The sequence below is a fragment of the Triticum aestivum genome, chromosome 5D (assembly GCF_018294505.1).
Source record: "Triticum aestivum cultivar Chinese Spring chromosome 5D, IWGSC CS RefSeq v2.1, whole genome shotgun sequence".
NCBI lineage: Eukaryota > Viridiplantae > Streptophyta > Magnoliopsida > Poales > Poaceae > Triticum > Triticum aestivum.
The window spans coordinates 516,478,033-516,529,598 of record NC_057808.1 but is presented as its reverse complement, the minus strand read 5'-3'; the positions used below and the strand labels follow the sequence as shown (position 1 = coordinate 516,529,598).

General features: G+C 45.5%; 1 pseudogene; it reads left to right on the top strand.

Annotated features, from left to right (window-relative positions):
- Positions 1-39,949: 39,949 nt before the first annotated feature.
- Positions 39,950-43,990, top strand: LOC123121075 (uncharacterized; annotated as a pseudogene).
- The last annotated feature ends 7,576 nt before the right edge of the window (positions 43,991-51,566 follow it).

Here is a 51,566-nt window from a genome sequence, read left to right as displayed (position 1 = left end):
GCCATTTGGTCTATACGCACTAGCCATCTACGCGGGAGTAGTTATGGGTATCCCGGCGTCGTGGTATCAGCCGAAGCCTTCTTGACGTCAGCGACTGAGTGGCGCGCGCCGTGTTGGACCGCTTTGACGTGACCGCCGTGATCGTGCGGGTTGCTAGGTCTGCTCACGGCCGCGTTCGCAACGTGCAGGTGTGCATAGGGCGATGGGCCCAGACCCCTGCGCGCATAGGGTTAGACCGGCGTGCTGACCTCTCTGTTGTGCTTAGGTAGGGCTGCGACGCGTTGATCTTACGAGGCCGGGCATGACCCAGAAAAGTGTGTCCGGCCAATTGGGATCGAGCGTGTTGGGTTATGTGGTGCACCCCTGCAGGGAAGTTTATCTATTCGAATAGCCGTGTCCCTCGGTAAAAGGACGACCCGGAGTTGTACCTTGAGCTTATGACAACTAGAACTGGATACTGAATAAAATACACCCTTCCAAGTGCCAGATACAACCCGGTGATCGCTCTCTAACAGGGCGACGAGGAGGGGATTGCCGGGTAGGATTATGCTATGCGATGCTACTTGGAGGACTTCAATTCTACTCTCTTCTACATGCTGCAAGATGGAGATGACCAGAAGCGTAGTCTTCGACAGGACTAGCTATCCCCTTTTTATTCTGGCATTCTGCAGTTCAGTCCACTGATATGCCCCTTTACACATATACCCATGCATATGTAGTGTAGCTCCTTTCTTGCGAGTACTTTGGATGAGTACTCACGGTTGCTTCTCTCCCTCTTTCCCCCCTTCCTATCTATCTGATTGTCGCAACCAGATACTGGAGTCTAGGAGCCAGACGCCACTGTCGCCGACGACTCCTACGACACTGGAGGTGCCTACTACTACGTGCAGGCCGCTGACGACGACCAGGAGTAGTTAGGAGGTCCCAGGCAGGAGGCCTTGCCTTTTTGATCGTTGCTACTTTTGTGCTAGCCTTCTTAAGGCATACTTGTTTAACTTATGTCTGTACTCAGATATTGTTGCTTCCGCTGACTCGTCTATGATCGAGCAATTGTATTCGAGCCCTCGAGGCCCCTGGCTTGTATTATAATGCTTGTATGACTTATTTTTGTTGTAGAGTTGTGTTGTGATATCTTCCCGTGAGTCCCTGATCGTGATCGTACACATTTGCGTGCATGATTAGTGTACGGTCAAATCGGGGGCGTCACAAGCTGGTATCAGAGCCGACTGCCTGTGGGAACCCCCCTTCCACACTCCTTGGCCGAAGTCGAGTCTAGACATTGCAAAACTTTTACTAACATGGCTGTGCGGCTTACGGGCCCACGTCGCCATTGGGTGGTACTAGGATCTTTTACTCCTCGACCTTTACTCTGGGACTCTGAACTCTCTTCTACTCGGGTTAAACGAATTTACTAACCTTAACACTAGGATCCCGTGACCGCGTTCACCCCAAAGATGGATAAGCCATAGTTGTTTCTTAGAATAGTATTTTGAACAATTCACACACTGTCAATTGACTCCTTTGAAACGTCTTTGCTTTCAGATGGAACCCACGAGGCAGGTCGTTCGCCACACGATGGCCATTGGTGCCTCGGGATCACCTGCGGTGCTAGCTGAGATGATGACCTATCTGGGTTATCGCTGGCACCCTGAGTACACCGTCTACGAGGAGTACCAGGACTTTAACCAGGAGCAGTACCGTGCCATCGTCCACCTCTACTCTCGGGAGTATGACTCCACTACTGTGCTGCACACCGCACATGGTGTTGGTGTGACCATCGATATGGCTGTCCACGATGCTGCCTATGCTGCTCTGACACGTCTTCGTGGAGAGTATCAAGAGTTGGACACCTCCCCTTTCAGGCACATTGCTATCACCTCTGATGTTGGTGCGGAGGGATACTATACTGCTGCCTACTCCACTGTCACCCGAGAGCCCTTCTACCATCAGCACCTGGTTCTGCATGCTGATGGGCTGGATCGAGCTAACCAAGCTCTTCGCCACGAGATGTACACCACCCATCAGCACCTTTACCGTGCTCTGACGCTGCTGCACCCCTTTGTCCGATCTGGACAGGTACCGCGTACTGCGATCTACCCAGCCAGGACCGTGATGCCCCACGGTGTCGGTTGGCCAGAGGTGGGAGGCTACTCTCCCGCACTTGGTCCTCTTCTGCCACCTGAGCGTCGGGCTCTACACCTGAGTATCCGCGGCCCCCAGTATGCTGACGTGGAGGGCTATCCGTTGCCTCACTACCAGCTGTCGGGCTACGATTACCTCCACAGTACCTCTTGGGACTGATGTAGGCTTGCTTGTAGTATTAGTTTCAGTCGCCGCGAGCCTGTGTGCCGCCTATGATGTTTTAGTCTATGTACTGAACTCTATGTACTGAACTCTATGCATGACCCCTTTTGTAAGTTATGCCGACTACTATGTAGTAGCTATCGTGCTCCTTTAATTATGCATGTTTCATCATGAATGATTCTTGTCATTGCAAATTTTCTCAATGCTGAACTACCCCTGTTATATATTAGCAGGATGGTTAGACCAGGTGGTCGTGGTCGTGGTGGCGATGCCCCACCATCACCTGAGTACATGGCTGGTATGATCCAACAGTTTGAACTGAACCGCCAATTCAAGGAAAATATGATGGCTCAGTTTCCTCGCCCCAATATGAACCAACAGCCAGCTCAAGTGACTCTTCAAGATTTCATACGCCTCAACCCAACCATCTACCGCAGCTCAACTCAGCCTCTGGATGCTGATGACTGGCTCCATGACATCACCTATGAGATGGAGTCTGCTGATGTAGCCCCTGCCAGCTATGTCAACTTTGCTTCCTTCTTTCTGAAGGGACCCGCAGCTCAGTGGTGGGACAGCCACAGGCGTACTCTGCCAGCTGGAACAATCATCACCTGGCCAGACTTCCAAGCTGCTTTTCGTGCCCGCTTCATTCCTCAGGGAGTCATGGACCGGAAGAAGCGTGAGTTTCGCAACCTCACCCAAGGCAACAAAACTGTCGAAGCTTATCAGCGGGAGTTTCTGGACTTGTCCCGCTATGCTGAAGAAGACATTGCAACTGATGCACGCAGATAGGAGAAGTTCCGTGATGGCCTTCAAGCTGACATCAAGCTCGCACTTCTAGTGCATGACTTTGCTGATTTCGCCACCTTGGTGAATAAGGCCATCAATGTCGAGACTGGTCTGCAGGAATACCAGAGCTCTCAGAGGCGCAACCGTGACACGGGCTCATCTTCGGACTCGCCCTCACAGAAGCGTAAGATATGGATCCCGAACAGCATGTATCGTCCAAATGCACCTGCTCCCAGGAAATCTTATGCTGCACCGCGTCTGCCTCCTCCACCATCTAAGCAGTCAAAGCTACCAGCTCCCCCACCTGGGGCTCCTGTTCCCACTCCCGATAATGGTCTGTGCTTCAAGTGTGGTCAACCGGGTCACTTTGCCAGGAACTGCTATCAGAACCAGAATCAACTAGCCCTTCCAGCAGCTGGCCGTGGTAACAACCAGCCCCGCAACAACAATGCTAAGTCTTATGGTCGTGCTCATGCCAACCACGTTGATCTCAGCGAAGCTCAAGACCAGCCTGCTACTGTGATGGGTACACTCCTTGTAAATTCAGTACCAGCATCCATTTTATTTGATACAGGAGCATCCCATTCATTCATATCAGCAGAATTTGCATTCCTGCATGGCATTCATTACGAAGAGATAAACACTCCGCTAGTGGTACACACCCCTGCGGGCCAATGTCAAACCTCTATGGTTAGTCACGATGTTACTGTTGAAATTGAAGGACTGGAATTTCTTGTCTCTCCCATCGTATTGAAGACCTGTAGCATTGATCTCATTCTGGGAATGAATTGGTTAAAAGCGCATACTGCTTCAATCGTTTGCACCACTAAGACCGTCCATCTGCTACACCCTTCAGATGAGATAGTTACTTACCAAGCCCATCTGGTACAAAATGCCGAGGCAAGGCTCTATGCATTGAATGCATTGAACGCTGCACCACTCGAGGGCATTGAAAACATTCCCATCGTGCGTGAATTCCTCGACGTCTTTCCTGAAGAACTTCCGGGGATTCCCCCTGCTAGAGCTGTCGAATTCATCATCGACTTGAAACCAGGCACCACTCCTATAGCCAAGCGACCCTACAAAATGCCGCCGCATGAACTCCTTGAGCTTAAGGAGGAAATCGACAAGTCTCTTCGCAAAGGATTCATTCGCCCAAGTTGCTCTCCTTGGGGAGCACCTTCTCTCTTTGTCAAGAAGAAGGATGGGACAAACCGGTTAGTTCAAGACTACCATCCTATAAACCAAGCTACCATTCAGAATAAATACCCTCTTCCTCGGATCAATGATCTGTATGATCAACTGGCGGGTTCGCCAGTGTTCTCTAAGCTCGACTTGAGGTTGGGCTACCACCAGATCCGTGTTCGCGAAGAGGATATCCCAAAGACCGCCTTCGTGACTCGCTATGGTTCATACGAGTACACCGTCATGTCTTTCGGTTTAACCAATGCTCCAGCCACCTTCTCTCGTCTGATGAACTACATATTCATGGATTACCTCGACAAGTTCGTCGTGGTTTATCTGGATGATATCCTGATATTTTCCAAGAACGAAGAAGAACATGCTGAGCATCTTCGACTTGTGCTGGAAAAGCTACGAGAACATCAACTATATGCCAAGTTCTCTAAATTTGAATTCTGGCTACCCGAAGTAACCTATCTTGGGCATGTCATCTCTAAGGATGGTATTGCCGTCAACCCTGAACGAGTTCAGGCTATTCTTGATTGGACTCCTCCCAAGAACGTTAAGCAAGTCAGAAGTTTTCTCGGTCTCGCCAGCTATTGCCGTCGATTCGTCGAGAACTTCTCTAAAATCGCCAGGCCTCTGACTAACCTGTTACATAAGGGCGTCAAGTTCCAATGGACAGACAAATGTCAGGAAAGTTTCCAGGCACTCAAAGACAAGTTGACTTCTGCCCCAGTTCTAGCTCCACCTGATACTAAGAAGGACTTTGTTATTTACTGCGACGCTTCGCGTCAAGGATTAGGCTGTGTCCTAATGCAAGACCGCAAAGTGATTGCTTATGCCTCTCGACAATTGCGCCCTCACGAAGAGAACTACCCAGTTCACGACCTCGAACTTGCTGCTGTCATTCATGCGCTGAAGCAGTGGCGACATTACCTTCTCGGTAATCGTTGCGAGATCTTCACCGACCACCAAAGTCTGAAGTATCTGTTTACTCAACCAGATCTGAACCTCCGTCAGCAGAGATGGATGGAGCTTGTTGCAGACTTTGACTTGGGTATTTCCTATACGCCAGGCAAGGCTAATGTAATGGCTGATGCCTTGAGCCGCAAGTCTTACTGCAACCACCTCCAGGTTCATAAAGTTCAGCCCTCACTTGTTGAAGAATTCAGGAAGCTGAACCTCCATATTGTTCCTCCGGGTGCACTCGCTCCCCCTCCTAAGGAATTTGGCAAGGTGAACCTCCACGTTGTTACCCAGGGTTCCCTCAATACCCTAGTTGCTAAACCAGATCTCGAGGACAGCATCAAAAGGCTACAGAGGTATGACTCTGGAGCCCACAAGATTAAGCGCTACCTTGCAGAAGGAAAGCTCTCATTCTTCACCATTGCTGAAGATGGCACCCTATACTTCAAGGGCCGCCTAGTGGTGCCATGTGTAGAGAAAAACCTGGATATGACACAGGAAGTTATGAAAGAAGCTCATGATACGCCTCTGTGTATCCATCCTGGTAGTACAAAGATGTATGAAGACATCCGACAGCGATTCTGGTGGTCTAATATGAAGCAAGACATTGCTCGTTATGTTATTGAATGTGACGTTTGCCGTCGTATCAAAGCAGAACATCAAAGGCCTGCTGGGACTCTACAACCTATCTCTATTCCTGAATGGAAATGGGACCATGTTGAGATGGACTTCCTCACTGGGTTTCCCAAAACACAGAAAGGTAATGATGCTATTCTTGTCGTCATTGACCGGCTTTCCAAAGTTGCACATTTCCTGGCAGTCAAAGAAACGATCACTGCTAGCCAGTTGGCAACGCTCTATATGTCCAGGATTGTTTCACTCCACGGTATTCCATTGGTTATCAGCTCAGACCATGGCAGCTTATTCACTTCAAGATTCTGGGCAAGTTTCCAAGAAGCAATGGGAACTCATCTGTCATTCAGTACTGCGTTTCATCCTCAATCGCAAGGACAAGTTGAACGCGTCAACCAAGTTCTCGAAGACATGCTTCGAGCTTGCGTTATTTCCTTCGGCAAGAAATGGGAGGAATCTCTCCCGTATGCTGAGTTCTCTTATAATAATAGCTATCAAGATAGTCTGAAGATGGCCCCCTTCGAAGTGTTATATGGACGAAAGTGCCGAACCCCTCTGAACTGGTCAGAAACTGGGGAACGTCCACTCTTCGGTCCGGATATTATCCAAGATGCCGAAGAACAAGTCCGCATTATTCGCGAGAATCTCAAGACTGCTCAGTCACGTCAGAAGAGTCAGTATGACCGTCATCATAAAGACATGGTCTATCAACCTGGCGAAAAGGCTTATCTTCGAGTCACACCTATGAAGGGTGCTCACCGCTTCGGGATCAAGGGCAAACTAGCTCCTCGCTATATTGTCCCATTCACTATTCTCGAAAGGCGTGGAAAAGTGGCATACCAACTGGAGCTACCGCCGAACCTTTCTCAGGTTCACGATGTGTTCCATGTGTCACAGCTCCGCCGTTGCTTCAAGGATCCAATCCGAGCTGTGGATCATGAAGTGCTCGAATTGCAGCAAGACCTCTCCTATAAGGAGCATCTGGTCCGCATTCTCGACCAAGCTGAACGCCGCACACGTCAGAAGGCGATCAAGTTTCTCAAAGTCCAGTGGTCGCACCATTCTGAAGATGAGGCCACTTGGGAACGAGAGGATCGTCTGCGCGAAGAATACCCCGCACTGTTTCCTTCTACCTCCTAAATCTCGGGACGAGATTTCTTGTAGTGGAGGAGATTTGTAACACCCTGGGAATCATGCTACAGGAACTCCCTGTGATTAAGCTAATCATGTTGCTAAACAGGGCTTGATCACATTTGAATCACCTTCCTTTTCAAACTCCTAGTTCCAAACTTCAAATATAATTAAAGTGAAAAATAAAAGTTTTCAAGAACTCAAACAAAATGTTCAGTGGGTGCCAAATATTACACTGGTAATTATGGTGGAGAAGACACATTTTTATAAAATGCCTAAATGCTTTAAATGAAATAAAACAGAAAAGGGAATAAGCAAATAAAAAGAAAACAGAAAACAGAAACAGTCAGAGAAAAAGAAAAAAAGGAGCAGGCCTCCCCCCACTGGACCCGTGGCCCATCTGCACCGAACCCCCCGGCCCAAACTGGGCCGCACCCCCGCACCCCCGACCCCGGCCCAGCCCACCTCTCCTCCCTCGCCCCCTTCCCTGTTCCCCCGACCGGGTCGGAACAGGGGCGCGCTCCCGCCCGACCCCCTCGCCGGCACCGACGCCGGAGAGGATAAGGCTGCCACGCCCCGACTCCTCGATCCCCTCTCCAATCCCCCTGGCGTCCCCATCCATTCCCCTCCTCCTCGCTCGCTCTCTTCCCTCCTCTGTCGCCCGAACGCCATCGCCGTGCCGTCACCGTGCTCGTGGCCACAAGCCTCCCCGGCGCTCGGGAGGAAGTCGAGGAGCACCGCCGTCCTCTTCTGCACCGTATGCAAGTGCTAGAGTGAGCCGGAGTGCCTCGAGACGTCGCCGCCGGCTTTCTTCCCCAACCACAGCCATGGTCGTCCACCTCATCGATCTGCCTCGCCGGACCACCCCGCGCCCGCTTAGCACCTCTGCAGACCCCCTGTGAGCATCTCTCTCCTTCCCCTCACTCAACGCGCTCAATTGCGAGCTCTAGCAACTGATCCGCCATCGGCCGAAAGCTTGCTCCGCCGCTCACCTCGCCGTCGCGGCCACAGCTCACGCAGCTGGCGTTTGAGCACACCATCATGCTCAACATCTCCGTAGGATGCCGTAGCACCCACTAGCTCTTTCCCTCATGCCCCCTGCGTCTTCCCCGTCAGTGTCGTGCTCTGGTCGCCGCCTCGGCTCATCGCCGGTGCCATTCCCGACCACCTCGGCACCTGCCGCTTGCCGCGCCCGACGCGCGCGAGCGTCAGCTCATCGTAGGACCTAACCACGCTCCAAATGGGCCACTGTGGCCGATTCCCGAAGCTCACCCGCGCCGCGCCGCTGCATTGGAGCTCGCCGGAGCCCCTCTCCGGTGCCCTGCCGACGTGGCCGGCCGGGCCCCACCCCTGGCTCACTGCCAGTGGCCCCCACGGGCCCCAGTTGACTGGGTTGACCCAGTCAACTGCTGACTAGGCAGCCCAGTGTCACTGACATGCGGGCCCCGCCGCAAAACATAAAAAAAAGAAAAGAAAAAGAAAATGTTTTATAAATAAAAATAATTATTTTAACTAATCACTCACTGACATGTGGGGCCCACCCCTCTAATTAGACTGTTAGATTAGTTTAATTAAGTATTAGACTAGCAGAGGCTGACATGCGGGTCCCACTGGACCCACCTGTCTGGTTTGACTGGTCAGCCGACCTGTTGACCTGCTGACGTCAGCATTGCCTCATGCTGATGTCATAATTCATTTTTCTTAATAAAAATAATTCCAGAAATTCAAATAAACTTTGAATATTCATATCTTTTGAACCGTAACTCGGATGAAGATGTTTTCTATATGAAAGTTGCTCAGAACGACGAGACGAATCCAAATACGCAGTCCGTTCGTCCACCAAACCTCCCTAACCTATCGAACTAGCAACTTTCCCCCTTCGGTCCGTTTGTCCGAAAACGCGAAACATCGGGAATACCTCCCGGATGTTCCCCCCCTTCACCGGTACCACCTACTGTCGCGTTAGGACACCCCTAGCACCGCTCACTGTCATGTCACGCATCGTCATGCTTATGTTTGCATTGTATTTACTGTTTCTTCCCCCCTCTTCTCTCCGGTAGGCTACGAGACCGACACTGCTGCTGCCCAGTTCGACTACGGAGTCGACGACCCCTCCTACTTGCCAGAGCAACCAGGCAAGCCCCCCCTTGATCACCAGATATCGCCTACTCTCCTCTATACTGCTTGCATTAGAGTAGTGTAGCATGTTACTGCTTTTCGATATCCTATTCTGATGCATAGCCTATCCTTGCTACTACTGTTGATACCTTTACCTGCAATCCTACATGCTTAGTATAGGATGCTAGATTTCCATCAGTGGCCCTACATTCTTGTCCGTCTGCTGTGCTATACTATCGGGCCGTGATCACCTGGGCGGTGATCACGGGTATATACTTATATACTATATACATGACACATGTGATGATTAAAGTCGGGTCGGCTTGTAGGAGTACCCGCAAGTGGATCTTTGTGGCGGAGCGACAGGGCAGGTTGAGACCGCCTAGGTGAGAGGTGGGCCTGGCCCTGGTCGGCGTTCGCGAATACTTAACACGCTTAACGAGATCTTGGTATTTGATCTGAGTCTAGCCATTTGGTCTATACGCACTAGCCATCTACGCGGGAGTAGTTATGGGTATCCCGGCGTCGTGGTATCAGCCGAAGCCTTCTTGACGTCAGCGACTGAGTGGCGCGCGCCGTGTTGGACCGCTTTGACGTGACCGCCGTGATCGTGCGGGTTGCTAGGTCTGCTCACGGCCGCGTTCGCAACGTGCAGGTGTGCATAGGGCGATGGGCCCAGACCCCTGCGCGCATAGGGTTAGACCGGCGTGCTGACCTCTCTGTTGTGCTTAGGTAGGGCTGCGACGCGTTGATCTTACGAGGCCGGGCATGACCCAGAAAAGTGTGTCCGGCCAATTGGGATCGAGCGTGTTGGGTTATGTGGTGCACCCCTGCAGGGAAGTTTATCTATTCGAATAGCCGTGTCCCTCGGTAAAAGGACGACCCGGAGTTGTACCTTGAGCTTATGACAACTAGAACTGGATACTGAATAAAATACACCCTTCCAAGTGCCAGATACAACCCGGTGATCGCTCTCTAACAGGGCGACGAGGAGGGGATTGCCGAGTAGGATTATGCTATGCGATGCTACTTGGAGGACTTCAATTCTACTCTCTTCTACATGCTGCAAGATGGAGATGACCAGAAGCGTAGTCTTCGACAGGACTAGCTATCTCCTTTTTATTCTGGCATTCTGCAGTTCAGTCCACTGATATGCCCCTTTACACATATACCCATGCATATGTAGTGTAGCTCCTTGCTTGCGAGTACTTTGGATGAGTACTCACGGTTGCTTCTCTCCCTCTTTCCCCCCTTCCTATCTATCTGATTGTCGCAACCAGATACTGGAGTCCAGGAGCCAGACGCCACCGTCGCCGACGACTCCTACGACACTGGAGGTGCCTACTACAACGTGCAGGCCGCTGACGACGACCAGGAGTAGTTAGGAGGTCCCAGGCAGGAGGCCTTGCCTTTTCGATCATTGCTACTTTTGTGCTAGCCTTCTTAAGGCATACTTGTTTAACTTATGTCTGTACTCAGATATTGTTGCTTCCGCTGACTCGTCTATGATCGAGCAATTGTATTCGAGCCCTCGAGGCCCCTGGCTTGTATTATAATGCTTGTATGACTTATTTTTGTTGTAGAGTTGTGTTGTGATATCTTCCCGTGAGTCCCTGATCGTGATCGTACACATTTGCGTGCATGATTAGTGTACGGTCAAATCGGGGGCGTCACAGTCAGCCCAGTTGCTGGCGCTCTGCTCGCGACTCAGAGCGTCGGTGCGCTGCTGCTCCATGTCCCGCTGGCGGCACAAATCGGCGATACGCTGCTCCTCCGCCAAGTGGTCGCGCTCCAACAACTCCTGCTCCTCCGCCAGGCGGTCGCGCTCCAACAACTCCTCGATCTCCGCATTGCCACCAAAAGATCGATAGAATGCCTCCTCCCTCCGTCTGCCTTCCGGTGAAAAACCGAACACTAGTTCCGGTGGTGACCGCCTCCGGTGTCGCCTATCGCAGACGGGCGGGGGCATGGCGGACGTGGCGAGAGCGAGGATAAGTGGCGAGCAACGTCGGGCCGGTGGGGGCTTATGGGGATAGGGCGATTTGGGTGATGGTGCTACCGGAGAAGCCCGAGAAACAGTAATTATAGGCGGAAGGTAGGTGAACTAGCGTGTCGCGGGAAACGCGACGGTCATCGCGGTCATCGGAATTCAATGCATAAGCAGGCATGGCTTAGCGCACCAGCTTGCCGTGGAAAACTAGAAAAACTAAAATTATGACTGTGCCGTCCCGTCCCTTCAGTGGTGCGTCCCGTCCGTGCTGGGTCGCACGCCGGCATGACGGTCAAACGAGTGCACTCGAATCATCCGGATGAGGTACCCCCTCCTTGTCAAAAATGATTCCACCACTCATCATCTACCTTGGTTGGTTAGATTTTTGAATTAAGCCCTGCAAACCGGAAAGGAGGTAGTACATGCGTGATCTGCTATTTATTCGTGTAGGATCGAGTAGGTCGTTTTTTGAATTAAGCCCTGCAAACCGGAAAGGAGGTAGTACGTGCGTGATCCGCTATTTATCCGTGTAGGATCGAGTAGGTCGGATAGTGTACGTGTAGGATCGAGTAGGTCGGATGGTGTACGTGTACGATCGCATTAGCTAATGAACGTTCGCTGGGAGATAAGGCATTCGCGAACGTTTTTGCTGGCAGTTTCTTCAGATTCGCATGGCATTTTCTTCAGAGCAGTTTGTCAGTTTCTTCAGAGGTAGGCATTTTTATTCAAAAACTACCACTTCGGATCTTGCGTCGGAACTAAAACTGCCAGGAGCGCATTAGTAGGCTAGCTAGTGATCGATCAGTAACTTGTAAACACTGAGCGAACAGAAATAAGGAACTGTTAGTAACTCGTAAACACTGAGAACACAGAAATAAGGATCATGCTGTGCACAGCAGTAAGAGCTGATCCGTTCAAAATGTTCACACGGGACTCACAGGCCTGGCATTGTAATATATTCACATTAGTAGCCCAAATTCAAAACCAACTAGTACGATTCCCATACATAAGATCAACATGTTACTGCATCTCAATGATTCACAGATCATATATAAATATGTAGCTCCAAAAGCAAAGATCTAGAAAAAACATCTGTTCTTCCTACTAACATGGATGCTTCTCTTGGCCAACATTCAGTACAGACTGAAAGACAAATTTGTTTGGGAAGTCTACAATTCCTCTTGCAAACGTAAGTGGTTTCACCAATAGCTGGAACCATGAGAATGAACCACACATGATGGAGGAACATCTGCTGCAATATGATTTGGTCTTCTCTCGATCACACGGCGAGACTATTTTCGGAATACAAACTTTAACTTAGGCAAAATGATGCCAATGTATAATAACACCAAAGTAATGAAGCACCTAGTGTTGGCCAATAAATAGTACAGTACTACTTTTCTGTAGTCCATGAAGTGACTATCCAATCTTTCTATGTCTATTTTCAAATGGCACTGCATGCAGTGACTATACTATTCTCTTGTGCAGTTCAACCAAAATTGCGGTTACTCTGTGTGTTTGCCAAATAGAAACGGGCAGACATCTTTGTCTGCACAAATATCAAGCAGCTAGTAAACATATACCCCACCTTGTATTTTCGGTTTAAACATGTCTCTTACGCTTAGCATCTGTCATGTTTTGCACTGGACAATTTGATACAGTAATGTTTTACCCTGGAAAATTTCATACTGAATTGATTTGCTAGTTCAGAGCAGAAATATAGCGCCTATTCTTCATCAGACCAAGGATATCCATGTTCGCAGTGATGGAAGGGGTGAAATCGATACAACCGAAATTGAGCATCCAATCATTGAATCTTGTCCTGCACCTCCAATGTAGGTCCACCCTGCCAATAAATTCACATGCAAACCACTAGTATTACTATCTAATGACAGTACAAAAAGAGTAGCAAGATAGTAGCAAACCATGTACCTTCGTAATGAACAGCTCATAGTGCCACCAATTGGATATAAAGGTTTGGAAGAAAACATGCTCCTAATGTTGAACCAGTTGTACTTTTTGTCCAGTTCCACTAAAATCGAGCATCCCTGTTTGCATAGATATTGAAGTGTGATTACTATAAAAGTGGCACTAGTTGAAGCATAGACTTGCAAATATAAGCATTCCAATTTCTTAATGGAAAAAGGTAGCAAGACTGGTTCTAACCACCTGTTTGAAGGAATAAATAAGGCAACAGCGGCTGATGTCAGAAAGGCATATATAGTTCTTTCTAAAAGAATGATCGATTCCTGACCTTTCCTCTTCTTTTAAGCATATTTTGTGCAGTTCAACTAAAATAAAATGCCATCACCGCCTTGACAATTCAGTGACACTGTACAAAAGGAAATGACTTAACATTACATCATGATGTCAGGTTTGTAGTCGACAGGCATTAGAGACAAACATACAGACCTCCTCCGATAACATAATGAACATTAATTTTAACAAAGGTGTGACTAAATTTACCGGGATAATTTGAGTGAACTCTACACCCTCTGTTCCTTAATATAAGATGTTTTCGCAGTTAAATTTAAAGTACTCAAACGTTCAGTATTTAGAAAAACAGGTAGTAGTTTTCTTGAGCACATATCTGGGAAAGCTTGCCACACTTTATATATGTCCATACGCTAATGCAACACCATTCGAATAGTACAAATATACAGTAATCCAGTGGCTAGTGGAACAGTAGAGTAGTTATTTTATTACAGGGTACAGTACAATGGTTTTACTGAACAGATTTCCATAAGCTCTAGCACTGGAAGATTTCTATAAGAATTAACAATACAAAATGTAAAGGTTACAAGTTTCAGCATTGGTATACTAGCTGTGCAAGAGCATTAAACCAAATACAAAAGTCTGAAGCTAACTAGCATTATTAACTAATGACAGTATTAAAAAATTGCAAACCATGTACCTTCAAGGTAAATATCATTTTGAACTCGAGTGGACATGAAAAGTTGCTATCCCAATCTTGATAATCGATCAAACATAAAAACTTGATCGAACGAATCAATACAATAGCCAAAGGAGGAGGTGCCCACTCTTGACCTTTCCTCTTGTCTTCATAATTTTTTGTGCAGTTTAACCAAAATAAAATGACATCAGCGCCTTGGCATTTTGGTGACACTGTACAAAAAAAATTGACTTATCTCATGAAAGTGAGGTATGTAATCTATAAGCATTAACAGTGCAAAAATCTGAAGGTAGTAACAAGTTTCATCGTTGGTATACAGGTTGTGCAACAACATTAGAATGCCTTAGCTGAAATATCTTTAATACATCCACAATCAACAGCTAACCCTGAAATAATCCAGAGACATTAAATGGCATTGCTTAAATTTATCGGTGGCATTAGACTAAATGCGGCATTAGTTAAATGTGGCATCACTTTAGCAGTAGCATTGGTTGACTTTACCGCTGGCGTTATACTAACAGCAAAAAAGTGGCAATAAGAGCATGGGAGACCCATTTGGACAGTGGGCGCACCAGTACGATGTACCTCCACGAATGCATAGAGTGGTGAGGGAGGTATGGTTGCCCAGAGCAACAAATATCCAGGCAACATATGTGGGTTACGTCCCATTTTTGTTCTCTTTAGCCACCTTTTTCCTATGTGAGGACAACAAACCGATCGACCTGGTCATTCTCTATTGCGTTGTCATGCCTTTCTACCCTTCTTCAACCAAGAGACACGAGAATCCTTCCTTAGCTACTGATTTCCCCCTTTGTAACCTAGATGCGGGTTCGATGCCTACTCTCTTGGACAGTACAGTGTCCCTTCCTTTCCTTATTCAACCCAGACATGGATTAGCCTAAATGAAGTAGGGTTTCCTTTAATAGTGCAAATTAAGGTTTTCGTCTGCATGACCAGCAAAGCAGAGCACAGGAAATTGGGAAGATGGTGGAGTGGAAAAAGATCCACATGCAGCGACAGTGGCGGAGCCAGCTCAAGTTTAGAGCCTGGGCAAGATCTAAGTGCTGCTAAATTAATTTGTTTTTGCCCAAACAAAATTCTACGCTCGTGGCAGATGGGGCAATAGGACAAGGGTATGGTTCAAAAAGAGGTAGCATACCTGAGGGTCGGCGGGAAGTGGCTTCGCTCATGGTCGTCGTCCTCTGCACGCACTACGGCAGCGAGCTTGGGGACGGAGGCCATCCCGCGCGGGCGCTAGGTCTGAGAGGACGGCCTTGTCGTCAGTGCGTGACCTCGCTCGCCAACGACGAGTGCGTCAATGCTGCACGTCCTTTTCTTCCCCCGCATATCTGTGACCACCGGTGAGGAGGGAGAGAGAGGCCGTCTTTTTTAGATCTGGAGAGAGGGTGATAGTGTGAGAAGCAAGTGGGCAGCCCTTAGCAAGAAAGCTCTAAAGCTCCAGCCTATATATCTTTTTTATACTACTAGTCACTGTTCAAGAACTCGGCCGAGTTACCATTTAAATGCCCATTTAATCGCTACTCAGTGCCTAACTGAGGCGAATAGCACATACTCGGTTCATTAAATGGTCAAGTCGATTAACTGGCATTTACTCGGTTGTCAGACGATTAACTGGTTGTCAAACCGAATAATCGGTGATGGGTCAGGTAACTGAAGCGGCATCCATAAAAAGGGGGGTGACCGAAGCGGCAATCCAGGCGACCAGGCCATTTGGCCCCGTAACCTCTGGCGCTGCACCCTCCCTCTCCCAAATCGCAGTGCCCCTTCCTCTCCTGACTCCTCATGAGTCACGACCATGGCTTCTCCTTGCTGGCCCTAGCCAACACCGGCGATCGCCCTGCTCCCGTCGCCGGCCCTAGCCTCCTTCTCTGACCCCCATCCTCTTCTCCCCATCTCTCCTCCAGCCCCTACTTGCAGGCAGCAGCAGCGGTGAGCCAGCGACATAGGACAGGCAGCAACAGCGACCTAGGCCAGGCAGTAGTGCCGGCGACCTAGGCCAGGCAGCAATGCCGGCGACCCCTCAAACCAGGTCCCCATGGCTTCACCAACCAACAAGGTACAGTTCTGCTAAGATTCATCTCAAGGTTTTTAATCTTTGCTATGATCTCCATCTAGTTTGGCAACAAAATTTGCGGGGGTCTATGGTAGGTTCTACCGCTGCAAGTTCTCAAACTCTCAAGAGAAATTCAGATGACATGGGTTGGGAGTTCGCAACCTTGATTGATCCTCTAGATTTATCGCGAGTGAAGTGCAAGTTGTGTGGAAAAGAGATGTTTGGAGGGATCAATAGGATGAAGCAACATATTGCTCAAATCAGGGGGCAAGTCGCACCCTGCACGGTGGCCAACGCGGTTCAGCAAAAGAGGTGTAGGGAAGCTTGTGAGGCATCATGACCAAACCGTCCAGGTAACAATTCTACCTCTTATCCATGCTTTTTATATGCCTACGAGCTACGACATTATATTTTAGTATAAATTTATAATACATAGTTGTGAGCATTGGATTATGTGGTGTACAATACGTGAAAACCTAGTTACATGTTGCCAATATATTCTAATCTGCAGCCGATTAATGATTGACCGATTAATTCAGTTAAATGGCTGATTAACCGATTAATCGCTAATCAGTAGTCGACCGAGCAGTTACCAGTTACCGAATTCCCGAACAATGCTACTAGTACTAGAGGTGGAGTAGTGGTAGAGTAGTTTATATTTTCTCTGCAAATAGTACCAGTTAGTCATGCTTCAAAATTGAACGGCACACCATTAAAAAAATAAAGTCGAGAAATAATGCGGCACCTCGGGCCAACGCGGCCAGATCGCATTTTTCATGAGAAATTACACACCATGTTTCGTTGACATGTGGTCCCGTTCCAACATGTCAGTGAGACGACGGCGAGTCCTTTTGTACAATTTTCGAAAGGACGTGTAGGCCGGGGCGCCTCTTCGTGTACCGCGGCAAACTGGCAACCGTCCACCAACTCTTCGCCTTTCCCTCTCGATTTGGAACTGCTGTCGCACGCTCTTCCTCCCTCCTCCATTTGCCTTCACCCTTCCCTCTGCCATTGTTCGATCGTCTTCTCCATGGAGGAAACAAGCCGGAAACGACCCCGTTATTCTCGCCCCAATCTGAAAGATGACGTGGTGGGGGAACTCATTGATCGGTGCGACATCATCACCTCGGCTAGCATGGCAGGTTCATTCAAGCCTATTCTCGACTCAACTAATAACATCATTACAAGGAACCCAAGGGTCCAGGAGTGGTTTGATCTCCCTTATCTTCTTTGCTATAGCCTGTTCGCATGGGCGCAGACGACGGAGGCCTCGCCTTGTGCAAGTTGATGCCGCTTGATAATGATACGTGTGATGTCAAGATGTCATCGCTTAAGGCTAAGTCCTGGGCTGGTGCAAATGGAGATAGGGTTTTTTATATTGGGTACAATTGCGAGTGGGAACTTGTGAATGTGTACACTCGTCAGCGGATTCTACTTCCAAAAATCTCCGAGTGCCCTGAGGTTGAGCACACATATGATCTACATACGTTCAAATACGATCATGGTGACTATCGTCTACTGAAGATAGCAATTTGTAGAGTTCCCAACCGCTCTTGGAATTACAAGAACTATCAAGTTGTTGCTATCTTTGACAAGCTTGTTGCCGTCCTTCGTGGTTTGACTGGATGGATATTGCTCAAAAATCAGTTTCTATACACGGATGTGTACTATGATGCAATTGAATACGAGGATCTTGTGTTTGCTGCCACCACTCGTGGCACTGTTTTTTGCATGGGATCCTCATAGTTTTGGTACGTTTGTCTTCCACCGTAATTATAATTGTTTCATCCACATGCATGCGGGTTAGCAAGTTTCCCTTTACTAATTAACCTTATTCTTGTGTTTCCAAGGTCCTATGAACATTCCACCACCTATACTTGAAAAGTTATATAAGCAAGGGGGAGATGACGATGGTGATGATCATGAGCATGAGGAGGAGCAGAACTTATATACTCAGTGGCGCTTGACAACTAATTCCGATGGATCACCTCTTCTTGTCTGTATACAATGCACTCAGACTGTTACTACTGAGGAAGCAGGTGTTGTCTCCCATGGTCGCCCTCTCCTGACCTATTCCAACACCCGTTGAATGGTATTCAGGACGGATACTAGTGTGCTAGCGCCAACACCTTCTCTCTGGTTCAGTATTGATAGTCTTGGAGCGAACTCGCTCTTCCTTGGACCAAACTATCCAATGATGGTGAAAGGCGATCCAGCTGCTGTTGACACAATGTTACTACCATTTATGAGAAGCAACTGTATCTATACCTCGGACATTTCGGTGGTTCCCTACCCTGGTCCTGATATATGCCGCTTCAGCCTGGATGATCAGTCCTGCGTTGCTCTCGATATTTACAATAGCTGACCCTTCCCAGAGCACCTATGGTTCAAAGCAAGCGTTTCCAACGCCGAGGATTGGTTGAGTTGAAGTTCATTTCATTGCTTGTTATTTGTTGTGTGATGAAAACTTTAGTATTTCCTAGATTGTTTTGTTGGAAATAATCTATAATCCAACATGTATCCTAGTTGTCATTGTGTGTTGATGACTTGTTGTATTTAATGAATGGTACATTTCAGTTGCAAATGCATGTCATAGACTCAATTTATGAATGGTTTTCGAGTCACTTCTTGGAGTGTGAGTACCGTAGAAGTATAGCCAGCATCCGGTTAGTATATGAAGTTGCCACATCACATAGAGCCAACCTAATATTGGAGTATGCTAGCCCTCCACCGGCGCGCCGCTTCAAATGGCGGAGGAAGTGAGAGGTTGCGTCACCTTGTGTCCAGATATGAGATGCCACGTGTACCAGATGAATGACTCCAAGTTCGACCACCGTGATGCTAGGTGCGAGCCCAGGAACACCGTTGGAGAGACCCCCCCCTCATAATTTTCCTACATTGGTCGTTTGATTCATAGGATAGAATGCTATAGGATATTTCCTATGTAATCATGTTTTAATTGGCAATCTAGCATCCACTCCAACTTTTGTTTCACTTCCTTTGTTCCTACGAAGAGAGTACTTGCTCTAAATGATGTGCTGCTGCAAGAGCTGCCTATATTTATTAACCATGCTCTAAAAAGGTGGACCAGCTTTGGCTATAGTAGTACTATACTAGGTAAGTAAGTGACCTTGCGGTTGGCTCTTCTCCTCTTCCGGAAGTCAAACAATAATGATGGTACTACAGTAGTACTTCTGGCAATCTAACACCAAATGAACTACTGCACGTCCATCGCTTGTAAGCAAAAGTTTCTCCGCATGCTGCGAGCCACCGCGCACGCGTTTGCGAGGGAGAAGGCGTAGTAAGCAAGCTTCTCGTCGTTCTGCGAGTTGACGGGACACATCAAAGTTATTTATTATTACTCTCTTCAAAAAGGTCTGACCATGTCCATGGCTACCATCCCGTGCTCTGTCATTAAGTACGTGCACTATTCACGTGCCATCGAGGAGAAAAAATATTGCGTAGTACTAGGTGCCATCGAAGTGCACGACTCACTTACGCACTGCATATCTCCATTTTCATGCATGACACGCCACCTTGATGCTAGATTTCCCGCGTGTCATGGAGGCATATAGTATGATTTTGTCAAATGGAGGCATATAGATGTCCCGCGTGTCGGCAAAAGGATGAACAAAGCTCATTTCTTAAACGAAAGAGTGGAAGAACATAGATTGCCGACGACCGAGATGGAGCAACAAACCTCCGGGTGGAGCGTCTGCACTCATAATATTTTATATTATTCAGCGATATAAAATCAACCAAATCTCTCCAGATTCGTATACCATTCTATAGTATGAGAATAACTTTGAACGTAAGCCATCGATTCACTCTCGGAAAATCCAAACAAAACCAAGCATTGGATCAACTCTTTTTTCGAGATCAACTCTTTTAGCACTTATCGCCTGCCCACCTATATATCCACTCATGTGTGATGACCACAGGAGCTATCCACTCAGATTGTATGTTAAAAAAATAAAGGTTGATAACTAATGCGGCACCTCGGGCCAACGCGGCCAGATCGCATTTTGCACGAGAAATTACACACCATGTTTCGTTGTCATGTGGTCCTGTTCCAACATGTCAGTGAGACGACGGCGAGTCCTTTTGTACAATTTCCGAAAGGACGTGTAGGCCGGGGCGCCTCTTCGTGTACCGTGGCAAACTAGCAACCGTCCACTGACTCTTCGCCTTTCCCTCTCGATTTGGAACTGCTGTCGCACGCTCTTCCTCCCACCTCCATTTTCCTTCACCCTTCCTTCTGCCATTGTTCGATTGTCTTCTCCATGGAGGGAACAAGCCGGAAACGACCCCGTTATTCTTGCCCCGATCTGAAAGATGACATGGTGGGGGAACTCATTGATCGGTGCGACGTCATCACCTCGGCTAGCATGGCGGGTTCGTTCTAGCCCATTCTTGACTCAAGTAATAACGTCATTAGTAGGAACCCAAGGGTCCAGAAGCGGTTTGATCTCCCTTATCTTCTTCGCTATAAGCATGTTCGCATGGGCGCGGACGACGGAGGCCTCGCCTTGTGCAAGTTGATGCCGCTTGATAATGATACGTGTGATGTCAAGATGCCATCGCTTAAGGGTAAGTCCTGGGCTGGCGCAAATGGAGATTGTGTTGTTTATATTGGGTACAATTGCGAGTGGGAACTTGTGAATGTGTACACTCGTCAGCGGATTCCACTTCCAAAAATCTCCGAGTGCCCTGAGGTTGAGCACACAGATGATCTACGTACGTTCAAATACGATCATGGTGACTATCGTCTACTGAAGATAGCAATTTGTCGAGTTCCCAACCGCTCTTGGAATTACAAGAACTATCAAGTTGTTGCTATCTTTAACAAGCTTGTTGCCGTCCTTCGTGGTTCGACTGGATGGATATTGGTCAAAAATCAGTTTCTATACACGGATGTGTACTGTGATGCAATTGAATACGAGGATCTTGTGTTTGCTGCCACCACTCGTGGCACTGTTTTTGAATGGGATCCTCGTAGTTTTGGTACGTTTGTCTTCCACCGTAATTATAATTGTTTCATCCACATGCATGCGAGTTAGCAAGTTTCCCTTCTCTACCAATTAACCTTCTTCTTGTGTTGCCAAGGTCCTGTGAACATTCCAGCACCTATACTTGAAAAAATTTATAACCAAGAGGGAGATGACGATGGTGATGATCACGAGCATGAGGACGAGGAGGGCCCATATACTCAGTGGCGCCTGGCAACTTTCGATGGATCACCTTTTCTTGTCTGTATACAGCCCACTCCTGATGTTACTACTAAGGAAGCAGGTGTTGTCTCCCATGGTTGCACTCTTCGGACCTATTCCAACACCCGTTGCATGGTATTCTGGATGGATACTACTGTGCTAGCGCCAACACCTTGTCCCTGGTACAGTATTGATAGTCTTGGAGAAAACTCGCTCTTCCTTGGACACAACTATCCAATGATGGTGAAGTCCGATCCAGTTGCTGTTGACACAACATTACTACCATTTATGAGAAGCAACTGTATCTATACGTCGGACATTTCGGTGGTTACCGACCCTGGTCCTGATATAGTAGACCGCTTCAGCCTGGATGATCAGTCCTGCGTTGGCCTCGAGATTTACAATAGCCGGCCCTTCCCAGAGAATCACTTGTGGTTCAAAGCAAGCGTTTCCAACGCCGAGGATTGGTTGAGTTGAAGTTCATTTCATTGCTTGTTATTTGTTGTGTGATGAAAACTTTAGTATTTATAATGCATCCTCGTTGTCGTTGTGGGTTGATGACCTGTTGTATGTAATAAAATGATATGCCTGTGATAAACTTACTAAATTTATGAATGGCTATCGAGTCGCTTCTCTGAGTGGGTGCTGCGACGAGGCAAAAATATATTTTCCGAATACATAATTGTACGTGCATTGCAACAGGTTATCGGATGAGGCCAATCAATAATAGTACACTATTTGTACTAGCTTCACATGCTGCACTATCTCTACGTCTACGTACGTAATACAACAAGTTATAAACTTGAGACCAGCCACCCATCCTCACAAAGAACACTTTTTAACCTAGCACAGACTCCAGGAAATTTGCCCACAGTGTGAGGTGGGCCATATGTTAATGTGTTCGCTGTACGTAACCAGCACCTCGAATCCTCGACACTACTACTATAAGTAGTACTAGGAGTAGTAGGGTGGCATGGGCCAGAACAAGCATTCATGTCCAGGAGTACGGCACACGCCACCAGCACGACTTCCATCTGACACCATATTTCTTGGAGTCCGTGCTACAGCAATCTCTTCAACCTAGTCATTTCTGTAACTCAGCCATCGCGTGGCGGGTGAGGTGGGGGTTTGCCGATAGTTGGTTTCCAAAACTGCGGTCCCACTTGTAAGGCCAACTCCAACGCATGACCCCAAACGGACCTCCGTTTTGCCCGGATTCTATCCATTTGGGTAGGGCAATGGGGTCGTGTCCGGGCCATTTCTCGGATGCGGTGGTCGTGCGCCGAACGCGCGACCGCATCCCAGCCGCGTACATTTTTCTTTGCAAACACATATCTTTTTTCATCATTGATTTATTGGTACATGGAAATACATCACCAAAATTTTGACTAGAAAAGCAAGACCAAAGAAAACAAGAACCACAAGAATACACTTTAGAAGATATCCAACTTCCATAACTGCTCCTGTAAGTTGGATTAGTGCCTTCTCGATGCATTCATTGTTGATCTGCGGAGGCTCGATCTTGCGTGCTTCTTTCTTCTTAGAGTGTAAAGAAGTAGACGTGTCTAGCCTCTATTCTATCAACAAGTCCACTAGTCTCATCTCTAGCCTCTATACTAGCTAAAAGTGCTAGAACATCTACTAAATTGTGCTCTATCAATTCTTGTGAACCAAACACCCAGATTGGCAGAAATCCTGTGTTTTTAAATTATCTATTTTGCACGTGCATTCCTATCCTATTCATGTCTATTTCCTATCCCTGCATTGTTAGAATCCTCAAATTCAAACAAGCCCTTACACAATTACTTCTGTTACAGATATGTGTCAAAGAAAACCTTGTGTGGTTTGTCCTGCTCCTGCGGTGTTGTGTTCCACCCCAGCTCAGCTGCTCCAACGACGAAAGTGTTCACCACAGCAGGGATCCGCTCTCCAGACTGTCTTTCACCGCCTCAGATCTTCTTCCCCGCCGCCGGCAGCCACGACAACTGCATTACCATCATCAACTGAGCAGATACCTTGAGGACTACACGCAAGAGAGGTCGCACTCTTCCGTGTCTGCTTACGTTATGCATCGCTTAATATGATGACATGCTACTTTATCGTCGTGTTCACCTATTAGACTCTGAGTCAGGTCCAAACTTATGCTGAAACTTGAGTTTTAAAATGGTTGTGGGGTACATATTGGGGCAGCAATATGTACTATCTGTCTACTATCTGGTTAACCTCGGGTGTCTACTATGAGTTTCATGTTGGGTGCAAACAAACATTAAAGGAGCCATTATCTGTATTTTTTAACTATAACTATTATCTGCCTGCTATCATTGGTTTTGGGTCTATCCACAGTTTGCTACCATCACTCTGGATTTGTGCATGCACTCCTTACATAATCTCACTATGTTTTATTCCTATGCATGTCAGTTATTGTACACAATGGAGCTGAACATGTAGAACAAAAGAGACGAGCCTTGCGTGGCAATAAAATTTCATGCAGATGTCGCTCCATGGTGGGCGCAAAGGCAGCCCCCCTCCACGCATTTCGGATCGTAATCAAGAGGAAGAAAACTGTTCTGAGGGGGATTCAGAAGCAGAAGACCACTCCTATTTACCCCATGAGGTCTTCGCTCTAACTTGGCATGTTGATGTTGGTTATATGCATATGGTGCCTTGCATTGCTTACTTTATACATCAAATATGTCAACTGCTTAGTTTAGACATGCTTTGTGTGAATGCCATCTGTTTAGTTTATTCATCGTTTATGTGAATTATGCAATGCCATCTTGTTTAGCCGGGCATCATATATGTGAATTTTGCAATGCCATCCTGCTTAGCCAGTCATCTTATATGTGAATTATATCAGACCATCCTTTTTTTGTTATGTATTACATTTGTCAACAATGTTAGTACATTCAACTACTCTTTGTGTGCATCAGCCATTTGACACGATGAAGGAAAATTCTGGAGTGAAAACAAGGTCTTCAGAGCAGACTATGCTATCCGACGAAGTGCATATCCCACTGGTTATGGATAGCTCATCAGAGGAGGATTCAGAGACAGATGAACAGTCCTATTCCCCCCGAGGTGCATGCTCTAACTTGGCAGGGTTATGTTGCTCATATCGTGCGTATGGTATCTTGCATTGCTATGTCATTTGCTTAGTTTAGACATGATTTGTGTGAATGCCACCTGTTTAGTGTCTAATTACCATATATGTGAATTATTCAATGCCATCTTTTTGCAAGACATTATATATGTGAATTATGCAATGCTATCTTGTTGCAAGGCATTATATATGTGAATTATGCAATGCCATCTTGTTTAGCCAAGCATCATATATGTGAATTATATCATGTCATCCTTTTTTTGTATTTCTCATTGCTTTTGTTGACAATGTTTGCATATTCCACTGCTCTTCCCGTGCATCAGCCATTTGAATTGGTGATGGAGAAATCTGGAGTGAAAACAAGGTCTTCAGAGCAGACAATGCTACCTGGTGAAGCAGATATGTTGCTGGTTACAGATAGCTCTTCAGAGGAGGATTCAGAGGCAGATGACTAGTCCTATTATCCCCCTGAGGTGTATGCTCAAACTTGGCAGGGTTATATTACTCATATCATGCATATGTTGTATTGCAATGCTTAGTTTTTACATCATATACGCGATGTTGAATGCCATCTCCTTAGTGGACACATCATATATGCGATTGCCCTCTGCTCACTTCCTTAGTATATAAATCATATATTTGAATTATATCATGCCATGATGTTTACATAGACAGCATGTATCTGAATTATGGCATGCCAACCCATTTTCTAAAGACATAATATAGTTATATCATCTCATCCTGTTCACATAGTCATCATATTTTGAATTATGTCATTCTATCCGTGAATTATATCATACCATCATGTTTCCATCGATGGCATGTTTGTGATTTATGGCATGCCAACCACTTTAATGGACACATCGTATAGTTATATCATGTCATCCTGTTTACATAGTCATCATATTTTGAAGTATGTCATTCTATCCTGTTTAGTTAGCCATCATACATGTGAAATTGTGTCATGCTATTCTATTTAATTAGCCATCATATATTTGAAATTGTGTCCTGCTATTCTGTTTGGTTAGACAACATAAATGTGAATTATTTCATGCCCTATTTTCTTCCCTACTATCCATTGCACCTGTCTATCTTACAATGTCTGTACATTCAATTACTTTTCTTGTTTATCAGCCATTTCAATTGGAGGGGGTGATGGCAGTATCTGTGGGAGTAAAAACACGGTCTTCAGAAAAGATCATGCTACCTGTCGATGGAGATAAAACCACGGTTGTACTTGCCCAAGAACCAGCCCCACCACACATAACCCAGACTCACGCAGATTGTACCCCTACCCACTTGGACAGAGAACTAGCTACACCCCTTCTAACCCCAACCCCAGCAGATAGTAACCCAGTTCCCATTGACACAGCACCGTCTCCACCACAGAGCACCCAAACACGAGCAGTTAGTAAGGCAACTGCAGTGCCCAAAGAAAAAGAATTGTTCTCAGGTCTGGTTCCGTAGCTATGGTTCATACTACTTTGCTCTTGCATCACTGTATTTACTCATACCAACTAATTTCAAATTTGAAGGATGCAATTGAAACTCCAATGGCGCAACAGGTATGTTTTAAACTTGTTTCTTTAACGTGTTTGCTGTTGTAACTTGCTCTATGTTGATTTCAGTTTCAATTGAATAAATAGTTATGTTCTCATGCCATGCACATTACAAGTGTTGTTATTGTTGTGTAGTTTCCCACACTTATATTCTGTATATGCTGCTTTGTCTTAAATAGATATGATTCGAACTGTATCTATCTTGATTTGGCAACATAAACTAGAATGATATAGACCATAAAGTGACCATACTACATAGATATATGTTTGTTTCATGCTGTTATCCTGTCCACCTTACTACTGAACTGGTTTACCAAAATGAGTTTCATATACTACATTGTAAACCTGTGATGTGTTTGTTTGTTTCTCCTTTAGAACGCGGATAAAATATTGGAGAAGAGTACCCCGTTATGCAATGGTAAAGGAAGTAATGCAGATCAGGTTCAAGATAGTGAGACATCCCTGTTGTTCTCCAAGAAAGCTAATAAAAACTATATTGAAGACACTGAGACAACCCCAAAGTCCTGTCTTGATGTAGTGTTCGAGTTACTAGCTACTACTGCTGGAACCAGCTCTTCGTACTCGTTGCCTGAATCAGTTCGGCTTCTTGAGTCTCAAATTCAAGTTGAAAGACATCGATCAGATGTTATGCGACGGGAAGCCGAAGGACTGAGGAAGTCCCTGCAGAATTCAGATGCATACTTTCTGGTGCAACAGCAAGTGCTGGAGGATTTAAGCGCCAAACAAGAGAAAGTTAATAAGCTTGCTAAGCATCTTGCCAGCATTATGGGTACCCATGATATTGTTTCTTGAGCTCTTCTGAAGTGGTTTCAGTTCTGGACTTGTTTTGCTGCGGCGTTTATATGCTGCTTTGTTCCCTATATTTGCACTGGCGGCGAACTTTGATGCCCAGTGGATGTAATATGTGTAATAGCCGTGATAGCCTAGCGTAAGTTACTTGCTTATTTATTTCCGTTGTCTTGTTTATTTGTTTTCTTGTAGTCAGTGCATTTCTTTTTCCGCGGTTTGCTAGTGGCCGGAATAACCTATTTTTTTAAACTAGGCGACATTAACAATGGGCTACATATTTACTGTAGGCCTCCTACGGGCCGTAGAAACAATGGGCCTTCTAAGGGCCGTAGACACAATGGGCCTTCTACGGGGCGTAGACACAATGGGCCTTCTACGGGGCGTAGACACAATGGGCCTTCTACAGGCCGTATCATCAATGGGCCTTCTACGGGCCGTATGATCGGTTGGCCAAACATGGGCCAATAACAGACCACATTATGGCCGTAAATGGGCTAGAGTTGAAATCGTCCGTTCATGGGCCGACCATAACGGGTCGTCGTTAATAGGTCATATTTGATGACGCTATGAAAACGGCCCAACGTATTAATGGGCCACAAACGGGCCGACTGTAACCACGGGCTGTATTTGGCCCACAAGCTAAAAATGACAGTAACGGGCCGAAAGTAAACGAATGCTGGAAATGAGCCAAAGAATAAATGGGCCCTAAGAAGGCCGAAAGATAACATGGGCTGGAAATGGCCCAACGGAATAATGGGCCGTTAATGGGTATAAAGTGATACACTGTTCATTACGGGCTAGTTTTACCACGGGCCGTTAATGGGCCGAGGGTTACTAAGGGCCTCATATGGGCCAAAAGACGTCATGGGCCATACATGGGCCGGAAGTTAAAACGGGCTGGAATTATATTGGACGGCCCAGATGACGCTACTGGGCCTAATTCGGATAGGCCGTAAACGGGCCCTGGATTAGCGGGCTATAAATGGGCTATATGCGAACATGCCGTTAACAGGCTTGCCGTGGGCCGGGCCGCCACCTTTTGACCAAGTCAAACGGGCCGGCCTTTTCACAGGAATGGGCCTCTGTTGGGCCGTGCCACGTGTTGACGTATCATAGGCGCTTTGGGTCCAATGAGTGGATGACATCTGCCCAACAGTGAGCCGACACGTGTTTCCTCCAGCTAATGATGATTTTACACGTGGAAAATCCCCATTGGTCGGGGCTGTTAACAGGTTATCGGATCCAAAACCGGACCCGATAGCTTAATGGCGTTCCGTTACGGTGGATGCCACATGTCGGTCACCCTTGACGAAAGCACTTCTGTGACGCGTGATTTATTGTCATGGAAGTGGACACTTCCGTGATGATAATTTTGGTAATGTCATGGAACACTTCTATGACATCACATGTATGACTATCTTGATTCTGTCATAAATTTGTCATGGATGTACATGCATGACAGAAAACATGACCTACTGTGACAAACACGTATCATCACGGAAGTGTATTTTTTTGTAGTGCAAGACCCTCGCGAGGGGCCAAGCCTCGCGAGGCGGACGACGCAAGACCTCCTCAAGAGTGGCCTCGCCAGGCAGGCTCGTGAGGGGCGGAGAGATCAAGGCAAGGCAAACCTCGCGAGGTTCTCATGACGTGAGCCATGACGATCGAGACCAGGCGGGCGCCAGTGCGCGCATCGTCCTTGTTTCCTCTATGGTGCAAAGGAGGCAAGCGCAGGCGCGGAGTATCGAGGCGCCAAGCAAAGGTTTCCATATTAGTGCAACGAGACCAAGACCAGCAGGACGGCAAGATGGAGGTCACCATGGAGCCCAAGGCGGCGTCACCACCAGAGCCTTTTGCAGGCGAAGACTACTTTTTTCAGGATAAGCTGTACTAGCTGTCCCCTTTCAAATTGGCCGTTGTTGGCTCCCTTCCCGCTCAATATTTGGGGAGAGGACCAGGGCCTCTATAAATAGGACTAGCCACCACAGTAGAAGGCAACTGAGCCTGAGCTGATCGAATCCACACACACTCAAGTTCGCCAGACACAAGAACACCTCAACCTTAGGAGGCTATTCTTCCCCTTGTACTGTTCATCATCAGCCCAAGAGGCAATCCACCACCGCCACACTGGAGTAGGGTATTACACCACAATGGTGGCCCGAACTAGTATAAATCTCGTGTCCCTTGTGCTGTGAGTTCGTCGAGTTAGTCCGTGAGATCTTAGCAAAACTAGGACGTGGATCGGTAGGGGGGAAATCTTCGTGCGCACCCCAGTGTTCGAACCTTGAGGGTTTTGCCGGAACCCGTAATCTGACATCCACCACTCACCATCTACCTTGGTTCGTGACATTTTTGAATTGAGCCCTATAAACCGGAAAGGAGGGAGTATAAAACGTCATCAAGCCACATGTATTCCTTCTCATCCAACGACCTAGACTGCTTCAATGTTGAGCGCTCAACACGTTTAGCATGCAGTTAATTTAATGCCAAAAATAGTGCTAATCACATAATAACACGCAAATAATATGCTACTTAATATCCGCATGCACTTAATATACTTCCAAATTAACATGCATTACACATACACATTGACTATTACAATACATGAAACTGGTGCCGTAACTTGTGAACGCGTCCAGATATGGTCAACGGCAACATCGCCCGCGAGTTCTTCGTTTTTGCCCGTGCGTCTAAACGCAGAAGGGGAGGAGAGAGAAAGAGCACATATGGAACCCACCAGTAAGTGAAGGCGAATAGTACGTGCTAACGAGCCGGTCCCACTAATGTACTAAAAATAATATTACATGTTATCCATTAAATAGGTTGTGGTAATATAAAAACATTATATGAACAAAGGGGGGCTACAACAAACATTGTTGTTCTACGTATGTTGCCTATTGATGTACGGCTTGAAGGCCCTGGTCACATGTCGATCCTCGTCCTTTATTTTTTAATTTTTATATAGGTGGGCCCCTTGGTGTGTAGTTTGTGGCACTTTAATTTATGGGTCAAAATTTATTCCATTCCAAGTGGACTATCGGTTTGTAGTTTTGTAGCTTATTTGTAATAATCAGAGTTTTTTGCAATAATAATACCATGGTGCGATGTTGAAGGCGAGAAAAGACGTGCGAGAGAGCGATGACCGAGCCAGAGGGAAATCAATTGGGGGAGGTGTGGGGGTTGCAACGGTGTTTGGAGTAGTTGTGGGCCGAATGCTACGAAAATATAATCTACCATCGGAATAAATGCCTACACAAATTAATCCAAGGTTGGAGTCCCCCTCGCAATGTAAATAGCTCCGGCTTTGCGAGGGATGGACAGGTAGCTTCAATGTGTGGAAGATACGGCGTGAGAAAGCAAGGTCAATCGAGAGACATAGATAGAGAGACAAAGTGAGTGTGGTCCGACATTCATTGAAAAGATATATATGCTCTGGAGAGATATTGTCCGATTGAGCTTTTGGGAAGGGTGAGGGTTGTAAGATAGAGCTTGAGAGATGATCCAGTCACAAACATGTAGATATATTTTGTGCATGGGAGGAAGCAAGGTCAAATGATTACATGTATAAAGGGAGAGAGATTGAGCGAGTGTGGGTTGTCGTGCGATCAAAAGAGTGATACGGGTTGGAGAGAGTGACCTAGATAGACAATGTGCGTGAGAGAGTATACAATATGAATATGTTGAATTGGGCTCAAACATGGAGATATATCGTTTGTGTCCGAGAAAGAGCGAGGTCAATCGAGACATACAAAGAGACACAGAGAGAGAGGAAGGGAGAGAGAGCGAGATTGAGCGAGCGTGGCCCGCCATGAGGTCGAAAGAGTGGGGGCGGCTTGGATGGACTGACCTAGATAGACAATCTACGTGAGAGAGTATAAAGTGTGTCGATCAAGGCCCGGACAGGGAGGTATATCATTTGTGTGTGAAAGAAAACAAGGTTAATCGAGACTCAGATAAAGAGAGCGAGATTGAGCGAGTGTGGCCCGTCGTGCGGAAGAAAGAGTGAGACAGTCTCGAGGGAGTGACCTAGATAGACAACGTGCGTGCGTGCGCACGAAAGGTTGGGGGCTAGATAGGCAATGCATGTATCTATCGAGAGACGGTGAGAGGGGGAGAGAGAGAGCTCGGCATGCGGTGTCATGGTGGGTGTGTGAGGTAAATACATTTGGTAACAGAGTGGAAAAGGGGGGTTGTATAGTTGAGAGAGTTAGAGATCGAAACATGGAGAGAAATAATGAACGTGTGTCGGAAAACGATAGCTTCCTAAGGTGGTTAGGAGAGGAAGATTGACCGATACAGGAAGTATGTAGCGTGTGTTCCGAGGGGGGGGGGCTAAAAACAACATTTGAATGTAGATGGTACTAGAATTAATATCGATGTTTCAATTCGGTGTACATTGTAAGATTTGAACTGAGGACCATGCATATGGGTAATTATTTCAAATTCGTGCCATACTAGGTTTGGAAAAGTTGACATTGACTCGATTATTGTGCTATTTTTGTAGGTCATATGTTTGAATCCATCCAAAAGTTTTCTCACTACCATGGTGTTCATCATATACATATGAATTTGTATTAAAAAAGTAGCGTGGATACAGTGAAATGCGAAATCCACGTTAGAATTGGAGATCGCTATGTGACAAACACTCTAATTCAAATAACTAATTATGTGTCACACACTCTAATCCACGTTAGCGTGGATACCGTGGATACCGTTTTGTTTTTTTTTTCAAATAACTCCTCATTAATTACTTTATAGTATCTCGTTTCGAATGACTAATTATTTGCAAGGAAAACACGGGCATGGTAATACATACAGATTCGTTTGCAAATGAAACAAGATTCGTTTGCATTCTCAAATCTCCTCTCAAATGTAGGCACACCAGGCAGACCAGGGTCGTGTCGTGGTGGTCGCGTGTGTCGTATGGACGCTTAGCACCCAGCCACCCACCCCCTCCCTCCCCCTCCCCCCCAAAAAAGGACGACGACAAAATAAGTTCGCGCTTCCACGTTTTGGATTGAAATATCTGGCGGCCCCAATTCCAGCCCTGCAAAATCTCCCTTCTCCACCGTCCCCTTCTGCGCCCAGATTGCTCAAATCCCCAATTCGCCACCAACCCAAGCAAAGTTCGAATCACCCCTTGTCTCGTCTCTTTCCCCACCTCTTTTCCGGACGACGACGACGAAGACGACGGTCGCGCTTCAACACCACACCGGAGCTACCTCATCTACGCCCTCGTCCACCGCACCGGGTGGTCCACCGACAATGTCGGCAGCCGCATCCGACGTGCCTCACAGACACTGACTTCCACCGCATCAGGTGCGCTTCACCGACGCCATCCCCCACCTCACCGGGGCTACTTCACCGAGAACATCGTCGCACCTCCGCCCCCCGAGGCTGTTGGGGCTTCACCAACGGTCTCGTCCACCGCATTGTAGCACTCCGCTGCCACACAAGATCTGCATCCGTGCGCGGCCAGCCAACGCCAGCGCATCACCCTCAAGGGCTCTAAAGTGACCCGCACTGTAGCTAGGCGAGCATTCCCAAACGCCGGCCCGAACTAGGTATCCACACATCACTCCCTTTCACCGCTCTCTTAGCTTACACGCCAATGCAACTCTGACTTTAACTCTTATTTCTTCTGGAGATATCATCTGAAACAAGCAAAACCATTTTTAGCGAAGCATGACGGCGCTACGGGATCTAGTACACATCCTGCACACCCGTATAACCTTGTAAGTATCTGTCCTCCGGTACAACAGCAAGGTCGATTCCTCTTATTTGATCAACCACTCGCCGTGTCAAAAATGCAGAGGGGGATGCAAGGAGCACAAGGCCTGCACATCCAAGCAAGTGGTAACATGGACTTGTACATGGAACATCCCAAGCCGAAGCAGAGCTGCATTGAGCTTGTACAATGAGCTAGCGTAAGTCCCTGCATTTCATTTAATTCGTACTGGCATGCATGTATGATTTGTGTGCAGTGGTGGATCCATGAATTCAAGTTACCAGGGGCGAACATTTAACTTAAAAAATACGAAGGCACTTGCACTCCGGAAATGAACATAACTTGAGAAATGTGAGCTACATGCACTTTGAAAACCAGCTAATGATCCAAAGTAGTTCAGATTATAAAATACTAAATGATGCAAGCACCAAAAAACACAAAATGCAACATGGTGTACAAGGACTACTAACATGGTCTGTACCTGCTTGAATTATTCGTTCTCTGGCTAAAAATATCGAAGTGTAATTGCACCTACAACCAGTGCGCAAATTGCATATCAATATATCTATCCCGCACAAGTATGCTAATAGTTTCAAACAACATATTAGAAAAGTATTTATGCTATGTTGTCATGATACGGGGACTTTCTAGTAGATGGCCTCGATGTTTCCTCAAGCCATGAAAATGTACTATAATTTGCTTGTCATCAATGCCTGCAAATCTCTATGTCTCTCTCAACATAGAAGATCATCATTAGACAGTAAATCCTTCAATGGGAGCTTGCAAAATGCTTGCATTAGATCCCTCATTAGACACTATATGTTCATCACCAGGAGCATGTAAAATGTTTGCATCAAATCCTTCATTAGCAGTCTGTTCATTAGACACTTCAGGCTCAAGAACAACATGAGCTTGTATGTTTGCACCAGAAACTTGATTAGATACATCAGATTCAGTCAGTTCAGTATTGATTGGGGGAGTTATAAAGTAAGCAGAAATTGGTTTCATTTTCTCATAGTTTCCCTACATACAAGCAGTTTTACAACACCATCAGCTTTAACTATTGGCCAGAAATTGAACAGTTGAATTAGATATAATCAGGGATGTGATGTACCTGCTCGTTGCGCATGCTACTCTTGCAAACTGCGACTGTCCGTTTGCGCAAGCTCGATGCCATGCCCGTGCTGCCCCCGCTGCCTCCCACATAGGCTACACCCAGGGTTGGATCTTCATCTTCTTGTCTTTCCGTTCAATTGAATCCCGGCGACCGCCCTACAACGAGGGCACGAGGAAGTGCTGTGTCGGTCTGTCTAGCGGCGGCTAGGTTAGGAGCGAACCAGACTGGAGGCTGGAGCGAACGAATTGGGATTTTTCCTGTTGTCGATCGATATGGGAGGCGCTCGTTTGGGCCGCGAGCCTACTATAGGGCCTGCCTTGCACTTACGTTATTGGTCCATCCAAATTGAAACATTTTTCTTCATTTTTTACATTGCATGTTTGTGCGTTGGGCCGAACAAAACTAGCCTGGGCCAACCTGGACGACTCAAACTAGGTGCACACTTTCCAGCCACCCGAGGCGGCCGCCCATACCAGCCCCTATGGTGACGTCGCCCCTTTTTGTGTGTATTTTTTGGAAATGGAGGCATGCCCCCGGCCTCTGCATCATGATGATGCATGCGGCCATCTTATTAACAATCCAGAATGTATCGTCATAAAAGTCTTACAGCTTGCAAACGGAGCAAAACAAAGTAAAATAAGGAAAATTACATGCGGACAAGGATAACCGGTATGGTAATAAGAAGGATAAGCTCCCTAGACTCCTATCCTATTATGCGAGCGCTATCCGAACCGGTTGAATATAACCCGAGCTACCATCTCCCATTGGTTGCACCCAGTAACCAAAGGCTCCCTGGAGTCCATAGGAGTGAGTAAGGACCACGTACGAATCCAAGCTGTAGCTCTGAAAATAACCTATAGTAGCCTCGACATGACGAAGCATGGCGGCCCTCTTGGCGCGCGCTAGCTGCAGGTCGTCCGCATCCGGCTGTCCCTGGATCCGGTTGCTGACACGCCTGCCAGCCGACAGAGGATCCTTTTTGTGTGTATGATTGGGGTAGTGAAAAATATTCCAGTGGTGCTTTTGATTTACCCACAGAATGGTTGAATTGCTTGTTTTTGTGAACTGAGTTCGCCAATAATGTGAAGGATGCCAGTCTTTTCATCCTATTGTAGAGTGCTTAGTCTCGATATGCCAAATGTAATCGCATGAAATATACAGTAAAAGCCAGTGTGATGTGTGTGGCTACAACTAGTCTGACTACACGTCCTCATATAACATATCAAGGACACACCATCTTACCAGATTAACCATTCGACTTACCAATGCAGTGTGGGAAGAAAGAAGTATTGGGACTGCGTATCCAAGCAATTGATGCCATGGTCTCCTTCATAGAACCTTGTAAGCGAAAAAGAAGTTGCAGTGTGCCTGTACAAAGAGCTAGCGTAAGTTCAGTTATCTACTTCTCGGAATTTTAGTTAGTCACTTATTGCAAAATTGTTCAATTACGTTGCTTGGCTTAATTTAGTTTGCTACTGATTACATAATGCCATAGCCTGGTAATTCTATTATAGACTGCGCCTATCTATGTGTTTGGTACTTACTGTTAACAATTACCTGTTTGCCTGATCTTAAATAGCTACTTAAGCACGTAGATAGCTGGTCATATGTTCTTCTAGGGTGCAGCAGAATTCACGTGTAATTTACGTTCTAATACCCTGTTTGTTTAAATGGTTTGATGTTATCACTTGTAGCACTAGTAATGTTTGCATGTTCATAGATAGACAATTGTCAGGTTTATATGAGGGATACCGTCTTTTTAACTTATATATGTGTTGGAATCATTTTGCTTACATCAAAGAAATTTACAGATGTGTGTGTTGCTGGTAAACGGTACAGACTTGTTACTTTTATACGTTGCCAAGAACTTGTTAGTTTTAGTAGTTCATGTGTAATTAAATACGTTGCCAAAACCGGTTAGTCTTACTAGTTTGATGTTAGTTTCTTATGGCTCTTGCAAAACTTTATTTATTGATTGCTAACATTCAAGTTTGCAGGATCCAACAAAAACTCCGTTGGCACAACAGGTATGTTTTCAGAAACTTCCTTGTTTACCTAGTTTGCTGTTGTAACTTTGCTGTAATCATCTTACCAACTTCAAGTTTTCAGGATCGAATTGGAAGTCCAATTGCACAGCAGGTACATTTTCAAAAATATATTTGTGTAACAGGTTTGCTGCTATAACTTGTTGCTCTAATCAAGTTACTGACTACTCAACTTTTCAGGATCCAAGAGAAACTCCAATGCCACAACAGGTTCCTTTTGCAAAACTTGTTTGTTTAACTGCTTTGCTGCTGCAACTGGTTGCTCTAATCACGTTACTGGCTACTCAACTTTTCAGGATCCAGGAGAAACTCCAATGCCACAACATGTACCTTTTGCAAAACTTGTTTGTTTAACTGATTTGCTGCTGCAACAACCGGTTACAATGATGTTAATTAATAACTACTTTTCAGCATCCAATTGAAACTCTTTAATTCCTTGTTTGTTTAACTGGTTTGCTGTTATAACTCCTAGTTGAGATGTTTTGCTAACTTCAACTTTTCAGAATCCAATCGGAACTTTAATAGAAAAACAGGTTAGCCCAAGATCAAAGAGCGAGGTCCCCATGGATGTTGTATCATCCCACAGCAATGGTACCGACCCAATCGTGCATCATGAATTGCCAACTGCTGATGCTCTAGAGGCTAAACTAGTGGTAGAAAGAGATTCTGCTTCTGCACTTAGAGATGAAGTTGACATGTTGAGGAAGCAAACAGCACAATCACAAGCAGTACTCAAGACAACCATTAAATATTTGGTGGATTTCAAAACGAAGCAAGCTGAGACTGACCGCATTGTTAAGGTCCTGAAGGAAAAAAGGAAATTAAATTCCCACTTGGTAAATCATAGGTGAAATGTTCTTTCCATCGTTGAATAACCTTTGTGTTGTTTGTTCATGTAATCAATCGAACCATTTTTTTAGAGATCATGTAATATTTTTTTTTGTTTTTTGGTTTGTAATTTTATTTGAGCACAAGTCTGTATTAATTGATAAGACTCGGAGACATTTCATTTTGATTGCTGTGCCAGACCTACAAATATGCCAATCGGGCTGAATGTGCATTCAACAATAATAGTAGTATAGATGGACCATAAGTGGCACGCATCGGAAAGGGCCAAGATGCTGTAGTAGCTTCGCTAAAAAAAGGATGTTGTTCTAGGAAAAAAAAGTATAGCGGCCTGGCTTATGTATGTTAGTTGATATTATTGATCCATATACTCTATAAGTGTTTTATGTCTGTTAGTTATGTACATTCTTGATTGATTAACTCGGTATTTGAATCTTGATACATCGCTTGTGTACATATCTAATTGGGAGTACACATTGTGCTGCATGTGACATTTGAGTTGGACATAAAGTGTTCCAAATATTCGAATTCACCTTAAACAGGATTCTAACTTCTGAATTTGAGTATCGGCATTTGTAAATCATATTCATATATGATAGTGGAATACATCTTTGTCGTGCTTTTGAAGATATATAAAAACACATAGAATGATTTATAAAGATTCGTATAGGAATACAAAATGGATTCGAATTTAGTTGCCAGGGTAAACGTGGATGCTTATTGTCCCAAAACTCGAAAGAAGCGGCAAAATGTCTACTCCCACGTCGGCTGCCCGCAGCCAAGTGTTTGGGAGATGGAAATTACTGTCTACCCAGATCTGGCTTCGGGCCATAAATGGGCCTTTATTAAGCAGGCCGTTATTGGGCTGGCCAACTAGTACCTGAGTAAGTACTACGGGCCTTTGATTGGGCTGGCCTTTTTAACCTGTATGGGCCTCTGTTGGGCCCTACCACGTGTCGACGTATCATAGGCATGTCTCCTCCAATGGACGGGCGACATCTGGCCCACCGAGGAGCAGACACGTGTTTCCTGCGGCCAATGAGAATTTTACACGTGCAAAATCACCATTGGTCCGGGCTGTTAACGGGTTATCGGATCCAAAACCAGACCCGATAGCTTAACGGCGAGCCGTCACGGTGGATGCCACGTGTCAGTCACCCTTGACGAAAGCACTTCCATGACGCGCGATTTATCGTCATGGAAGTGGACACTTCCGTGATGATAATTTTGGTAATGTCATGGAACACTTCTACGACAACACAGGTATGACTATCTTGATTCTGTCATAAATTTGTCATGGATGTACATGCATAACAGAAAACGTGACCTACTGTGACAAACACGTATCATCACGGAAGTGTATTTTTTTGTAGTGCTTCATGGTTTCTTAAATCCAGGAGATCCGTAACTCCGATTGCGCTGAAATTTTTACACGATTTTTTTCCATAAATTATCTTTCTTGCGCCACAAGAAGGGCTCCAACCGACGTTCGAGGAGGGCACAAGACACCAAGGCGCGCCTGGGCCCTGGTGGGTTGTGGGCACTGTGGGCCCCCGTTTGCGTTCATTCCACCTCCTAAAAATCACATATATTTCAAAATAATTCTCCGTAAATTTTTATCGCGTTTGGACTTTGTTTGATATGGATTTTCTGCGAAATAAAAACATGCAACAAATAGGAACTGACATTGGACACTGGATAAGTAAGTTAGTCCAAATAAATCATATAAAAAGTTTCCAAAAGTATGTAAAAGTTGAATAATATTGGCATGAAACAATCAACAATTATAGATACGACGGAGACGTATCACTAGCTAACTAACCAACCAAGATCACTAGCTAACTAGCTACATAGTACAGGGTCGACCAAGCACGGAGAAAGAGATGTCACTTCTCTTTATATGTAGTAGCTAGCTAACACAATATGAAACCCCTAAACCCTCCAAAACCCATAAACCCCCCTTAAAAAAAGAACCCTTTTGGTCCTGGTTGGTGTTACCAACCGAGACTAAAGGTCCTCCTACGTGAGTGCTACGCAGCAGCCACGTGGAGCCCCTTTTGTCCCGGTTCGTAGACCAACCGGGACTAAAATATTTGGGCTTTAGTCCCGTTCTTTTTGCCTCTGTTGCTGAACCGAGACTAATGGGCCTCTGGAACCGGGACTAATGGGCCGTTTTCTACTAGTGTATCCCTTAAAGGTCAGATCAGCACACCATAAAAAAATCAAAATGTTTATACTTGATTAACATATTTGAAAATTTATGTCTCCCACTCACACTATAGAAAAATATTACCACCGGTAATCCCCGTGCTGGCCAACATCACTCACAAACCGTACTAGTGGCGTGGCTTCCTGAGAGTGGCACCCTTAAAATCCCTTCATTCTTATCCACTCCCTCCACACAAATCCTCCGCTTCTCATGCCGCGACCCTTCCTCATTCCATCTTCCCCTTCCCTCACCCGACGTCATCGATCACCCATGGTTTGTCGGCTTCTGACCGACCTGGCCATGCTGCCGCGGCATGAACTTGTGACCAGTGTGGACAACGCCGGTGATGCAGAGCTCGGACGGGATTCTAACATTGCTACAACTACGGGAACATTTTCGATGTTGCATATAAGCCGTTGATGCAAGTCGGCGGTTGGAACGTCGCCCATGTTTCAGAAACATCATCAGTGTTTGCGGACCAGGGGACGCAGCGGGACGTATGGTGGGAGTTGATCAGAAGTGGGGACGCAGTCAAATAACGCGTAGCGCCATCCTTAATTTAGCGGTGGGCTTGGGCTTGTTCTTTTTTTAGGGTAAGAATTTGCTGGCCGTGAAGGGAAGCCCAGCCGTGGTCGGTTTGGAGCCCGTCCAGAAGGTGGTAGAAGCCCAGCCCAACAAATACAGGAGGAGGAGGTTGCCGACACTCGCACGCGGGAAATAAGGGGAAAGCGAAAACTCTGGCCACAGATTGATAGATAGAATTGTGATTTAGGGTTCGCCTTCCCTGATCCCCCCGCCGCCGCCAGCGCCGTGGCCCCCCAACCCCACCCCTACCGGTGGATTTCCTCCATGACTCTAACCGAGGGATCCTCCATGGCCAATCGTACTGCAGTCGGTGACGACCAAGAGGAGAAGATACGGACCTCCCGCCCCATGTCTTGGTTCCCTCTGCACGCCCCCCACGACTGCGGCGATCCTCCCCCAAAGTCGGTCGTCCTCGACACCCTGGTCTACGCCAACGACTGCACCAACGCCTCCACCGCCGAGGGCTTCACCAGCAACGGCGACGCCATCCGCCTCACCTTCTAGCCCGCGCATCCGCCGCTCATCTCCTACTTCACCGTCCACCTACCCACCCTCCTCCAGGACGGATCCACCACCTCGCTCACCCTTCTGCCACGCCTTGTCTGCACCGACGGTGACCTCGCCCTCTTCCGCGTCATGATCGACTCTTCATACATCGACCCGGACCACAACAACTACATCATCTACCGTGCCGGCGTCAACAAGCTTGAGGTGCTCCCCACCCACCCCACCCGCTTGTTCGCCGACTGGTCAGTTGCCCTCCTCCGCTACCCCGACAATGGCAGGTTCTTGGTCGCCAATCTTCGTTCAACTTACGACCTTGGGCAGTACGCCCTCGATCTGTTTGACTCCCGGTCAGGCACATGGATCACCAGGCCCATGCGTACAAAACCTCCACACGAGGACTGCTACTACGGCACTCCGACCAAGGTGATCGCCCTCGGTGGCGATCGTGGTTCAGTCGGCTGGGTCGACCTATGGAATGGTATCCTCATCGGTGATCTGCTCCCCGGCGGCGACGGCGATGACAACAACGTCCTCCGCTTCATCCGTTTGCCCATGCTTTTGGCGCCCAACAAGATGACCCCGAGCTGTTTGTCTTGTGACTGGGACGTCTCTGTCGGCAGAGACGGCTCCATCAAATACTCAGAGGTGTGGGCTCATCCTGTCCCTGGCTCACCGACCTACATCTCCGAGGACTGGGGTGCTGCCATACTGACATGGCTGGAGTCCAAGAAGAAGTGGCACATCGACCTCAAGCTCAAAGCCTCGGACATCATCGTGGACGAGACTCACTCCCAGTTGCTTCCTCAGCATGATGTCAAGGCCACAACGAAGAATGCAACCTTGAGCAGACTTCACACAGGACATCCTGCTCTCAGCTTGCATGATGATGATGTTGTTTACATCATGGCCAAGGTTGACCACATGGACGACGACTCGTGGATGCTTGCTATTGACATGAGGAACAAGAATCTAAAAGGAGTGGCTGCTTTCACCAGTAAAAGAAGCTTGGGTTTTAGATTCATGTACCTGCAAAGTGACCTCTCGAACCAAGCTCTTCAACCTTCCGCCCAAAAGCAAAAGGTCCTCACGCAAGTCCTACTACATATATGTCCATCTATCTAGTATTTCTGAAATAGTATTGCACTTGGTCGACATCAGGGGACTAATGCAGGCAGTAGTTCACTAACCCTGGATAGCGGGGGCAACCTGCCCTTGGATCGAGTAGATTAGTAGTAACTATTTGGTCACAGTAAGGTTTATGTCCTACATTGCAAGGTATGTCTTTGTTTTGGCCCCTCAAGTATAGTTGCGTAAACCTGTGGTATTTGCAAATATGGCAGGGAAACGGGGGGTGGTTCTAGGTCTCGTCAAAATAAAATGAAGCAAAAATTTGAAGGTGGAAACACAAATGGTAACCCAATAAGTGTTTTAATCAGAGTGATGTCGTCCTTTGGACCTGCTATTTCCTTGCCAATATACATGTGACATCTTATCAACTAGTGTAAGCAGGTTATCACCTGAGGTTGTCTTTTTACGCTAAAAGATTTGCACCTTCTTTATCTCTTCACAGAAAGAAGAATCCTTCTAAAACTGCCAAGCAACAACCTGGGAAGACTCTTGCTAACAGCTGTCGTGTGGAACAAGAAGAACAGGAGCTGAGGATACTCGAGCCTCGAGTTATTACTATTCAGCCCCCCTCTGTACCTAAGGAGGACTCTGTTGGCATATTACCTCCAGGACAGGGGTCTGATGTGCCAGAAGGCATTGGTGCTGCTTCCGCAAATGTGAGTGCACCAATATCATTTACCCTGGAGGTCAAGAATGACGGCGCTGGAGATGCCAATGAGCAAACTAAGGAGACAAGTGCAAGCAATGCCACTGGCCTAGCATCTCTAGGACCATTATCCCCGTCTGATGAAGGCGCGGTCTTGAATAATGACTTGATAGAGAAAACAGATGGCTATCTCTCTGATGAACATTCATTTGAACACAACCAAAGTAAGTTATGAAAGATGTCATTTACCTCTTTTTATCTGTACTTTCATTTGTGCCTATGTGAAGATCTGTTATGCTAGGACATGTTGGAGTTACTATTTCTGTATGACCCTGAGCTGTTTTTATTTTTTGATGCATGTTTATTGCCTATTATCAGCTCACCCACTGGCAAACAAGCATGCCTTACCTACCAAACACAAGGTTTAGTGTGATGTGGTACATCAAACCCTGATTTTTGTGCCTCTTTTCTGAATTCTTTTTACCTTGGGTCTCCCGGACTGTAGAGCTTATGCATACCTCTTTTTGTATTTCATGTTGCATGCTCCCTCCTTGTCTAACTGACCAGAATTCCCTGTCTTTCTAGTCACTTTCTCTTTTGTTAATTATATAGATCGTCTTTCTCAATTTTAATGATTTCATCCTTCTAGATGCAGATTCAAATGGTGATATGTCTACTACAGCGTATCAGTTGGAAGACTTGACCATACATGAGGAAAACAGACCAAAACCATCTGATGATAACACAGCTGTAATAATCCCAGGCCACCTTCAGGTTTCCAATGCTGATTTTGCGCACTTGACATTCGGTAGTTTTGTGTCTGGGACACTCGATGCATCATGCTCCATGATGCCTGCCAATGCACCAGCAATGCCGCCTTTCCGTGAGTTGGATCCAGCATTCTCACTGCTGCTTACTAACCCTCCATTGGCTACAATTGTTCATGGTACACCACAATCGTCCATGAACAATGCAACTGTTTCTTCACAGCCACAAGAGGTATGAACACTTCACTGAATCATGGACTAGACGACAACTCTTTTGAGAGTAGCCATGTGTTACAAATTCTATATGTACGAATTTTGGTAAAAGGGTAAAATATATTTGTTTGGTGAGGAACATGGGTTAGTTGTATACAGTTTTACTTGCTGCACTCTGAAATGTGTCTGGAAGTTGCAGCCTGCAACCAGGATAACTCTTGCTTACTGCTCTTAGTGCAGCTATGCTGCATATTAATTGTTAACTATGCCCAGAGTGTTAGCAATCAATTTTTTGGTCATGTTTGGTCAAATCCTATTGTAGTTACATCTGCCTCGTGCTTTATTTTGTTCAGTTCTTTGTCTTGTGGCTAGCAACACTTACATTTGTGCCTACTTCTGCGTGGGCATTTTTGCTCTAGAGAGCTAAATTGTAGCTGTATTACTCATTAGGATTTTATTATGCTGTTATTTTTGTTACTGAAAAAGCTGCAATTCTGCTGTTCTCTTGTTACGTTAGATGTTCAGTTTTCTTAGTTATTTTTGCAGCACCATTCTAATATGGTTTGTTCTTGTAGAATCTTAATCAAGGTGGTTTATCTAACCCACAGTTGACCCACTCTCAGGGAAGCACCGGCATTGCCCCAGGTCCTCCTCTGCCTCACCATCTTTCTGCCCTTCATCCTTATGCTCAAGGAGGGCTTCCCCTTGGATATGAAAACATGATCGGATACCCATCTTTGCCGCAAAGCTATGCGTATCTCCCGCCTGCTGCCTATCAGCAAGCATACATGAACAGTGGTCTATTCCACCAAGGCGCAGCTGCAGCTCCCAACTCGGGCGTAAAATACCCAATGCCACAATACAAGAGCAATGTTCCTCTTGGGAGCCTTCCACAGCCAGCCTCGATGCTCTCCAACTACGTTGGAGGTTTCGGAACTGCAAATGGCATGCCTCAAAACTTTGCCCTGAACCAAAGCAATCCGTCGACAACCATAGCTCCTGGGTTTGATGGAGCAATGCCCTCCCAATACAAGGATGGAAACCCCTACATGTCTCTACAGCAGGTAACAGATTCACGCAAGAGTGGGGGAACTAGATTTATATTAGGAAAATTGCTAACCTCCATGTTTGTCTGTGTAGGGCGAGAACCCTGCAATGTGGATGCATGGAGCTGGTTCGCGAGGAATGCCGCCTCTTGCTGCCAACCCCTTGTATGGCTATCAAGGGCAGTAGGGCTACCAGGGGCAGCAGGGCCACCAGGGCGGCCTTAGGCAGGGGCAGATGCCATCGCAGTACGGCACAACGCTCGGGCAGTCGCAGCCAGGCCTAGGACCCGAACACCGAAACCCCAGTGATGGAAACTTGAGTGCTGCCGCCGCCGCCCAGGCTAACCAAATGTGGCTGAATGGCTACTGATTTAGCCCCCTTGTCAGTTGTCCTGAATAGAGATATAGAGTTGGTAGCTACTGTGAAATTTTGAAGAGAGGCCCGTGAGATGTGTTCCAGCATGTTCAACCTGTAGTTTCTCCTTGGGACCTCGGCTGCAGCTCAACTTGTTTATTTTCAGATTAGATAGAAAAGAATGGTTTATTGTTTGTCTGTCTGTCTGTTTATTCTTCTTTCTTTTTTCTGTTGTTTATTATATATATTGTGTAACAAAGTAGCACCATTAACTTTTGAGGAGGCGTAACATCAGCTCCTGTTTTCTGCTCGAAGTTGGCAAAAAAGTTTACAAAGTGAATAGTAGTAGTGATGGCTATAAATGGATAAAATGTTTGCGCAATGTTCCAATTCTGTCGGCTATGGTAACTGATTAGGCGTCAAGGGAGCATTTGCTGCATGGTTCTAAGGTTGATGAAAATGAGATATTTAAGTATAAATGCATGAATAATTTAAACAGTACTCTGTCTCTTCCTTCACCGACCAAATGTAATTTGCTTTGTTGCCTCCCGTGTTTTGCAGTTTATCACTACCAAGTACTCCCTCCGTTCGGAATTACTTGTCACAAAAATGGATATATCTATAACTAAAATACATCTAGATACATTCATTCGTTGGACGAGTAATTCTGAACGGAGGGGAGGGAGTACTTGTGACAATGTAAAGTGGGTGATTTGCATGTTACATATTTATCCTGTCATTTGATTTATCTTCTACTCTATGATGTTTGATCTCTTTGCTTCTAGCTGTCGAGATGTCTTCTTATGCCTCTTGTGTAAAACTCCGTGGTCACAATATTTAGGTTGATCCTACACGTGAACGTATTCATGTTGAGTGACATATTCCGGAACGGAAGGCATCTTCTTATACTCCCTCCATTCTTAAATATTTTTCTTTAGAGATTTCAACAAGTGACTACATACGAAGTAAAATGAGTGAATCTACACTCTAAAACATGTCTACATACATTTGTATATTGTAGACCATTTGAAATATCTCGAAAGACAAATATTTGAGAATGGAGAGTAGTAAATTGAAAAATTCAAACTTTTTGATCTGAAGAATGCATCTGTTTTATCTGAAGAATTCAGAGATTTCCGAACTAGGATGACTTGTAGAAACCTATTTGTTTTCTGAAGAGTGGTCATGTTCTCCATGACAGGGATAATCTATTTGTTTGAAATAGAAATCGAGAGAGAGGTTATTGACCACGCTGGAGCACGATCAACCTGACCAGGAAGGTCTATTCCTGCAAGCAATCGAAGAACCAGCAAAAATATGATAAAGCAATCTAAATATTGCGAATATATATGAAGTATTGATAAAGGTGGGGATCTGAAAGCGGTCCTGGTCTGGCTCTTGGACAGAAACGAAGTACACGAAGTTGCAATGGCTAACTTTTTAACTAAACAAATTCCAAGGAAAAAGCTACTAGATGGATCTACTTATATATGAGTAAGGGGTGGCGGCCAAGGAGGTGGGAGGACGTCCCAAGGCTCCTAAAACCAACCCTAGGTCGTACAAGGCTCATGGGCCCAAGTGAAGGTGATGCAACACCTTTGGACTTGTAATTTGACTCGGATTCTGCTGCAACATCACATTGTTTCGTCCATAACTCAACGCTCCGGACGAATTTGAAGGTCATTCCAATTGTTTTGGAAAGTGCATGAAATCTACTTTCCAACAAAAAAAGAATCACCCAATTTGGAGTCCGTATGAAAGAGTTATTGGCGTTTTGAGTCAGGTATGTCTGTGCAGTCCGAATCTGAATCCAGAACATGAGAGACTTGGAATCTATCTTCTCTTGGTTCAAAAGTGACATGAGAGGACTTTTTGAACATCACATAATCTTCTCTTTTTTCCTTATCTTCATATGTGGATTGCACAAATGTCCCATACACCTGCAATTAGACATGGCATAAAAGTCTGTGAAGTATTTTTGTCCTGGATGACATAAATAAACTATTGCATAGTTTGCATTAGAAATCACCTCACAAATATACATGTATGCAATATTTTTGGTCGTATCCAAGGTAGTCCTGTCCTCATCATCCCCCCCTTCTTGACAAAAAGCCATCCTCGGCGTTGCTTAATCTGAAATGTAGCTAACAAAAAAGACAAGGTGTACATGTTGTATATGTATACGTCATTCATTTTTACTTCACTTAATTTTTGCACATATGACACATGTATACATGAGTATCTTTCATAGTTCCTAAAATGTAAAGCCAAAGTATTATCACAAGTATTAGAAGGCATGAAAATATTGCAACTCAATTTGCACATATAAGTGAAGCTCTTATTCATATCAAAGGATTGACAATGTTCATCATTAAACCATCCCAACATTGGTGAATAAACCTTACTTGCATCAAATTAAATGCTACAACATGCTTAAATAAGAAAACATGCAGTAAGTCATTGGACACAGAATCATCACCAAGATTAGAGGTCATATAAAAATGATTAAAAATTGGTTCTTTTGCATCAACAGTTAATTCAATGGGTGCACTCAAAATTGTTGGTATTTCAGTTGTTTGATCACATGACGCATTCAGGACAGTAACAAGATTCTCTAAAATAGGTGGTGTGCTAAAATCAACAGGTAACTCAACACTATGCATTCAAGTTAACTAGGCATGCATCATTCTCATGTGAAGTTATAACATCAATACCTTTACTGTTACCTTGTCTCAAAGACGTAGATGATGTAGGTACGGCCGTTGACAATGTACCATACTCTTGAGATGATGTCACACTCACAATACGAGGTGGGGCTGCTCTAGTAGGTGCAACGGTGGAGGAACCAACCAGCGGTGGTGAGCATGAATTGGAATAGTAGTTGTTGTAGTCACCCAATGCATCCTCCTGTATCTGTTTCTCAAAGGTACAAGCACAAACATACATACCAGTAATGCAACGAGGAATATACTGAAATCCTGCATGGATATCATGGTTCAAACCACCAACAAATCTATTCATTGTATCATCCTGAGATTCTTCTATGTCACAATGATGCATATAAGATTTGAACTCTTGGTAGTAAGCATGAACAGTGTTACTGCCTTGTTTTATTTGTTCCAATTTGCGAAGCAATTCATGACCATAGTAAGGAGGAAAAAATTGTTGTCTCATTACAACTTTCAAAACTTTCCAAGTTGTGGGTTGGTTATCAATGTTTTTCTTACAATGTACACTCCACCAAACAGAAGCAAAACCAGTAAATGCTCTAGTGGTAGCTCGTACTCTCTCAAGTTCAGAAAAATTATGGTGACTAAAAACTTGTTCTACTTCAAGCTCCCAAGCTAGATAAATAGCAGGATTAAATCTACCCTCAAATGATGGTAAAGAGATAACCTGACCATATGCTTGTGTGTGTTGTCCCACCTCTCGTGATGGTGAAGATGTATCCGTCGTCCAAGAATTTCTATCTTCGGACCCTATCATGATTAGTAGAAACAAGAAACAAAATTCAAGAATAATGTTCCTATGAACTACTAGGGTGTGGTAGTAAAGCGCTCATAGTAAAGAAAATATCAATATCTTACAAGTTATTACCAAGCAGCAGGTGGTGGCAGGCAACCATCGGTGCCAAATAACTCCGAATATTGAGTAAAGCGATTGCCAGGGGAACGTATGTATACACGGTGTAGAAATATGTGGATCTTGTAAGGCTTAAATATATGGTAGCAAAAGATTAGCAATAAACAATTCAGAGATGCAATGTTGAATAAACACTCAACGACGTTACTGTGCTGGTCCTAGGCTAGATCGTACTAGAGACGCGAGCCTAGAACACTAATGGGGTCACGCCGTAGCACAACTAGCATCAATAAAGAACATGAAGTAGCTCTGAACAGCAAGATATAAGTGAAGATCACGATAGTAGTAAAGATAATGATGTGAAACAACAGCCAAGCAGGATATATCAACAACTTTCTCTGAAAAAGTTTGTGCCAATTTTCTAATAATTTTTCTCAAGAATGGCACAGACTCAAGCTTTCAAGCAAAAAGAATCACTCAATTTCAAGTTGATATGAGGACTAAAAAAATACTAAAACTGGCGTGAAAAACTGGAATAAGTTGTGTTCGCGAACTTCGGAGGGCAAAAAGACCTATTTAGAAGCAGATTTTGAGGTGCCAAATATTGAACAAGCTTCTACAACTATTTAGATGCGGCTCGTCGTTAGCTTTCATTTGAGTACTCGCAGAGTCAAAACAGACTTCATATGAGGAAGTTATGCATGTTTTACTGAACAGTGCACAAAACAGATTCCAATCCGAATTCAACTACGAGATTGAGTCTAGATAGATCCGAATTTTGTTTTTTTCTCTTCTCTTTTTTTTCCTCACACTTTTTTCTTTTTCTTTCTCTCCCTTTTTTCTCTGTCTTTCTTTTACTTTTTTTCGCTGTCTTTTTTTTCTCTCCCTCTTTCCAAAACAAACTAGATAAGATGCAGATTGGATCAAGCGAGGATGTGAACGACCTCCACTATGATTGTGACAATGAACGATGGGTAGCATGTGGTGGAAATTGATGGATGGGGTGGTGGACAGTGGAAGGGATTATGATGCAGCGACGACGTGACTAATGTGAACGGAACTCAAAACTCTAAACGAACTAGACACTAAGACCAGCAACTCGACACGACGATGCAACCGATAATTCAATAATGCAAACAATGAAAAGAAAATTGCAAAGGCTCAGATTGGCTAGGACAAAAGATGAATATATCTAACTTTTTTTGTGTGGCTTTTCTTTGGACAATAGGTAAGAAAATAAATCTAATCTAGGGATAACTGAAAATTCTCACCGAGCAACTTGAAAACTGATACCACTTGATAGAGGCGAGGTGTCCCGATCTTTCGATGAGATGATAACTATCGATTTGGTGGAGATGACTTTGACGATCCGACTACAAACGTGCACGACGTTGCGCCTTAGCAATCGCTAAACCAACTCTGAGAGGTTATTGACCATGCCGGAGCATGATCAACCTGACCATGAAGGTCTATTCCTGCAAGGAATCGAAGAACAAGCAAGAATATGATAAAGCAATCTGAATATTGCGAATATATATGAAGTATTGATAAAGGTGGGAATCCAGAAGCGGTCTTGGTTTGGTCGTTGGACATAAACGAAGTACACGAAGTTGCAATGGCTAACTTTTAACTAAACAAATCCTAAGGAAAAAGCTACTAGATGGATCTACTTATATAGGAGCAAGGGGTGACGGCCAAGGAGGTGGGAGGACGTCCCAAGGCATCCTAAAACCAACCCTAGATCGTACAAGGCTCATGGGCCCAAGTGAAGGTGATGCAACACCTTTGGACTTGTAGTTTGACTCGGATTCTGCTGTAATGTCAAATTGTTTCGTCCATAACTCAATGCTCCGGACGAATTTGAAGGTGATTCCAATTGTGTTGGAAAGTGCACGGAATCTACTTTCCAGCAAAAAAAATCACCCAATTCGGAGACCGTATGAACGAGTTATTGACGTTTTGAGTTAGGAATGTCTGTGTAGTCCGAATCTGAATCCAGAACATGAGAGACTTGGACTCTATCTTCTCTTGGCTCAAAAGAGACGTGAGAGGACTTTTTGAACAACACATAAACTTCTCTTTTTCCCTTATCTTCATATGTGGATTGCACAAATGTCCCATACACTTGCAATTAGACATGGCACAAAAGTCTGTGAAGTATTTTTGTCCTGGATGACATAAATAAATTATTGCATAGTTTGCATTAGAAATCACCTCACAAATATACATGTATGCAATATTTTTGCCGTATCCAAGGTACATAGTCATGTCCTCATCAGTATTTTTTTACGGACAAAAAGAAGCATTGTTTGCTTTATTATTAGGGAGAGATATACCCCTGTTCCTAAATTTCTGTCTTTTAGAGATTTCAACACGGAGTACGTGCGAAGCAAAATAAAATAGTGACTTAAAAATAGGGACATGAGAGATTTCAATCAGGCTTTGTTGGCCAAACAAGCCTGGCGATTGCTGGACACGCCAGGAAGTCTATGTGCACAGTTACTGAAGGCTAAATATTATCCTTCAAGTCATATTCTGGACACTGTGTGTTTAGGCAATGGCTTCGCGGTGTGGAAAGGTATATTGCATGGTCTCGGGCTATTGAAGAAGGGCATTATTTGGCGGGTGGGGAACGGATCCGCAATCCATACGTGGCGGGATCCCTGGATACCTCGCCCCTTTTCATTTCGGCCAATCACTCCTAAAGGCACTTGTCGTCTTAACCGCGTGTCTGATCTCATCTATGCCAATGGTGCATGGAGAGTAGACCGCCTGAGCCAATTCTTTTGACCGATGGATGTTGACCATATCCTGAAAATCAGAACATCCCCTCATCAGCGTACTGATTTTCTCTCGTGGTTCCTGGAGAAGAGTGGCGTTTTCATAGTGAAAAGTGCATATAAGCTAGCCATGCATGATCATAATATTAACTTCGCAGTTGGTGCTTCAATTACTAACTCAGATGGCGCTCGAACCCTTTGGAATTGTGTGTGGGACTCTGGCATACCTCAGAAAATGAAGATCACATCATCGAAGGCTGTGACAGGAACCTTACCCACGCAGCAATGCAAAAGATACATGCATTTATCTAATCGCTCGACTTGCCCTTTATGCGGTGTGGAAGAAGAAGGTACATTCCGTGCGCTGACTTCCTGTATGCATGCACGAAGTCTCTGGGTGCATATGCGGAAGAGATGGCCGATTCCAGGTGATGACCTACTGATTGCCAACGGAAAGGAATGGTTTATGCACTTGCTATATGGGTGTTCCGAAGATGTTCGAGACATGTTAATAATGACGATATGGCAGATTTGGCAATTACACAATGACATAACACATGGTAAGGATCCACCCCCTATCCTTACTACAATGGAAGTTTTGGATAGCTACTTCAAATCCATCAAGCTAGCTGGGAAGTTTTCATCAGAGGAAATCTTGAAAGGGAAAATGACCTCCACGCCAACCACTGTTCCTATACAAAGGGAGGCGAGCCCTCCTATTCCCTGGCCGGCCCGAAGCCAGGCAATGTCGCCCTGCCCATTGATGGCTCTTTCTTGGGTGCTGACGGATCGGTGCTCTGGGACAGCGATGGTTCGATTGTCTTTGCGGCATATCATTTTATTTTTCACTGCAGTGACCCATTGAAAGCGGAACTACATACGATCATGCAAGGAATGGCTTTGGCTATCCAACACTCCAACCGTCAAGTGGTCTTGCAGTCGGATTCTTCTGAAGCTCTGTCCAGTTTGTCCAATGATGCTCTGGTTCACTGGGCGTATGGCAAGTTAGTCTTAGAAATTAAGGAGTTGATGAGTCAGAGGGAGTTTTTACCTCAGAAATTTAGTCGTAGTCAAAATAGAGTTGCCGATCGGTTGGCCACCTATAGCCGGTCCGAACGTGCTACAACCGTTTGGCGGGGCTCGATTCCACGTTGTATCAAGGACATGTGGCCTCTTGACTCTAACTCTATGAACTTGCAATAAAAGTCCCTTCACCCCGCAAAAAAAGA